The sequence below is a fragment of the Denticeps clupeoides genome, chromosome 9 (assembly GCF_900700375.1).
Source record: "Denticeps clupeoides chromosome 9, fDenClu1.1, whole genome shotgun sequence".
NCBI lineage: Eukaryota > Metazoa > Chordata > Actinopteri > Clupeiformes > Denticipitidae > Denticeps > Denticeps clupeoides.
Window position 1 is genome coordinate 801227 of NC_041715.1, and position 61432 is coordinate 862658.

Below are 61432 nucleotides of genomic sequence, written 5' to 3' on the forward strand. Positions count from 1 at the left end.
TTTTAACTTCAATTCAATTCAATATGGCTGCATCACAATGCAATAAAACCTCACACACCTGACATTTGGCCATTCTTTCTTTCTCTGTGTGCTGTTGCCATGGCGTTGCCTTCATGCAGACCGCCTGCTCCATCCATCACCAAAGGGCCGGTGGGACCCCGGCTTCCCCTCGGCATGGTGTCTTTAGGCCGGGTTTTATGTGAACAGGCCTCGGAGCCAGATTGACCGTAAAGGCAGAGATTAGACGGGCCAGCGTTCGCGAGGGGCTCGTCACTCGCCCGCCGCTATCAAACGATCTGATGGATGCGTTTCAGTGGAACACACAGATGGAGGGGGTCAGCGCGGGGATACGCACGAGGAGAATAATAGGGTTTGGATGGAGAACATTCCAGAAGGTAGCGGGGAGACTTGGCAGGTGCAGTCGGCCTCTCTCTTCCTCTCTCTGTGCTGGATGTTACTGTGAAACACTTCCTGCCGTCTGTTTTCCTTCATCAGAATGAAAAGTTCATTGTTTCTGGTGCGATTCAGGAGAGAACGTGAAGCTATAAATCCATGAAGTGTGTGACCGTTCTATAAAATGACACCTGACCTGGCAATGTCAGGTGCTTGGGTTCCGGGGCCAGGTGACAGCATGGCTATAATGGGAGCGTTTTCCGCCGTTTGGACAGACCTGATGTTAATTTCAAGCTCCCAGCATCCTGTTTTGAAGCGCGGTGCTGCAGATTGCATTCATAAGCGGAGACGTCATGCCGGGTGGGAAAACAAAGTGTAGAGGTGCGGCGGGGCTGTCAGTACGGCTCAGCTGAAATCTGCCTGCAAAATAAGCAAACCCAAGAAAAAAGTGACTTCCTCTTCTGTGTTTCCTCTAAAAACCCACCTGGGGCAGAAAAGACAGCAGTAAACAAACAGCAGAGGGGAAAGACACCGGATCTGCTAAAGTAATGTTCTTAATTTTCATAAATCAAACTCGGATCCGTATGCATTTGGAAGTATTTCCATAGCATCTCTGAAGGCTGTTCATAAATCCGCTTCTGTATCCGCTTCAAATTGCATTCACTGCTGTGCAAACCCCCCCATCCCAAACAAAAAGAGACGTTTTTTCTCTGACTTCTTTTTCTTCTGGAAATATAAGATTTTATAATCTGTCTACCTGTCTATATTATAGATATATGATAGATATAAAATTGAAAATAGTTACTTCTTTTCTTATTAATGTTATTCTGAGTTATGGTTTTATTTACAGGAATTTTATTTTACTTCTGGCACTTTTCTGTGACCACTTTATAATAAATGTTACTCATTATTATTATTTTGTGTGCGCACTATGCCCAGCACACAGTGTGCACCGTGTGCTGTGCTGCTGTGTATTACATGTGACAATCACTTCACTTTCTCTTTCTGAATCTCACTTTCTAGACATCCTCAGGGAGCCAAAAGGGGCTTAAAATGAATCTCAGCTCCTGAAATGTCAGCCAGACAAGCGACCCGTCTGCCCAAACTACCGAACCTTGTCTTGTCTTGATAGGGGAGCTATTTTGTGATTAATCTGTACAAATTTTGATTTCAGGCCTGCAAGGGGCTAATCATGATTAATTGGGAAGACATTTAGAGAACCAGTCCAGGGGCACAAACAAAGGTGCTTTTGGTCTTTGAGGGAATATTAAGCAGGGCTTACATTATTGCGACCCATTCAGGAGAAAATTGCGGGCTGACAGTAATTAGCTCTTATTACGTTCCCCCGGCGTAATGCATTGTCAGAACAGTTCTCAGGTCCCTATGTGACATTAGCTAATGTAGGCCTGGCTTAATTGTGGAATTGACGTGTCTCTTCTCCTGTCAAATGGACAGGAGGGGAAGGAAACAAAGATGCTATTTTCAGAATGTGCACAGAAAATAATTTTTTTCCCCGGCCGTTGTTATGGCAACAGAATCCGCTTTGTACTAGAAGTACAAAAAGAGAAGCGTTATCTGGGCATGGCGGCTATAAAAGCACACACAAGCCATTTAACACAGGTGACAAACAACCATGTGTGAAGAGGCTCTTCAGGTCAATATGAAGAGATATTAAGAGATCACATTCATCCTATGATGAAACATGGAGTGCTGTGTAATGGAATCATTGTTGAGTCTGAAAATAATGTGATCATGAACTTAGAGGACCATCACCACAATACCAAACATGGGAAGATCTCATGAAGAATTAGAAGAACAGAGAGTAGTGAACCAAGGATCTGAAGTGAGGGATGATTTTATGGTAGGATGGGATCCATTCTTCCGTGGGACACATTCCAATTCTGCCAAGCTGTGCAGAAGTCAGCCGGAGCCAACAAGTACATCTTTTTCTAAAAAGCCAGAGTTTCTTCACACAAGTTAGAAAGGAAATGTTGGGGAAATGAGCAGGTTTAAAAGGTGATCGCCAGAGTCCATTTTCGCATCTCTCTCTCTCGAAAATTAAAACACATCATTTGATGGCAAAGAATTGCAAATCAAACAAACATTTAATTAAAAATGACCTTTTAATAAAACAAATGTACTTTTACCAGTCACCGAAACAACTTTAAGAGCAGCGAAGCATACGAAAAGAATTATTGCTGACCAGAACCCGACTAAAATGATAAAAATGGAGCCGGACCGCACAGACCAAGATTTACCAGAAGTGAGGCGAGATCTTTTTGAAGAATGTGGACCATCCCCCTAGCAGAGTAACATAGCCTTGAGAACCAAGGGCCAGAAGCAATGAAACTTTGTAAAGATGTGATGCCAAACTGAGAATTTCCATTTCATTTGTTGCCTGTATGATTTATGCTGCTACCCAGAAGACCCTGAAAGTGTTTTGAAATGGAATCAAATCATAAGACCCCCACATTGAAAGCTGCGAGCTGAATTGAAGACAGCTGTGTGAGCCTCTGCTTTCATTCTCTTCACAGCCCTGAGCAAGCCTGAGAAACAGCATCATCCATTCCACACCTCCACCTCCCCGCTGAGATGAGCCCATGGCGATGGTAGCCCGGCCGCTAAAAGTCTCCATCAGATCCTGTTTGTCTGCTGATGGGTGCGTATTGTTGGGACTGACAGGCGTCGCTAATAAACAGATCATCCTCAAACGCCGGAGCTGATGTATCTCAGATCTCTCGCCAAGAAGGAGGAAGAAAGGAAGTGTTAGCAGACATGAGCGAGGAAGGTTTCCCCGGCTCACCTGCTGGGGAGAGCAGGAAGGAACACGAACACAGCAGTCAGGTCGGGTTCCTGTGGGAGTCGGTGAGGAAAGATCTACCTCGCACAAGATCAACCACAGAACACAGCAGGTGTCGCGTTGAGCGTGCATTTTGCAACTATACTGCGTTCATCTGCATAAAAGTGTGGCCCACAAGAGACATCTGCAATCAAAAAATATGTAAACATGTCTCCAAAGTGACATTTAGAGAAGAAAAAAAAAAAAGATAAAACAAGCCGGGACAACATCTGTTTCCTGGCGTGGTGAAACGTAACAAGAATACACACAATTTCCCCAACCTAACAGAACCGGCGTCCTGATATACATTTACATTTACAGTATTTACCAGACGTCCTTATTCAGAGCGACTTACAATCAGAAGTTACAGGGACAGTCCCCCCCTGGAGAGTCTTGCTCAGGGACACGATCGTTGTAAGTGGGATTTGAACCTGGGTCTTCTGGTTCATAGACTAGTCTACTACCACCCTCTATACTACCTAGTTACCGACTAGGCTACTATCTCGCTCTATACCACCTAGTTACCCACTAGGCCACTACCACCCTCTATACCACCTAGTTACCCACTAGGCTACTACCACCCTCTATACTACCTAGTTACCCACTAGGCTACTACCTCCCTCTATACCAACTAGTTACCCACTAGGCTACTATCGCGCTCTATACTACCTAGTTACCCACTAGGCTACTACCGCCCTCTATACCACCTAGTTACCCACTAGGCTACTACCGCCCTCTATACCACCTAGTTACCCACTAGGCTACTACCACCCACTATACTACCTAGTTACCCACTAGGCCACTACCTCCCTCTATACCACCTAGTTACCCACTAGGCTACTACCGCCCACTATACTACCTATTTACCCACTAGGCTACTATCTCGCTCTATACTACCTAGTTACCCACTAGGCTACTACCGCCCTCTATACCACCTAGTTACCCACTAGGCTACTACCGCCCTCTATACCACCTAGTTACCCACTAGGCTACTACCGCCCTCTATACTAGTTACCCACTAGGCTACTACCGGCCTCTATACTAGTTACCCACTAGGCTACTACCACCCAATGTATAAATTTGCGTGTTCTACTGTCCCTCTTTCCTCGCAGGGGTGAAATCTGGCTTTTCTCTCCTCATCATCCCTACCAGCCTCTCAGGATGCTAATTCCAAGCGCGTTATTACTCACAAATGCAGCACATATGTGCTAATCCATCCCCGGCTTGTCATGGCGAACCTCTGCCTGCTGACATATTGAAATGTGCCCCTCAAAATGTCACTGTGGTCTTTTGAAAGCGGCCGGTGCGTCGCCGCGTGAATGGGGTAAGTAAACAAATCAGCGCGCCGTCTGCCGGGGTAAATATGCCTGGCGTAGGTTCCCGCGTGTGTAGCCATTGTTGCTGCAGCGGCCTGAATGATGGCATAATGGAGGCGCCGACGCCCAACTTATCTCTGGCGGCCACGAGGGCGCCGCCAATCACCGCCACGCCGGGGGACAGATCGGGTGCCACTCACTCAGATGGACAGCCACCATGGCCCCTGAGCTCTGTGGCTGCAGCTGAAGGTTGGCGGCATCGGCGGCGTTTGGGGGGGGTCAGGCCTGGTGAGGCTGCCGCAGCTGCTGCCGGTTACGGTGGACAGCCTGCCACTTCTTACCCCATTTAATCAGGGTCACCTCACCACATCAACTGCATTTACATTTTCTCCAAATGCACCAAAACAGTTTTGCAATTTTTTAAATGCATGATAAAAAAGAGCTTATTGGAATTCAGCGTCATGTACGGAGTCACCACTAGGTGGAGCAAATGAGTATAACCGAATAACATATAATGCATTAACATAATTAATTCATTATAATCATTAATGAAAGAATTGACATTTTATGCTTTAATGTCATCATTACTTTGAATCCTGTGTTTTTTCAGTACAAATCTTATTGAAACAGTTCCTTAAAACTGTGCTTGCACCTCATTACATGCCATGATGCTTCTTTTTGTCAGCAGTTTAGGGTCATATAACCCCTTTCCCCTTAAAAGCTGTCATTTCCATTACTTTCCTTATGTTGACGTCAACCACTTCCATTTTACTCTTAAGAAAGACCTCCTACCTCCCTTTACCCTCTATACTGTACACACACACACACACACACACACACACACACACACTTTTACACAAGCCAGTTCCCACAAACGTGCAGGAAAATGAAGGCCTGCAAAGTTTTATGGCTTTGACTCTTTATTCTGTTATATTTATTTATGGCACAAAGAAACCTTCTTAATGAAAATCTACGAGTGTCCAGGACCAGAATCTGCCATTTATCTGGTAAATTCATCTCTGTTACAGCAGAATACACACTGATGCTGATTTCTCATCGGAAGCCGTGAAAAGAACAGATGTGCGACAAGAGAAAGTGGTGCTCCGCTCCGACTTTAAGCGAATCCCGCCGCCACTGCTGGGGAAGGCGGTTTTGAACGTTAATTAGGCAAAAATTCCCACACATCCAAACAAACAACCGGCGATGAGCTCGAGCCATCTCTCCGCTCCAGATGCTCCACCATTTGTTCAGCCTTTTGATGCAAAAGTTGTTTTTTGTTTCTGTCCCTTTTGTCCCAAGGTTCTTTTGAGCTCATTGAAGACTGGAAAGGCTCTTTGGCAATCTGACGCTGCCATGGTTAATTAAAGCTAAACTGTTAATTTACAGACTTTGCTTTCAGTTATCTGCCCTTTTTATCCTTTTCAGAAGCCTGGAACTTGAACCTCTTTGGGCCCCAACCAACCCCCAAACCCCCAGACCCCCTTCCATTCTTACAGAAGACGGGGGTGGTGACCTGTGTTCACAGCTCTCCTCCCTTTCTCTCTCTGCCCACTTTACTCCCACGTGTGGAGCAACTGCGCCCCCTGGTGGCAGCTCTTCTACCCACAGCAGGGAAAAAAAAAAACACCTGAAGATCCGTGATGACTGAGATGACCACACTCTAGAACCTTCTTTATATGTCAGTACAGTGTATTGTTTTTGAATTGTCTATTCTTTTGCTTTATTTGCATGAATTGTTGCATGCAGAAAATACCTTTTGGTGTATTTAGTGTTAATTAAATTTGGTGTATTTAGTTAAATTAAATTATTAGGCCATGTATTCCTAGTGCTGTATTAGAAAAAGTATGTGGGGAGAGGTCACTAGTTACCCCATCAGAACGTAAAGCACCAGATAACCTGCATGTTAGTGTTGGTAGTGGGCGTGGTCACGTTCACTAGGAATTAAAGTGCGGTGTGTGGTGACAGTGTGTGGGGATTTGAACTGGCAACTTTCTGATTACGGGGCTGCTTCTTAAACCGCTAGGCCACCACTGCCCGCCTGACTTGCCTGTCTTGAACCGGCCCATCTCCAGACATGTTCACGCCCACTACCAACATGTAGGTTATCTGCGCTTAGGTTTTATATATTCCGATTTTATGGGTGAAGTTTGTGTGTATTTTACATTTCTTCACAAATGCACACACAGGCCTACATGCTCATCCACACATCACAATGTTTACACATACTCACTCCTGGCTATTGACTCACTTCATCACCCCCGGGTGTCAATCGGGTCAGTGATAAGGTTGAGTAAACGCAGGCTGACACGCTCCCCCGCAGGACAAAGCTGGACATTCCTGTACAAACATTCCTGTAGAGGGAGGTAAAGTGTCCAGGGTCAGATCCCAGCATTCCTCCAGTCTTCCTGTCCAGCCTTCAGCACCTCCGAACATTGCTGAGATGATTGTGACTATTACAGGGGACTTGCAATGGAAATATTATTAATGTTTTGGACTGTGCTCCTTACTCATAGGACACATTTCAAGCTTTTCCTGTAACCTTAATTGTACTCTTGGATGGAGGCACGGTCAATTCTACGCAAGATAATGGCCAATGGACGATTCTATGTAGTTTGAATTGAGGTTAGGTTAAATAAAGTTTGTCCACGACTTGACCAGGGAGTCCACCAGCCTCTGATCTGAGAACAGCTGGTAGAGAATGTCTGTCTGAAAGTGTGAACTATGGCTTTCAGGTGATTGCACATTTTGCAAAGAATTAGTTGTGATTAATCATGGTTCCATTATTATTATTATTTTTTTACTTTTTTTCTATTTTTAACAATACAAAACATAACCAAAACAACAAAACACACACAAAAAACAGTGGCTATTGAATTACAGTATCCAATATAGTAGCCAATCCCTTAAGAAACTGTAGAGCGGCCGTAATTTTCTCTATTACTATAATTTGTTTTACTTTTTCTCGCTTCTACTTTCAGCAAAAAGGGGCAGTGGTGGCCTAGCAGTTAAGGAAGCGGCCCCGTAATCAGAAGGTTGCTGGTTCGAATCACGATCCACTGAGGTCCCTTGAAGAAGGTACCGTCCCCACACACTGCTCCCCTGGCGCCTGTCATGGTGCCCACTGCTCACCAAGGGTGATGGGTTAAAAGCAGAAGACCCTTTTCATTGGGTGCTGTGTTGCAGCACAGTTATAATAGTTTTGGATATTTCATTAGTTTCAGTTTTTATTTCATTTTGATTTTTTGTTTTCAAATTCAGTTATTTTTAATTCGTTTTGAGGCAGATTTACTAGTTTTTATTAGTTTTGATATTTTGAAATGGCTTAGTTTTAGTTTAGTTTTTATTAGTTACAGTGTTAGTTTTAGTTTTTTTTTTTGTAAATTAGGATATATGTCAGGTGCATGAATCAAAATCACCAGAACAAGTATTGTATAATAAAAACTCAACCAAAGATACATTTTGAAACATGTATTCAGAGGACACATGAACACCCATCCTCAAATTGAAATACAACAGCCCACAAGATAACAGCCCTAAGTACAATATTTGTGCAATGCTGCTTCTGAGGTTAGATACACACTGTGCTGAGTACAAATTAACATAGCCAACAGACTAAAGACACACACAAACATAAAAACAAACATGTCCCATGGAGCTTAATCTTTTTCTTACAGGAATCCCTGGGAGAAATCATGAACAAGCTGACAACCTTTGTATTATGAATGAATGAACAAACTATCTTAAATTTTAGCTTTTTGAAATTTTTGTGTGTGTGTGTATAAACAGAAATGGGTGAACTTCAGTCAAGCAACAATTTGTTGTTGATCTTGTGGAAAACACGCTGCTCAAGAGATGTGGTTGTTCTGTTTCTAAGGCCAGATGACAACAGTCCACACACAGAGAAGATGCGCTCCACAAAGGCTTGTGAGGCAGGGGCACTAACAAGGTCCAATGCCACAGGGGCAAGTTTTGAATAGACAGCCGTTCTTGACCTCCAGAACTGCAGTGGTGTCTCATTAAAGACACAGTGTTTGACATCATCAACATACTTATTTATTTCAGTCACCAGACTATTGGTTACATCAGGCTGATTTGTCAGTGACACGTTGAACGCCATCTTGGATGCAAGAAAGCAGTATTTCTGTAGGACAGTAGGAGGGGAACGTGCTGGAGATTGACTGGCCCTTGCAGTGGCAACATCATCCTGAGAAGCAGTAGCTAGGTTATTCTGAGCAAGGTTTTGCACAAAAGACTGAGCTGCCCCCCTCAGTGGCACTGTGTCTGGTGTTTGAAGAACCAGTGAAACACTTGGATCCATTAGGCAGGCTGCTGCTGGTGTAGCATCAAACTTTGGGGAATCAGGGCTAAGAATGGCAGAAAAACGTTCTCACAAAGACTTCAGCAGCACGTGTGCTAACTGCTTTCCAGCAGTAGTGGTCAGCAGGTGTGCCTCGAGGTTGAGCAGGCATGGCACTACTTGTGAGAGTGACTGGCTGTCATTCTGAAGCTGGTCTGTGTGAATAGCAAAGGGCTCAAGTAACTTGACCAAGTTCTCCAGCTTAGTCCAGTCACTTGTGAGAAGGAGAAGTACTCCTCAAGTACTTGGTTTATTTCAGCTCTGATCTCCAGCAGTCTTCTCAGCATATCAAATGTGCTGTTCCAACATGTGCTACAATCCCGGACAAGGAGTTTTGCCACACTTTTTGATCAATGCTTCATTTGCCACTGATGATTTCCTCTTGCTCTTGTTATGAGTGAATCAGCATTTGGGTGCTTCATGACATCTTTCAATGTGAGTTGAAGGGTGTGGGTAAAGCATGGCATTCTCTGGAACTTGTTGTTCTCCCCATCATCTGGCAGGTCAAGTTCTTTGCAAAGAAGGATAAGAAAACAATTAGGTAACGTAAGCATAAAGTGTAAAATACACATATGTTTTAAAATGTTTTTAAAATGCTAATATTTAAAAAAAAAAATAATAATAATTGTATGCATCGCTTCAGTCCAACAAATCTGCTGACTCACATTGTGCTAATAATCACACTCACCAAGCTCTCCACACTCCTCGTCTTCTATGTCCGACTCCTCGGACTCTGACTGGAGCCACAATTCATCCTGGTTGTCTCCAGCACCTCCTGGTTGAGGCTGTGAGCCATCAGCGGACTCCCCACTTTGCTCACGGCTTCTATTGTCATGACCGTAAGGTTACTTATTACTTTCACTTTGTCCACCCCAGACACAGGCAACACGCAAAGTATGATTTAAACAATACACTTTATTTAATATTTAAATAACAGACAAAATGCATGTTGGGGGCGTAGGAGAATAACACTGCCAGGAACGGTTACACCTCACTAGTACTGCCGGGTTAATGCCACACTCCCCGGTACACACAGCAAATCGTGACAACAATTCAGAGCACACATACAAACCCACCATTCATCGGAAATCGGAGATCACACCAAACACATGTTTTCAAACCGCAAGTGAAGCACCACAAATGCATATTTTAAGAGGGTTGGGTGGGTAATAAAATCAGTATGGTGACAAACCAGGCTGGTTATCTTAACCCCCATACACACAGCATTACTAATTACCTAAAACATATACCTATGTAAAAATACCTATCTAATAAGAAAAGATCTTAAAAATACTGATGAAAAACTAGTCTACCCAAACCCACGAAACGAATGGTCGCACGAATTGTCAAACCGGAAGTGTTCACACGTCGGTCTCCGCGCGCTCCACTCCGCAGCTGCGCCGGATCACGCAGTCCAGGATCCCGCGAACACGCCCACGTCGCCCTCCGGGATACTCGGCGACAAGCTCCGCCCAGTTCCCGGCTAGGTAACAAGCTCCGCCCAGTTCCCGGCCAGGCAACAAGCTCCGCCCAGTTCCCGGCCAGGCAACAAGCTCCGCCCGGTTCCCGGCCAGGCTGATTCAACAGACCAGTCCCTGGTAGGGACATAGCCAGTTATTATTAGTGTTCATTTAGTCCAGGATCCACCCAACGAGCACCAGTCAGCAAAATCCAAAACACCTTACAACCCACAACACTGCACTACAAGCCGCTGTACTTGACACTATCCCCAAGTAGACGCACAGCCTTGACAATGTTGGAGCCGTTATCTGTCACAATAAGCAGCACTTTGTCTTCTCTAATTCCCCATTCATCTAATGTCTGATCAATGCAGTGGGCAATGGCCTCCCCAGTGTGTGGGTGCTCCATTCGGTGTAGGTTTAGCAAAGCATGGTGAACTTGGCCTCCGGGCGGATGGTAAAAACAAGCTGACACACCCATGAAAGATGCTGTTAATCCTCTCTTGCTCCAACCATCTACACACAGGCTCACCATCCTCACCTCTTTTATTATATCTTTCAACTTCTGCTTAGCCTTATCCATCTTAGCTCCGATGAGGTTATTGACTATTGCAGCTCTGGGTGTTTTGAATTTTGGTTCGAGTGAAGTGGTGAACTTTTTGAAGGCAATCGAGTCACACAGTCGTGTAGACATTCCAGTCTTAATAAACATATTTACCCATGCTTCTTCTCATTTGTGGTGTTCCTGCGTATTTACTAGCCAGCAGCTACTTGGTCCATTATGGATGCTGTAGTACCACGTTCCTTTCCCATGTTACCTGGCCTGGCTACCGCTTCTCTTTCGGGGGAGGGCGGGCGAGAGGCTAGCTTGTTCAGGTACTCTTGGTTCGCCTTTTTGTGTGAGCTTTTCAAATGGACTTTCAGATTCGTGGGGTTTTTCCCCTTGAGAAGTATTCCACATATTGTATCACCTGCTTCTACAACAAGGCACTTACTTCAAAAGAAATCCCAAATAGGACTTTCTTCCGCTTTCTTCCGACTTTCGCTGCAGCCATCACGCTAGCCGGCGGCGTCACGGACAGACTATGGACACGTGACGTCACAGACCACGTGTTACCATAATGGTCAAAAACCTGGCTTAAAACTGGCAGCGTGAAGTAAATACATTTTAATTCAACCTAAACGGCTTATTACAAAGACGAAAATGAAGGGCGGTTTTGCTATAATATTAGTTCGTTTAAGTTTGTTTTGTATACACACAAAACAGTTTCAGTTAGTTTTCGTTTTTCGCTGTTATTTTTATTTCAGTTAACGAAAATGCTTTTTCAATTCTAGTTTTAGTTTTTTCGTTCGTTTTCGTTAACTATAATAACCTTGTGTTGCAGTGTATGACAATCACTTCACTTAAAACATGGTTTCATTTTTCTGTGCTGCCAATAATAGCACTAAATCTTTATGCATATTATCCTCAGGGCAGGACTGGGTCTGGAGGTGGCTGATTATTGATTAATCCTGTGTTATTTTAAATCCTGGTGTTATATAGGTGGCTTACTTCCTTCTCTTGTCTTGTCAGACACCTCACTTTCTCCCCCTTCACGCCGACACACACCTCTCTCTCCTTTTTTCTCCCACTTGTTCATTTCTTTTGTCTGTGTGGATCCCTGTTCCCCTATTATAATTATTCACTATTCTTCAACCAGCACTGGTGTAAGTTCCTTCTAAAAACCCTCAAAATAGTCCTGGCAACCCATCTGTACCCGGTGACTTTTTTAATGTGCTTTTATTGTTTGCTATCTAATAATGTCTTATGTATTTCCTCATTCCCACAATCCGATCTTATATCATTTATAATACTCAGCAAAAGCCTGTGCTACTTCAGTGGGTTTAATCATCGTGTTTTGTTACAGGACGCTTTATTTAAAAAAAAACCCTGGTGGTCTATCCCTTTCTAAGTTGAAATACCAAGAGACAATTGGCCTTATTGCCCATTTCATAATATCTTTGTAATATACAGGGAGTGCAGAATTATTAGGCAAATGAGTATTTTGTCCACATTATCCTCTTCATGCATGTTGTCTTACTCCAAGCTGTATAGGCTCGTAAACCTACTACCAATTAAGCATATTAGGTGATGTGCATCTCTGTAATGAGAAGGGGTGTGGTCTAATGACATCAACACCCTATATCAGGTGTGCATAATTATTAGGCAACTTCCTTTCCTTTGGCAAAATGGGTCAAAAGAAGGACTTGACAGGCTCAGAAAAGTAAAAAATAGTGAGATATCTTGCAGAGGGATGCAGCACTCTTAAAATTGCAAAGCTTCTGAAGCGTGATCATCGAACAATCAAGTGTTTAATTCAAAATAGTCAACAGGGTCGCAAGAAGCGTGTGGAAAAACCAAGGTGCAAAATAACTGCCCATGAACTGAGAAAAGTCAAGCGTGCAGCTGCCAAGATGCCACTTGCCACCAGTTTGGCCATATTTCAGAGCTGCAACATCACTGGAGTGCCCAAAAGCACAATGTGTGCAATACTCAGAGACATGGCCAAGGTAAGAAAGGCTGAAAGACGACCACCACTGAACAAGACACACAAGCTGAAACGTCAAGACTGGGCCAAGAAATATCTCAAGACTGATTTTTCTAAGGTTTTATGGACTGTTGAAATGAGAGTGAGTCTTGATGGGCCAGATGGATGGGCCCGTGGCTGGATTGGTAAAGGGCAGAGAGCTCCAGTCTGACTCAGACGCCAGCAAGGTGGAGGTGGAGTACTGGTTTGGGCTGGTATCATCAAAGATGAGCTTGTGGGACCTTTTCGGGTTGAGGATGGAGTCAAGCTCAACTCCCAGTCCTACTGCCAGTTTCTGGAAGACACCTTCTTCAAGCAGAGGTCTGCATCCTTCAAGAAAAACATGATTTTCATGCAGGACAATGCTCCATCACACGCATCCAAGTACTCCACAGCATGGCTTTTCAAGAAAGGGTATAAAAGAAGAAAAACTTATGACATGGCCTCCTTGTTCACCTGATCTGAACCCCATTGAGAACCTGTGGTCCATCAAATGTGAGATTTACAAGGAGGGAAAACAGTACACGTCTCTGAACAGTGTCTGGGAGGCTGTGGCTGCTGCTGCACGCAATGTTGATGGTGAACAGATCAAAACAGAATCCATGGATGGTAGGCTTTTGAGTGTCCTTGCAAAGAAAGGTGGCTATATTGGTCGCTGATTTGTTTTTGAATGTCAGAAATTTATATTTGTGAATGTGGAGATGTTATATTGGTTTCACTGGTAAAAATAAATAATTGAAATGGGTATATATTTGTTTTTTGTTAAGTTGCCTAATAATTATGCACAGTAATAGTCACCTGCACACACAGATATCCCCCTAAAAATAGCTAAAAATAAAAACAAACTAAAAACTACTTCCAAAAACATTCAGCTTTGATATTAATGAGTTTTTTGGGTTCATTGAGTTCTATACCACTTCAAGTGTTGTTTTGTCATGGCCGTAGGAAAAACCGCCACACCACCAGGGGGAACAGGGGCCTCTGCAGCCCAAACAACTCAGAGAAAGAACCCAATAAAGACAGAACACAACATAAGTGGCGGCACAACAAACTACACTCATATGCTCCTAAACCTCATATTTGGAATGGTTTGACTTTTAAACAAAGAAATCTAGCAAAAAGTGAAAATACCCCCTGACCTTCTTTAGTAATAAACTAACGAAGCTGTCACTGCTGGAGTTCGGGGACGCATTTGCAGGCATGCTTGGAGCAAGGGGACAAGTCGTCGCACGGGGAGCAGACATAGGACGCGCTGGGGAGGAGGACCGGAGGCGTTTGGTCGGGGAGAGGGAGGCCGGAGGTGAGTTGGGACGGGAGTGTAGTCGTGGACATGCCGCAGCACGGCGTGGAGGGAACTCTGGCTTCGTGGGGGGTAGCGGGGAGATCGTCTTGTCAAAAGGGTAGGCAAACTCAGTGTCAATGGCAGGCGAAGGTCGTGGTGTCGATGTAGAATCCGTCAGAATATCGTCGTAACAAAGGGGGCAGGCAAGGCTCGAGGTCAGGGATTCTAGTTAGCTGGGCGTGGGAAAATAAGGCTAGCGTCTCTGGGAATAAATTCAACTCAAAGATCGGGCAGCGTCTCCTCTGGGTTACCTGACTTTTATACTCTGCCCTGCCCGCTCTCGTTTCCGCTTCCGGTTCACCATCTCTCTGGCTGGTCTGGTGCTCTCAGGTGGGCTAGAGGTGTATTCGCTGTGACAGAAGCGATGTAAAAAAGTTAAACTTCAATGGTTTATACATAGTTAAAACTAAGAGCACCTAGTATTCTCAGGAGGTCCCCAATCCAAGTAAAACCAGACCCAAACCTCCTTAGCTTCCAAGATCAGACAAGTTAGGGAATTGCTTGAAAATGCTTGAAAATGTTTGACTTTGAAAAAAATCATAGAGTAAAAACCTGTAGACTGACTTTATTAAAAAAATTAACAAAGCAAAATATGAAATAATGAAAATATTTGACTTTTAAAAGGAAAAAAAAAGCAGAAAAAAAGCCTGAAAACGAATTAAAGAGTGAAAATACCTCATGACTCACGTTAGAAAAAAACTAACAAAGCGACGTAATAAAGTTCAACTTCAATGATTTATCAATAGTTAGAGCTTACAGCACCTGGTATTACCAGGCAGTCTCCCATCCAGGTACTAGCCAGGTGAGACCCTGCTTAACCTCAGAAATGAGACAAGATGAGGGATTCTTCGTCTGATATGGCCAAAAGCAAGTCTTGATTGAAATTATTTGAAAAAAAAAAGAAGAAAAAGTGCGGGAAACCCCCTGACTGACTTTAGTAAAAAAACTAACAAAGCGATGTAAAAAAGTTCAATTAAAAAAAAATGATCAATAGTTAGAGCTTAAAGCATCTGGTATTACCAGGCAGTCTCCCATCCAGGTACTAGAAAGACCCAACACTTCTTAGCTTCCGATATCAGACACGTTGAGGGATTCTTCGGCTGGTATGGCCGTAAGCTTGCCTTGATTGAAAAAGTTTGACTTTTAAAGATGACAAAAAAAGGGCAGGAAAAGGGCAGGAACACCAACCAAAAAGTAAAAAATACCCCCTGACTGACTTCAGTAAAAAACTAACAAAGCGATGTAAAAAAGTTCAATTTCAGAAAATGTTCAATAGTTAGAGCTTAAAGCATCTGGTATTACCAGGCAGTCTCCCATCCAGGCACTAGCCAGGGCTAACCCTCCTTAGCTTCTGATATCAGAAACGTTCAGGGATTCTTCGGCTGGTATGGCCGTAAGCAAGCCTTGACTGAAAAAGTTTGACTTTTAAAGATGACAAAAAAAAGGGCAGGAAAAAGGGTAGGAAAAAACAATAAAAAAAGGGAAAAATATCCCCTGACTGACTTTAGTAAAAAACTAACAAAGCGATGTAAAAAAGTTCAATTTCAAAAAAATGATCAATAGTTAGAGCTTAAAGCATATGGTATTACCAGGCAGTCTCCCATCCAGGTACTAGCCAGGGCCAACCCTCCTTAGCTTCTGATATCAGGCACGTTCAGGGATTCTTTGGCTGGTATGGCCATAAGCAAGCATTGATTGAAAAAGTTTGACTTTTAAAAATGACAAAAAAAGGGCAGGAAAAGGGCAGGAACACCAATCAAAAAGTAAAAAATACCCCATGACTGACTTTAGTAAAAAACTAACAAAGCGATGTAAAAAAGTTCAATTTAAAAAAAATTATCAATAGATAGAGCTTAAAGTATCTGGTATTACCAGGCAGTCTCCCATCCAGGTACACGTCAGGGCCAACCCTCCTTAGCTTCTGATGTCAGACACGTTGAGGGATTCTTCGGCTGGTATGGCCGTAAGCATGCCTTGATTGAAAAAGTTTGACTTTTAAAGATGACAAAAAAAGGGCAGGAAAAGGGCAGGAACACCAACCAAAAAGTAAAAAATACCCCCTAACTGACTTAAGTAAAAAACTAACAAAGCGATGTAAAAAAGTTCAATTTCAGAAAATGTTCAATAGTTAGAGCTTAAAGCATCTGGTATTACCAGGCAGTCTTCCATCCAGGCTCTAGCCAGGGCCAACCCTCCTTAGCTTCTGATATCAGAAACGTTAAGGGATTCTTCGGCTGGTATGGCCGTAAGCAAGCCTTGATTGAAAAAGTTTGACTTTTAAAGATGACAAAAAAAGGGCAGGAAAAAGGGTAGCAAAAAACAATAAAAAAAAGGGGAAAATACCCCCTGACTGACTTAAGTAAAAAACTAACAAAGCGATGTAAAAAAGTTCAATTTCAAAAAAATGATCAATAGTTAGAGCTTAAAGCATCTGGTATTACCATGCAGTCTCCCATCCAGGTACTAGAAAGACCCAGCACTTCTTAGCTTCTGATATCAGACACGTTGAGGGACTCTTCGGCTGATATGGCTGTGAGCATGCCTTGATTAAAAAAGTTTGACTTTTAAAGATGACAAAAAAAGGGCAGGAAAAGGGCAGGAACACCAATTAAAAAAAGTAAAAATACCCCATGACTGACTTTAGTAAAAAACTAACAAAGCGATGTAAAAAAGTTCAATTTAAAAAAAATTATCAATAGATAGAGCTTAAAGCATCTGGTATTACCAGGCAGTCTCCCATCCAGGTACACGTCAGGGCCAACCCTCCTTAGCTTCTGATATCAGACACATTGAGGGATTGTTCGGCTGGTATGGCCGTAAGCATGCCTTGATTGAAAAAGTTTGACTTTTAAAGATGACAAAAAAAGGGCAGGAAAAAGGCAGGAACACCAACCAAAAAGTAAAAAATACCCCCTAACTTACTTAAGTAAAAAACTAACAAAGCGATGTAAAAAAGTTCAATTTCAGAAAATGTTCAATAGTTAGAGCTTAAAGCATCTGGTATTACCAGGCAGTCTTCCATCCAGGCACTAGCCAGGGCCAACCCTCCTTAGCTTCTGATATCAGAAACGTTCAGGGATTCTTCGGTTGGTATGGCCGTAAGCAAGCCTTGATTGAAAAAGTTTGACTTTTAAAGATGACAAAAAAAGGGCAGGAAAAAGGGTAGCAAAAAACAATAAAAAAAGGGGAAAATACCCCCTGACTGACTTAAGTAATAAACTAACAAAGCGATGTAAAAAAGTTCAATTAAAAAAAAATGATCAATAGTTAGAGCTTAAAGCATGTGGTATTACCAGGCAGTCTCCCATACAGGTACTAGCTACGGCCAACCCTCCTTAGCTTCTGATATCAGGCACATTCAGGGATTCTTCGGCTGGTATGGCAAGCATTGATTGAAAAAGTTTGACTTTTAAAGATGACAAAAAAAGGGCAGGAACACCAATAAAAAAAAAGTAAAAATGCCCCCTGACTAACTTTAGTAAAAAACCAAAAAAAAAGCGATGTAAAAAAATTCAATTTCAAAAAAATGATCAATAGTTAGAGTTTAAAGCATCTGGTATTACCATGCAGTCTCCCATCCAGGTACTAGCCAGGGCCAACCATTCCTTAGCTTCTGATATCAGACACGTTGAGGGATTCTTCGGCTGGTATGGCCGTAAGCATGCCTTGATTGAAAAAGTTTGACTTTTAAAGATGACAAAAAAAGGGTAGGAAAAAGGGCAGGAAAAAACTATAAAAAAAAGGAAAAATACCCCCTGACTGACTTTAGTAAAAAACTAACAAAGCGATGCAAAAAAACTTCATTTTAAAAAGTTTTTCAACAGTTAAATCTTACAGCACCTGGTATTCCCAGGAGGTCTGCCATCCAAGTACTAACCAGGCCCAAGCCTTCTTAGCTTCCGAGATCAGACGAGACCGGGCGTTCTTTGGCTGGAATGGCCGTAAGCAATCTCTGCTTTAAAAAATCTTGGACTTTAAACAACCTAGGCTTGAAAACATATCACAGAGTAAAAAAATACCTCTTAACTTACTTTAGAAAAAAACTAACAAAGCGATGCAAAAAAAATTCATTTAAAAAAGTTTTTCAACAGTTAAAGCTTAGAGCACCTGGTATTCCCAGGAGGTCTCCCATCCAAGTAATAACCAGGCCCAAGCCTTCTTAACTTCCGAGATCAGACGAGACCGGGCGTTCTTGGGCAGGTATGGCCGTCAGCAATCTCTGCTTGAAAATCTTGGACTTTAAACAACCTAGGCTTGAAAACATATCAGAGTGAAAATACCTCTTAACTTACTTTAGAAAAAAACTAACAAAGCCATGCAAAAAAACTTCATTTTAAAAAGTTTTTCAACAGTTAAAGCTTACAGCACCTGGTATTCCCAGGAGGTCTCCCAACCAAGTACTAACCAGGCCCAAGCCTTCTTAGCTTCCGAGATCAGACGAGACCGGGCGTTCTTGGGCTGGTATGGCCGTAAGCAATCTCTGCTTGAAAATCTTGGACTTTAAACAACCTAGGCTTGAAAACATATCACAGAGTGAAAATACCTCTTAACTTACTTTAGAAAAAAACTAACAAAGCGATGCAAAAAAACTTCATTTAAAAAAGTTTTTCAACAGTTAAAGCTTATAGCACCTGGTATTCCCAGGAGGTCTGCTATTCATTTACTAACCAGGCCCTAGCCTTCTTAGCTTCCGAGATCAGACGAGACCGGGCGTTCTTGGGCTGGTATGGTCGTAAACAATCTCTGCTTGAAAATCTTGAACTATAAACAACCTAGGCTTGAAAACATATCACAGAGTGAAAATACCTTTTAACTTACTTTAGAAAAAAACTAACAAATCGATGCAAAAAAAAATTCATTTTAAAAAGTGTTTCAACAATTAAAGCTTACAGCACCTGGTATTCCCAGGAGGTCTCCCATCCAAGTACTAACCAGGCCCAAGCCTTCTTAGCTTCCGAGATCAGACGAGACCGGGCGTTCTTGGGCTGGTATGGCCGTAAGCAATCTCTGCTTGAAAATCTTGGACTTTAAACAACCTAGGCTTGAAAACATATCACAGAGTGAAAATACCTCTTAACTTACTTTAGAAAAAAACTAACAAAGCGATGCAAAAAAACTTCATTTTAAAAAGTTTTTCAACAGTTAAAGCTTACAGCACATGGTATTCCCAGGAGGTCTCCCATCCAAGTACTAACCAGGCCCAAGCCTTCTTAGCTTCCGAGATCAGACGAGACCGGGCGTTCTTGGGCTGGTATGGCCGTAAGCAATCTCTGCTTGAAAATCTTGGACTTTAAACAACCTAGGCTTGAAAACATATCACAGAGTGAAAATACCTCTTAACTTACTTTAGAAAAAAACTAACAAAGCGATGCAAAAAAACTTCATTTTAAAAAGTTTTTCAAAAGTTAAAGCTTACAGCACCTGGTATTCCCAGGAGGTCTGCCCATCCAAGTACTAACCAGGCCCAAGCCTTCTTAGCTTCCGAGATCAGACGAGACCGGGCGTTCTTGGGCTGGTATGGCCGTAAGCAATCTCTGCTTGAAAATCTTGGACTTTAAACAACCTAGGCTTGAAAACATATCACAGAGTGAAAATACCTCTTAACTTACTTTAGAAAAAAACTAACAAAGCGATGCAAAAAAACATTCATTTTAAAAAGTTATTCAACAGTTAAAGCTTACAGCACCTGGTATTCCCAGGAGGTCTGCCATCCAAGTACTAACCAGGCCCAAGCCTTCATAGCTTCCGAGATCAGACGAGACCGGGCGTTTCTTGGGCTGGTATGGCCGTAAGCAATCTCTGCTTGAAAATCTTGGACTTTAAACAACCTAGGCTTGAAAACATATCACAGAGTGAAAATACCTCTTAACTTACTTTAGAAAAAAACTAACAAAGCGATGCAAAAAAACTTCATTTTAAAAAGTTTTTCAATAGTTAAAGCTTACAGCACCTGGTATTCCCAGGAGGTCTCCCATCCAAGTACTAACCAGGCCCAAGCCTTCTTAGCTTCCGAGATCAGACGAGACCGGGCATTCTTGGGCTGGTATGGCCGTAAGCAATCTCTGCTTAAAAAATCTTGGACTTTAAACAACCTAGGCTTGAAAACATATCACAGAGTGAAAATACCTCTTAACTTACTTTAGAAAAAAACTAACAAAGCGATGCAAAAAAACTTCATTTTAAAAAGTTAAAGCTTACAGCACCTGGTATTCCCAGGAGGTCTGCCATCCAAGTACTAACCAGGCCCAAGCCTTCTTAGCTTCCGAGATCAGACGAGACCGGGCGTTCTTGGGCTGGTATGGCCGTAAGCAATCTCTGCTTGAAAATCTTGGACTTTAAACAACCTAGGCTTGAAAACATATCACAGAGTGAAAATACCTCTTAACTTACTTTAGAAAAAAACTAACAAAGCGATGCAAAAAAACTTCATTTTAAAAGTTTTTCAACAGTTAAAGCTTACAGCACCTGGTATTCCCAGGAGGTCTCCCATCCAAGTACTAACCAGGCCCAAGCCTTCTTAGCTTCCGAGATCAGACGAGACCGGGCGTTCTTGGGCTGGTATGGCCGTAAGCAATCTCTGCTTGAAAATCTTGGACTTTAAACAACCTAGGCTTGAAAACATATCACAGAGTGAAAATACCTCTTAACTTACTTTAGAAAAAAAACTAACAAAGCGATGCAAAAAAACTTCATTTTAAAAAGTTTTTCAACAGTTAAAGCTTACAGCACCTGGTATTCCCAGGAGGTCTCCCATCCAAGTACTAACCAGGCCCAAGCCTTCTTAGCTTCCGAGATCAGACGAGACCGGGCGTTCTTGGGCTGGTATGGCCGTAAGCAATCTCTGCTTGAAAATCTTGGACTTTAAACAACCTAGGCTTGAAAACATATCACAGAGTGAAAATACCTCTTAACTTACTTTAGAAAAAAACTAACAAAGCGATGCAAAAAAACTTCATTTTAAAAGTTTTTCAACAGTTAAAGCTTACAGCACCTGGTATTCCCAGGAGGTCTCCCATCCAAGTACTAACCAGGCCCAAGCCTTCTTAGCTTCCGAGATCAGACGAGACCGGGCGTTCTTGGGCTGGTATGGCCGTAAGCAATCTCTGCTTGAAAATCTTGGACTTTAAACAACCTAGGCTTGAAAACATATCACAGAGTGAAAATACCTCTTAACTTACTTTAGAAAAAAACTAACAAAGCGATGCAAAAAAACTTCATTTTAAAAAGTTTTCAATAGTTAAAGCTTACAGCACCTGGTATTCCCAGGAGGTCTCCCATCCAAGTACTAACCAGGCCCAAGCCTTCTTAGCTTCCGAGATCAGACGAGACCGGGAGTTCTTGGGCTGGTATGGCCGTAAGCAATCTCTGCTTGAAAATCTTGGACTTTAAACAACCTAGGCTTGAAAACATATCACAGAGTGAAAATACCTCTTAACTTACTTTAGAAAAAAACTAACAAAGCGATGCAAAAAAACTTCATTTTAAAAAGTTAAAGCTTACAGCACCTGGTATTCCCAGGAGGTCTGCCATCCAAGTACTAACCAGGCCCAAGCCTTCTTAGCTTCCGAGATCAGACGAGACCGGGCGTTCTTGGGCTGGTATGGCTGTAAGCAATCTCTGCTTGAAAATCTTGGACTTTAAACAACCTAGGCTTGAAAACATATCACAGAGTGAAAATACCTCTTAACTTACTTTAGAAAAAAACTAACAAAGCGATGCAAAAAAACGTCATTTTAAAATGTTTTTCAACAGTTAAAGCTTACAGCACCTGGTATTCCCAGGAGGTCTCCCATCCAAGTACTAACCAGGCCCAAGCCTTCTTAGCTTCCGAGATCAGACGAGACCGGGCGTTCTTGGGCTGGTATGGCCGTAAGCAATCTCTGCTTGAAAATCTTGGACTTTAAACAACCTAGGCTTGAAAACATATCACAGAGTGAAAATACCTCTTAACTTACTTTAGAAAAAAACTAACAAAGCGATGCAAAAAAACTTCATTTAAAAAGTTTTTCAACAGTTAAAGCTTACAGCACCTGGTATTCCCAGGAGGTCTCCCATCCAAGTACTAACCAGGCCCAAGCCTTCTTAGCTTCCGAGATCAGACGAGACCGGGCGTTCTTGGGCTGGTATGGCCGTAAGCAATCTCTGCTTGAAAATCTTGGACTTTAAACAACCTAGGCTTGAAAACATATCACAGAGTGAAAATACCTCTTAACTTACTTTAGAAAAAAACTAACAAAGCGATGCAAAAAAAACTTCATTTTAAAAAGTTTTTCAACAGTTAAAGCTTACAGCACCTGGTATTCCCAGGAGGTCTCCCATCCAAGTACTAACCAGGCCCAAGCCTTCTTAGCTTCCGAGATCAGACGAGACCGGGCGTTCTTGGGCTGGTATGGCCGTAAGCAATCTCTGCTTGAAAATCTTGGACTTTAAACAACCTAGGCTTGAAAACATATCACAGAGTGAAAATACCTCTTAACTTACTTTAGAAAAAAACTAACAAAGCGATGCAAAAAAACTTCATTTTAAAAAGTTTTCAACAGTTAAAGCTTACAGCACCTGGTATTCCCAGGAGGTCTCCCATCCAAGTACTAACCAGGCCCAAGCCTTCTTAGCTTCCGAGATCAGACGAGACCGGGCGTTCTTGGGCTGGTATGGCCGTAAGCAATCTCTGCTTGAAAATCTTGGACTTTAAACAACCTAGGCTTGAAAACATATCACAGAGTGAAAATACCTCTTAACTTACTTTAGAAAAAAACTAACAAAGCGATGCAAAAAAACTTCATTTTAAAAAGTTTTTCAACAGTTAAAGCTTACAGCACCTGGTATTCCCAGGAGGTCTCCCATCCAAGTACTAACCAGGCCCAAGCCTTCTTAGCTTCCGAGATCAGACGAGACCGGGCGTTCTTGGGCTGGTATGGCCGTAAGCAATCTCTGCTTGAAAATCTTGGACTTTAAACAACCTAGGCTTGAAAACATATCACAGAGTGAAAATACCTCTTAACTTACTTTAGAAAAAAACTAACAAAGCGATGCAAAAAAACATTCATTTTAAAAAGTTTTTCAACAGTTAAAGCTTACAGCACCTGGTATTCCCAGGAGGTCTCCCATCCAAGTACTAACCAGGCCCAAGCCTTCTAGCTTCCGAGATCAGACGAGACCGGGCGTTCTTGGGCTGGTATGGCCGTAAGCAATCTCTGCTTGAAAATCTTGGACTTTAAACAACCTAGGCTTGAAAAACATATCACAGAGTGAAAATACCTCTTAACTTACTTTAGAAAAAAACTAACAAAGCGATGCAAAAAAACTTCATTTTAAAAAGTTTTTCAAAAGTTAAAGCTTACAGCACCTGGTATTCCCAGGAGGTCTGCCATCCAAGTACTAACCAGGCCCAAGCCTTCATAGCTTCCGAGATCAGACGAGACCGGGCGTTCTTGGGCTGGTATGGCCGTAAGCAATCTCTGCTTGAAAATCTTGGACTTTAAACAACCTAGGCTTGAAAACATATCACAGAGTGAAAATACCTCTTAACTTACTTTAGAAAAAAACTAACAAAGCGATGCAAAAAAACTTCATTTTAAAAAGTTTTTCAACAGTTAAAGCTTACAGCACCTGGTATTCCCAGGAGGTCTCCCATCCAAGTACTAACCAGGCCCAAGCCTTCTTAGCTTCCGAGATCAGACGAGACCGGGCGTTCTTGGGCTGGTATGGCCGTAAGCAATCTCTGCTTGAAAATCTTGGACTTTAAACAACCTAGGCTTGAAAACATATCACAGAGTGAAAATACCTCTTAACTTACTTTAGAAAAAAACTAACAAAGCGATGCAAAAAAACTTCATTTTAAAAAGTTTTTCAACAGTTAAAGCTTACAGCACCTGGTATTCCCAGGAGGTCTCCATCCAAGTACTAACCAGGCCCAAGCCTTCTTAGCTTCCGAGATCAGACGAGACCGGGCGTTCTTGGGCTGGTATGGCCGTAAGCAATCTCTGCTTGAAAATCTTGGACTTTAAACAACCTAGGCTTGAAAACATATCACAGAGTGAAAATACCTCTTAACTTACTTTAGAAAAAAACTAACAAAGCGATGCAAAAAAACTTCATTTTAAAAAGTTTTTCAACAGTTAAAGCTTACAGCACCTGGTATTCCCAGGAGGTCTCCCATCCAAGTACTAACCAGGCCCAAGCCTTCTTAGCTTCCGAGATCAGACGAGACCGGGCGTTCTTGGGCTGGTATGGCCGTAAGCAATCTCTGCTTGAAAATCTTGGACTTTAAACAACCTAGGCTTGAAAACATATCACAGAGTGAAAATACCTCTTAACTTACTTTAGAAAAAAACTAACAAAGCGATGCAAAAAAACTTCATTTTAAAAAGTTTTTCAACAGTTAAAGCTTACAGCACCTGGTATTCCCAGGAGGTCTCCATCCAAGTACTAACCAGGCCCAAGCCTTCTTAGCTTCCGAGATCAGACGAGACCGGGCGTTCTTGGGCTGGTATGGCCGTAAGCAATCTCTGCTTGAAAATCTTGGACTTTAAACAACCTAGGCTTGAAAACATATCACAGAGTGAAAATACCTCTTAACTTACTTTAGAAAAAAACTAACAAAGCGATGCAAAAAAAACTTCATTTTAAAAAGTTTTTCAACAGTTAAAGCTTACAGCACCTGGTATTCCCAGGAGGTCTCCCATCCAAGTACTAACCAGGCCCAAGCCTTCTTAGCTTCCGAGATCAGACGAGACCGGGCGTTCTTGGGCTGGTATGGCCGTAAGCAATCTCTGCTTGAAAATCTTGGACTTTAAACAACCTAGGCTTGAAAACATATCACAGAGTGAAAATACCTCTTAACTTACTTTAGAAAAAAACTAACAAAGCGATGCAAAAAAACTTCATTTTAAAAAGTTTTTCAACAGTTAAAGCTTACAGCACCTGGTATTCCCAGGAGGTCTCCCATCCAAGTACTAACCAGGCCCAAGCCTTCTTAGCTTCCGAGATCAGACGAGACCGGGCGTTCTTGGGCTGGTATGGCCGTAAGCAATCTCTGCTTGAAAATCTTGGACTTTAAACAACCTAGGCTTGAAAACATATCACAGAGTGAAAATACCTCTTAACTTACTTTAGAAAAAAACTAACAAAGCGATGCAAAAAAACTTCATTTTAAAAAGTTTTTCAACAGTTAAAGCTTACAGCACCTGGTATTCCCAGGAGGTCTCCCATCCAAGTACTAACCAGGCCCAAGCCTTCTTAGCTTCCGAGATCAGACGAGACCGGGCGTTCTTGGGCTGGTATGGCCGTAAGCAATCTCTGCTTGAAAATCTTGGACTTTAAACAACCTAGGCTTGAAAACATATCACAGAGTGAAAATACCTCTTAACTTACTTTAGAAAAAAACTAACAAAGCGATGCAAAAAAACTTCATTTTAAAAAGTTTTTCAACAGTTAAAGCTTACAGCACCTGGTATTCCCAGGAGGTCTCCCATCCAAGTACTAACCAGGCCCAAGCCTTCTTAGCTTCCGAGATCAGACGAGACCGGGCGTTCTTGGGCTGGTATGGCCGTAAGCAATCTCTGCTTGAAAATCTTGGACTTTAAACAACCTAGGCTTGAAAACATATCACAGAGTGAAAATACCTCTTAACTTACTTTAGAAAAAAACTAACAAAGCGATGCAAAAAAACTTCATTTTAAAAAGTTTTTCAACAGTTAAAGCTTACAGCACCTGGTATTCCCAGGAGGTCTCCCATCCAAGTACTAACCAGGCCCAAGCCTTCTTAGCTTCCGAGATCAGACGAGACCGGGCGTTCTTGGGCTGGTATGGCCGTAAGCAATCTCTGCTTGAAAATCTTGGACTTTAAACAACCTAGGCTTGAAAACATATCACAGAGTGAAAATACCTCTTAACTTACTTTAGAAAAAAACTAACAAAGCGATGCAAAAAAACTTCATTTTAAAAAGTTTTTCAACAGTTAAAGCTTACAGCACCTGGTATTCCCAGGAGGTCTCCCATCCAAGTACTAACCAGGCCCAAGCCTTCTTAGCTTCCGAGATCAGACGAGACCGGGCGTTCTTGGGCTGGTATGGCCGTAAGCAATCTCTGCTTGAAAATCTTGGACTTTAAACAACCTAGGCTTGAAAACATATCACAGAGTGAAAATACCTCTTAACTTACTTTAGAAAAAAACTAACAAAGCGATGCAAAAAAACTTCATTTTAAAAAGTTTTTCAACAGTTAAAGCTTACAGCACCTGGTATTCCCAGGAGGTCTCCCATCCAAGTACTAACCAGGCCCAAGCCTTCTTAGCTTCCGAGATCAGACGAGACCGGGCGTTCTTGGGCTGGTATGGCCGTAAGCAATCTCTGCTTGAAAATCTTGGACTTTAAACAACCTAGGCTTGAAAACATATCACAGAGTGAAAATACCTCTTAACTTACTTTAGAAAAAAACTAACAAAGCGATGCAAAAAAACTTCATTTTAAAAAGTTTTTCAACAGTTAAAGCTTACAGCACCTGGTATTCCCAGGAGGTCTCCCATCCAAGTACTAACCAGGCCCAAGCCTTCTTAGCTTCCGAGATCAGACGAGACCGGGCGTTCTTGGGCTGGTATGGCCGTAAGCAATCTCTGCTTGAAAATCTTGGACTTTAAACAACCTAGGCTTGAAAACATATCACAGAGTGAAAATACCTCTTAACTTACTTTAGAAAAAAACTAACAAAGCGATGCAAAAAAACTTCATTTTAAAAAGTTTTTCAACAGTTAAAGCTTACAGCACCTGGTATTCCCAGGAGGTCTCCCATCCAAGTACTAACCAGGCCCAAGCCTTCTTAGCTTCCGAGATCAGACGAGACCGGGCGTTCTTGGGCTGGTATGGCCGTAAGCAATCTCTGCTTGAAAATCTTGGACTTTAAACAACCTAGGCTTGAAAACATATCACAGAGTGAAAATACCTCTTAACTTACTTTAGAAAAAAACTAACAAAGCGATGCAAAAAAACTTCATTTTAAAAAGTTTTTCAACAGTTAAAGCTTACAGCACCTGGTATTCCCAGGAGGTCTCCCATCCAAGTACTAACCAGGCCCAAGCCTTCTTAGCTTCCGAGATCAGACGAGACCGGGCGTTCTTGGGCTGGTATGGCCGTAAGCAATCTCTGCTTGAAAATCTTGGACTTTAAACAACCTAGGCTTGAAAACATATCACAGAGTGAAAATACCTCTTAACTTACTTTAGAAAAAAACTAACAAAGCAATGCAAAAAAACTTCATTTTAAAAAGTTTTTCAACAGTTAAAGCTTACAGCACCTGGTATTCCCAGGAGGTCTCCCATCCAAGTACTAACCAGGCCCAAGCCTTCTTAGCTTCCGAGATCAGACGAGACCGGGCGTTCTTGGGCTGGTATGGCCGTAAGCAATCTCTGCTTGAAAATCTTGGACTTTAAACAACCTAGGCTTGAAAACATATCACAGAGTGAAAATACCTCTTAACTTACTTTAGAAAAAACTAACAAAGCGATGCAAAAAAACTTCATTTTAAAAAGTTTTTCAACAGTTAAAGCTTACAGCACCTGGTATTCCCAGGAGGTCTCCCATCCAAGTACTAACCAGGCCCAAGCCTTCTTAGCTTCCGAGATCAGACGAGACCGGGCGTTCTTGGGCTGGTATGGCCGTAAGCAATCTCTGCTTGAAAATCTTGGACTTTAAACAACCTAGGCTTGAAAACATATCACAGAGTGAAAATACCTCTTAACTTACTTTAGAAAAAAACTAACAAAGCGATGCAAAAAAACTTCATTTTAAAAAGTTTTTCAACAGTTAAAGCTTACAGCACCTGGTATTCCCAGGAGGTCTCCCATCCAAGTACTAACCAGGCCCAAGCCTTCTTAGCTTCCGAGATCAGACGAGACCGGGCGTTCTTGGGCTGGTATGGCCGTAAGCAATCTCTGCTTGAAAATCTTGGACTTTAAACAACCTAGGCTTGAAAACATATCACAGAGTGAAAATACCTCTTAACTTACTTTAGAAAAAAACTAACAAAGCGATGCAAAAAAACTTCATTTTAAAAAGTTTTTCAACAGTTAAAGCTTACAGCACCTGGTATTCCCAGGAGGTCTCCCATCCAAGTACTAACCAGGCCCAAGCCTTCTTAGCTTCCGAGATCAGACGAGACCGGGCGTTCTTGGGCTGGTATGGCCGTAAGCAATCTCTGCTTGAAAATCTTGGACTTTAAACAACCTAGGCTTGAAAACATATCACAGAGTGAAAATACCTCTTAACTTACTTTAGAAAAAAACTAACAAAGCGATGCAAAAAAACTTCATTTTAAAAAGTTTTTCAACAGTTAAAGCTTACAGCACCTGGTATTCCCAGGAGGTCTCCCATCCAAGTACTAACCAGGCCCAAGCCTTCTTAGCTTCCGAGATCAGACGAGACCGGGCGTTTTTGGGCTGGTATGGCCGTAAGCAAGCTCTGCTTGAAAATCTTGGACTTTAAACAACCTAGGCTTGAAAACATATCACAGAGTGAAAATACCTCTTAACTTACTTTAGAAAAAAACTAACAAAGCGATGCAAAAAAACTTCATTTTAAAAAGTTTTTCAACAGTTAAAGCTTACAGCACCTGGTATTCCCAGGAGGTCTCCCATCCAAGTACTAACCAGGCCCAAGCCTTCTTAGCTTCCGAGATCAGACGAGACCGGGCGTTCTTGGGCTGGTATGGCCGTAAGCAATCTCTGCTTGAAAATCTTGGACTTTAAACAACCTAGGCTTGAAAACATATCACAGAGTGAAAATACCTCTTAACTTACTTTAGAAAAAAACTAACAAAGCGATGCAAAAAAACTTCATTTTAAAAAGTTTTTCAACAGTTAAAGCTTACAGCACCTGGTATTCCCAGGAGGTCTCCCATCCAAGTACTAACCAGGCCCAAGCCTTCTTAGCTTCCGAGATCAGACGAGACCGGGCGTTCTTGGGCTGGTATGGCCGTAAGCAATCTCTGCTTGAAAATCTTGGACTTTAAACAACCTAGGCTTGAAAACATATCACAGAGTGAAAATACCTCTTAACTTACTTTAGAAAAAAACTAACAAAGCGATGCAAAAAAACTTCATTTTAAAAAGTTTTTCAACAGTTAAAGCTTACAGCACCTGGTATTCCCAGGAGGTCTCCCATCCAAGTACTAACCAGGCCCAAGCCTTCTTAGCTTCCGAGATCAGACGAGACCGGGCGTTCTTGGGCTGGTATGGCCGTAAGCAATCTCTGCTTGAAAATCTTGGACTTTAAACAACCTAGGCTTGAAAACATATCACAGAGTGAAATACCTCTTAACTTACTTTAGAAAAAAACTAACAAAGCGATGCAAAAAAACTTCATTTTAAAAAGTTTTTCAACAGTTAAAGCTTACAGCACCTGGTATTCCCAGGAGGTCTCCCATCCAAGTACTAACCAGGCCCAAGCCTTCTTAGCTTCCGAGATCAGACGAGACCGGGCGTTCTTGGGCTGGTATGGCCGTAAGCAATCTCTGCTTGAAAATCTTGGACTTTAAACAACCTAGGCTTGAAAACATATCACAGAGTGAAAATACCTCTTAACTTACTTTAGAAAAAAACTAACAAAGCGATGCAAAAAAACTTCATTTTAAAAAGTTTTTCAACAGTTAAAGCTTACAGCACCTGGTATTCCCAGGAGGTCTCCCATCCAAGTACTAACCAGGCCCAAGCCTTCTTAGCTTCCGAGATCAGACGAGACCGGGCGTTCTTGGGCTGGTATGGCCGTAAGCAATCTCTGCTTGAAAATCTTGGACTTTAAACAACCTAGGCTTGAAAACATATCACAGAGTGAAAATACCTCTTAACTTACTTTAGAAAAAAACTAACAAAGCGATGCAAAAAAACTTCATTTTAAAAAGTTTTTCAACAGTTAAAGCTTACAGCACCTGGTATTCCCAGGAGGTCTCCCATCCAAGTACTAACCAGGCCCAAGCCTTCTTAGCTTCCGAGATCAGACGAGACCGGGCGTTCTTGGGCTGGTATGGCCGTAAGCAATCTCTGCTTGAAAATCTTGGACTTTAAACAACCTAGGCTTGAAAACATATCACAGAGTGAAAATACCTCTTAACTTACTTTAGAAAAAAACTAACAAAGCGATGCAAAAAAACTTCATTTTAAAAAGTTTTTCAACAGTTAAAGCTTACAGCACCTGGTATTCCCAGGAGGTCTCCCATCCAAGTACTAACCAGGCCCAAGCCTTCTTAGCTTCCGAGATCAGACGAGACCGGGCGTTTTTGGGCTGGTATGGCCGTAAGCAATCTCTGCTTGAAAATCTTGGACTTTAAACAACCTAGGCTTGAAAACATATCACAGAGTGAAAATACCTCTTAACTTACTTTAGAAAAAAACTAACAAAGCGATGCAAAAAAACTTCATTTTAAAAAGTTTTTCAACAGTTAAAGCTTACAGCACCTGGTATTCCCAGGAGGTCTCCCATCCAAGTACTAACCAGGCCCAAGCCTTCTTAGCTTCCGAGATCAGACGAGACCGGGCGTTCTTGGGCTGGTATGGCCGTAAGCAATCTCTGCTTGAAAATCTTGGACTTTAAACAACCTAGGCTTGAAAACATATCACAGAGTGAAAATACCTCTTAACTTACTTTAGAAAAAACTAACAAAGCGATGCAAAAAAACTTCATTTTAAAAAGTTTTTCAACAGTTAAAGCTTACAGCACCTGGTATTCCCAGGAGGTCTCCCATCCAAGTACTAACCAGGCCCAAGCCTTCTTAGCTTCCGAGATCAGACGAGACCGGGCGTTCTTGGGCTGGTATGGCCGTAAGCAATCTCTGCTTGAAAATCTTGGACTTTAAACAACCTAGGCTTGAAAACATATCACAGAGTGAAAATACCTCTTAACTTACTTTAGAAAAAAACTAACAAAGCGATGCAAAAAAACTTCATTTTAAAAAGTTTTTCAACAGTTAAAGCTTACAGCACCTGGTATTCCCAGGAGGTCTCCCATCCAAGTACTAACCAGGCCCAAGCCTTCTTAGCTTCCGAGATTAGACGAGACCGGGCGTTCTTGGGCTGGTATGGCCGTAAGCAATCTCTGCTTGAAAATCTTGGACTTTAAACAACCTAGGCTTGAAAACATATCACAGAGTGAAAATACCTCTTAACTTACTTTAGAAAAAAACTAACAAAGCGATGCAAAAAAACTTCATTTTAAAAAGTTTTTCAACAGTTAAAGCTTACAGCACCTGGTATTCCCAGGAGGTCTCCCATCCAAGTACTAACCAGGCCCAAGCCTTCTTAGCTTCCGAGATCAGACGAGACCGGGCGTTCTTGGGCTGGTATGGCCGTAAGCAATCTCTGCTTGAAAATCTTGGACTTTAAACAACCTAGGCTTGAAAACATATCACAGAGTGAAAATACCTCTTAACTTACTTTAGAAAAAACTAACAAAGCGATGCAAAAAAACTTCATTTTAAAAAGTTTTTCAACAGTTAAAGCTTACAGCACCTGGTATTCCCAGGAGGTCTCCCATCCAAGTACTAACCAGGCCCAAGCCTTCTTAGCTTCCGAGATCAGACGAGACCGGGCGTTCTTGGGCTGGTATGGCCGTAAGCAATCTCTGCTTGAAAATCTTGGACTTTAAACAACCTAGGCTTGAAAACATATCACAGAGTGAAAATACCTCTTAACTTACTTTAGAAAAAAACTAACAAAGCGATGCAAAAAAACTTCATTTTAAAAAGTTTTTCAACAGTTAAAGCTTACAGCACCTGGTATTCCCAGGAGGTCTCCCATCCAAGTACTAACCAGGCCCAAGCCTTCTTAGCTTCCGAGATCAGACGAGACCGGGCGTTCTTGGGCTGGTATGGCCGTAAGCAATCTCTGCTTGAAAATCTTGGACTTTAAACAACCTAGGCTTGAAAACATATCACAGAGTGAAAATACCTCTTAACTTACTTTAGAAAAAAACTAACAAAGCGATGCAAAAAAACTTCATTTTAAAAAGTTTTTCAACAGTTAAAGCTTACAGCACCTGGTATTCCCAGGAGGTCTCCCATCCAAGTACTAACCAGGCCCAAGCCTTCTTAGCTTCCGAGATCAGACGAGACCGGGCGTTCTTGGGCTGGTATGGCCGTAAGCAATCTCTGCTTGAAAATCTTGGACTTTAAACAACCTAGGCTTGAAAACATATCACAGAGTGAAAATACCTCTTAACTTACTTTAGAAAAAACTAACAAAGCGATGCAAAAAAACTTCATTTTAAAAAGTTTTTCAACAGTTAAAGCTTACAGCACCTGGTATTCCCAGGAGGTCTCCCATCCAAGTACTAACCAGGCCCAAGCCTTCTTAGCTTCCGAGATCAGACGAGACCGGGCGTTCTTGGGCTGGTATGGCCGTAAGCAATCTCTGCTTGAAAATCTTGGACTTTAAACAACCTAGGCTTGAAAACATATCACAGAGTGAAAATACCTCTTAACTTACTTTAGAAAAAACTAACAAAGCGATGCAAAAAAACTTCATTTTAAAAAGTTTTTCAACAGTTAAAGCTTACAGCACCTGGTATTCCCAGGAGGTCTCCCATCCAAGTACTAACCAGGCCCAAGCCTTCTTAGCTTCCGAGATCAGACGAGACCGGGCGTTCTTGGGCTGGTATGGCCGTAAGCAATCTCTGCTTGAAAATCTTGGACTTTAAACAACCTAGGCTTGAAAACATATCACAGAGTGAAAATACCTCTTAACTTACTTTAGAAAAAAACTAACAAAGCGATGCAAAAAAACTTCATTTTAAAAAGTTTTTCAACAGTTAAAGCTTACAGCACCTGGTATTCCCAGGAGGTCTCCCATCCAAGTACTAACCAGGCCCAAGCCTTCTTAGCTTCCGAGATCAGACGAGACCGGGCGTTCTTGGGCTGGTATGGCCGTAAGCAATCTCTGCTTGAAAATCTTGGACTTTAAACAACCTAGGCTTGAAAACATATCACAGAGTGAAAATACCTCTTAACTTACTTTAGAAAAAAACTAACACAGCGATGCAAAAAAACTTCATTTTAAAAAGTTTTTCAACAGTTAAAGCTTACAGCACCTGGTATTCCCAGGAGGTCTCCCATCCAAGTACTAACCAGGCCCAAGCCTTCTTAGCTTCCGAGATCAGACGAGACCGGGCGTTCTTGGGCTGGTATGGCCGTAAGCAATCTCTGCTTGAAAATCTTGGACTTTAAACAACCTAGGCTTGAAAACATATCACAGAGTGAAAATACCTCTTAACTTACTTTAGAAAAAAACTAACAAAGCGATGCAAAAAAACTTCATTTTAAAAAGTTTTTCAACAGTTAAAGCTTACAGCACCTGGTATTCCCAGGAGGTCTCCATCCAAGTACTAACCAGGCCCAAGCCTTCTTAGCTTCCGAGATCAGACGAGACCGGGCGTTCTTGGGCTGGTATGGCCGTAAGCAATCTCTGCTTGAAAATCTTGGACTTTAAACAACCTAGGCTTGAAAACATATCACAGAGTGAAAATACCTCTTAACTTACTTTAGAAAAAAACTAACAAAGCGATGCAAAAAAACTTCATTTTAAAAAGTTTTTCAACAGTAAAGCTTACAGCACCTGGTATTCCCAGGAGGTCTCCCATCCAAGTACTAACCAGGCCCAAGCCTTCTTAGCTTCCGAGATCAGACGAGACCGGGCGTTCTTGGGCTGGTATGGCCGTAAGCAATCTCTGCTTGAAAATCTTGGACTTTAAACAACCTAGGCTTGAAAACATATCACAGAGTGAAAATACCTCTTAACTTACTTTAGAAAAAAACTAACAAAGCGATGCAAAAAAACTTCATTTTAAAAAGTTTTTCAACAGTTAAAGCTTACAGCACCTGGTATTCCCAGGAGGTCTCCCATCCAAGTACTAACCAGGCCCAAGCCTTCTTAGCTTCCGAGATCAGACGAGACCGGGCGTTCTTGGGCTGGTATGGCCGTAAGCAATCTCTGCTTGAAAATCTTGGACTTTAAACAACCTAGGCTTGAAAACATATCACAGAGTGAAAATACCTCTTAACTTACTTTAGATAAAAAACTAACAAAGCGATGCAAAAAAACTTCATTTTAAAAAGTTTTTCAACAGTTAAAGCTTACAGCACCTGGTATTCCCAGGAGGTCTCCCATCCAAGTACTAACCAGGCCCAAGCCTTCTTAGCTTCCGAGATCAGACGAGACCGGGCGTTCTTGGGCTGGTATGGCCGTAAGCAATCTCTGCTTGAAAATCTTGGACTTTAAACAACCTAGGCTTGAAAACATATCACAGAGTGAAAATACCTCTTAACTTACTTTAGAAAAAAACTAACAAAGCGATGCAAAAAAACTTCATTTTAAAAGTTTTTCAACAGTTAAAGCTTACAGCACCTGGTATTCCCAGGAGGTCTCCCATCCAAGTACTAACCAGGCCCAAGCCTTCTTAGCTTCCGAGATCAGACGAGACCGGGCGTTCTTGGGCTGGTATGGCCGTAAGCAATCTCTGCTTGAAAATCTTGGACTTTAAACAACCTAGGCTTGAAAACATATCACAGAGTGAAAATACCTCTTAACTTACTTTAGAAAAAAACTAACAAAGCGATGCAAAAAAACTTCATTTTAAAAAGTTTTTCAACAGTTAAAGCTTACAGCACCTGGTATTCCCAGGAGGTCTCCCATCCAAGTACTAACCAGGCCCAAGCCTTCTTAGCTTCCGAGATCAGACGAGACCGGGCGTTCTTGGGCTGGTATGGCCGTAAGCAATCTCTGCTTGAAAATCTTGGACTTTAAACAACCTAGGCTTGAAAACATATCACAGAGTGAAAATACCTCTTAACTTACTTTAGAAAAAAACTAACAAAGCGATGCAAAAAAACTTCATTTTAAAAAGTTTTTCAACAGTTAAAGCTTACAGCACCTGGTATTCCCAGGAGGTCTCCCATCCAAGTACTAACCAGGCCCAAGCCTTCTTAGCTTCCGAGATCAGACGAGACCGGGCGTTCTTGGGCTGGTATGGCCGTAAGCAATCTCTGCTTGAAAATCTTGGACTTTAAACAACCTAGGCTTGAAAACATATCACAGAGTGAAAATACCTCTTAACTTACTTTAGAAAAAAACTAACAAAGCGATGCAAAAAAACTTCATTTTAAAAAGTTTTTCAACAGTTAAAGCTTACAGCACCTGGTATTCCCAGGAGGTCTCCCATCCAAGTACTAACCAGGCCCAAGCCTTCTTAGCTTCCGAGATCAGACGAGACCGGGCGTTCTTGGGCTGGTATGGCCGTAAGCAATCTCTGCTTGAAAATCTTGGACTTTAAACAACCTAGGCTTGAAAACATATCACAGAGTGAAAATACCTCTTAACTTACTTTAGATAAAAACTAACAAAGCGATGCAAAAAAACTTCATTTTAAAAAGTTTTTCAACAGTTAAGCTTACAGCACCTGGTATTCCCAGGAGGTCTCCCATCCAAGTACTAACCAGGCCCAAGCCTTCTTAGCTTCCGAGATCAGACGAGACCGGGCGTTCTTGGGCTGGTATGGCCGTAAGCAATCTCTGCTTGAAAATCTTGGACTTTAAACAACCTAGGCTTGAAAACATATCACAGAGTGAAAATACCTCTTAACTTACTTTAGAAAAAAACTAACAAAGCGATGCAAAAAAACTTCATTTTAAAAAGTTTTTCAACAGTTAAGCTTACAGCACCTGGTATTCCCAGGAGGTCTCCCATCCAAGTACTAACCAGGCCCAAGCCTTCTTAGCTTCCGAGATCAGACGAGACCGGGCGTTCTTGGGCTGGTATGGCCGTAAGCAATCTCTGCTTGAAAATCTTGGACTTTAAACAACCTAGGCTTGAAAACATATCACAGAGTGAAAATACCTCTTAACTTACTTTAGAAAAAAACTAACAAAGCGATGCAAAAAAACTTCATTTTAAAAAGTTTTTCAACAGTTAAAGCTTACAGCACCTGGTATTCCCAGGAGGTCTCCCATCCAAGTACTAACCAGGCCCAAGCCTTCTTAGCTTCCGAGATCAGACGAGACCGGGCGTTCTTGGGCTGGTATGGCCGTAAGCAATCTCTGCTTGAAAATCTTGGACTTTAAACAACCTAGGCTTGAAAACATATCACAGAGTGAAAATACCTCTTAACTTACTTTAGAAAAAAACTAACAAAGCGATGCAAAAAAACTTCATTTTAAAAAGTTTTTCAACAGTTAAAGCTTACAGCACCTGGTATTCCCAGGAGGTCTCCCATCCAAGTACTAACCAGGCCAAGCCTTCTTAGCTTCCGAGATCAGACGAGACCGGGCGTTCTTGGGCTGGTATGGCCGTAAGCAATCTCTGCTTGAAAATCTTGGACTTTAAACAACCTAGGCTTGAAAACATATCACAGAGTGAAAATACCTCTTAACTTACTTTAGAAAAAAACTAACAAAGCGATGCAAAAAAACTTCATTTTAAAAAGTTTTTCAACAGTTAGAGCTTACAGCACCTGGTATTCCCAGGAGGTCTCCCATCCAAGTACTAACCAGGCCCAAGCCTTCTTAGCTTCCGAGATCAGACGAGACCGGGCGTTCTTGGGCTTGTATGGCCGTAAGCAATCTCTGCTTGAAAATCTTGGACTTTAAACAACCTAGGCTTGAAAACATATCACAGAGTGAAAATACCTCTTAACTTACTTTAGAAAAAACTAACAAAGCGATGCAAAAAAACTTCATTTTAAAAAGTTTTTCAACAGTTAAATCTTACAGCACCTGGTATTCCCAGGAGGTCTGCCATCCAAATACTAACCAGGCCCAAAGCCTTCTTAGCTTCCGAGATCAGACGAGACCGGGCGTTCTTAGGCTGGTATGGCCATAAGCAATCTCTGCTTGAAAATCTTGGACTTTAAACAACCTAGGCTTGAAAACATATCACAGAGTGAAAATACCTCTTAACTTACTTTAGAAAAAACTAACAAAGCGATGCAAAAAAACTTCATTTTAAAAAGTTTTTCAACAGTTAGAGCTTACAGCACCTGGTATTCCCAGGAGGTCTCCCATCCAAGTACTAACCAGGCACAAGCCTTCTTAGCTTCCGAGATCAGACGAGACCGGGCGTTCTTGGGCTGGTATGGCCGTAAGCAATCTCTGCTTGAAAATCTTGGACTTTAAACAACCTAGGCTTGAAAACGTATCACAGAGTGAAAATACCTCTTAACTTACTTTAGAAAAAAACTAACAAAGCGATGCAAAAATACTTCATTTTAAAAAGTTTTTCAACAGTTAGAGCTTACAGCACCTGGTATTCCCAGGAGGTCTCACATTCAAGTACTAACCAGGCCCAAGCCTTCTTAGCTTCCGAGATCAGACAGAGACCGGGCGTTCTTGGGCTGGTATGGCCGTAAGCAATCTCTGCTTGAAAATCTTGGACTTTAAACAACCTAGGCTTGAAAACATATCACAGAGTGAAAATACCTCTTAACTTACTTTAGAAAAAAAATAACAAAGCGATGCAAAAAAACTTCATTTTAAAAAGTTTTTCAACAGTTAGAGCTTACAGCACCTGGTATTCCCAGGAGGTCTCCCATCCAAGTACTAACCAGGGTCAAGCATTCTTAGCTTCCGAGATCAGACGAGACCGGGCGTTCTTGGGCTGGTATGGCGGTAAGCAATCTCTTCTTGAAAATCTTGGACTTTAAACAACCTAGGCTTGAAAACATATCACAGAGTGAAAATACCTCTTAACTTACTTTAGAAAAAAACTAACAAAGTGATGCAAAAAAACTTCATTTTAAAAAGTTTTTCAACAGTTAAAGCTTACAGCACCTGGTATTCCCAGAAGGTCTCCCATCCATGTACTAACCAGGCCCAAGCCTTCTTAGCTTCCGAGATCAGACGAGAACGGGCGTTCTTGGGCTGGTATGGCCGTAAGCAATGTCTGCTTGAAAATCTTGAACTTTAAACGACCTAGGCTTGAACGACACAGCGGTAATCTTTCTCGCGCGGTTCTCTGTAGAGGTGAGTAAATAAACTTTGACTCTGTCTTGGGGTAGCTTGTTTTTAAGAAGTGCTTGTGTTTTTGTTGACGTGACTAGGCGAGCTAAGTTAATGTATTAGCTTTCGCTGTCGTTATTGTTGTCAATCGGCGTCAGTTTCACCCGAACTAGGTACACGCCCACTCTTGCGTAGTCGTGAAACGGGTGTAGTTAGCGGCACTTCAGGAGACCGGTTAAAAAGCGGCTCCCTGCAACAGTGTCTTCAGACACAGCGGTAATCTTTCTCGCGCGGTTCTCTGTAGAGGTGAGTAAATAAACTTTGACTCTGTCTTGGGGTAGCTTGTTTTTAAGAAGTGCTTGTGTTTTTGTTGACGTGACTAGGCGAGCTAAGTTAATGTATTAGCTTTCGCTGTCGTTATTGTTGTCAATCGGCGTCAGTTTCACCCGAACTAGGTACACGCCCACTCTTGCGTAGTCGTGAAACGGGTGTAGTTAGCGGCACTTCAGGAGACCGGTTAAAAAGCGGCTCCCTGCAACAGTGTCTTCAGACACAGCGGTAATCTTTCTCGCGCGGTTCTCTGTAGAGGTGAGTAAATAAACTTTGACTCTGTCTTGGGGTAGCTTGTTTTTAAGAAGTGCTTGTGTTTTTGTTGACGTGACTAGGCGAGCTAAGTTAATGTATTAGCTTTCGCTGTCGTTATTGTTGTCAATCGGCGTCAGTTTCACCCGAACTAGGTACACGCCCACTCTTGCGTAGTCGTGAAACGGGTGTAGTTAGCGGCACTTCAGGAGACCGGTTAAAAAGCGGCTCCCTGCAACAGTGTCTTCAGACACAGCGGTAATCTTTCTCGCGCGGTTCTCTGTAGAGGTGAGTAAATAAACTTTGACTCTGTCTTGGGGTAGCTTGTTTTTAAGAAGTGCTTGTGTTTTTGTTGACGTGACTAGGCGAGCTAAGTTAATGTATTAGCTTTCGCTGTCGTTATTGTTGTCAATCGGCGTCAGTTTCACCCGAACTAGGTACACGCCCACTCTTGCGTAGTCGTGAAACGGGTGTAGTTAGCGGCACTTCAGGAGACCGGTTAAAAAGCGGCTCCCTGCAACAGTGTCTTCAGACACAGCGGTAATCTTTCTCGCGCGGTTCTCTGTAGAGGTGAGTAAATAAACTTTGACTCTGTCTTGGGGTAGCTTGTTTTTAAGAAGTGCTTGTGTTTTTGTTGACGTGACTAGGCGAGCTAAGTTAATGTATTAGCTTTCGCTGTCGTTATTGTTGTCAATCGGCGTCAGTTTCACCCGAACTAGGTACACGCCCACTCTTGCGTAGTCGTGAAACGGGTGTAGTTAGCGGCACTTCAGGAGACCGGTTAAAAAGCGGCTCCCTGCAACAGTGTCTTCAGACACAGCGGTAATCTTTCTCGCGCGGTTCTCTGTAGAGGTGAGTAAATAAACTTTGACTCTGTCTTGGGGTAGCTTGTTTTTAAGAAGTGCTTGTGTTTTTGTTGACGTGACTAGGCGAGCTAAGTTAATGTATTAGCTTTCGCTGTCGTTATTGTTGTCAATCGGCGTCAGTTTCACCCGAACTAGGTACACGCCCACTCTTGCGTAGTCGTGAAACGGGTGTAGTTAGCGGCACTTCAGGAGACCGGTTAAAAAGCGGCTCCCTGCAACAGTGTCTTCAGACACAGCGGTAATCTTTCTCGCGCGGTTCTCTGTAGAGGTGAGTAAATAAACTTTGACTCTGTCTTGGGGTAGCTTGTTTTTAAGAAGTGCTTGTGTTTTTGTTGACGTGACTAGGCGAGCTAAGTTAATGTATTAGCTTTCGCTGTCGTTATTGTTGTCAATCGGCGTCAGTTTCACCCGAACTAGGTACACGCCCACTCTTGCGTAGTCGTGAAACGGGTTATAGTCAACTCCACTACCTGTGGACCGCACCTGTAGTCACTCACAATTTGACCTGTACTTGTGGTACTACTCTCGCGCTACCGCGTCAGCGGTAGCGTCAGCCCTTGTGTGAAGACCCACTTGGGTAAAGACCTGCGACTCGTCCTGCGCGACTCTACCGAGCAGTAAAACCAAAATACAGGTAACTTCACCCATGCTCCTCTCCTACTTCTTTTTTCTAATCATGTCCATCCAGAACATTCCGCTCATTCACTCCAGGCGCCCTCCTCGATTCAATACAAACAGAACACGCAACACACATAACCTCCACACACTCTCCCAGGCCTCATCTTGCCACCCTGAGTACTTGTTCGGACTGTGGAACTGTCAGTCGGCAGTCAACAAAGCAGACTTCATTCCTGCTTTTGCTACAGAACGAAATCTCCAAGTACTCGCACTGACTGAGACCTGGATCCGCCCCCATGACTCCGCTACACCTGCAGCCCTTTCCACAGACTTCTACTTCTCTCATACCCCCCGCCCCACTGGCAGGGGAGGGGGTACAGGCTTGCTCATTTCCAAGGACTGGAAATTCACTCCCGTTTCTGCTATTCAAACAACCAGTTTTGAGTTCCATGCAGTAACTATTACACACCCAGTAAAAATGTCCATAGTTGCTGTATATCGTCCTCCAGGTCCGCTGGGGAACTTTGTAGAGGAACTAGACACAACTCTCTCCTCAATTATAGATGAGGAACTGCCCCTTGTGCTACTAGGAGACTTCAACCTCGATCTCCTCAAGCCACAAACCACTGACTTCCAACACTTCATCTCTGCTTCCAACTTCACACTTCTCTGCACGCCCGCAACGCACAGAGCTGGAAAACAACTAGATCTCGTACTCACACGCAAATGCTCCACAGCCAACACTTCTGTCGTTCCTCTACATCTATCCGATCACTCTTTTATTCACTTCAGACTATCCCCCCTGGCACGCACCACACCCACCTCACACTTAACACAATTTCGCCGTAATCTCCGTACCCTCTGCCCTACTCAATTGTCTTCCGCTGTCTCCTCTGAGCTCTCCCCCCTAGACATCCTCTCTATTCAGGACACTAACCGTGCTACAGACATCCTTTTCTCCACACTAACATCTTGCCTCGAGAGACTCTGCCCTCTAACCTCAAAACCAACACGTGCGACTCCACCCTCACCGTGGATCTCTGACGAGGTTCGTCGCCACAGGTCCCACCTTAGAGCAGCTGAAAGGCAGTGGAGGAAATCCAAGTGCCCGCTTCAACTTAATAAGTATCAATCTCTCCTAAAATCCTTCTCTGCTGCTGTAACTACAGCAAAGACCAGATACTTCCAGGACAAAGTAAACAACTGCAATGACTCTCGAAAACTTTTCTCGACTTTCAACCGTCTCCTGAATCCTCCACCCCCTCCCCCCTCCACTTCTCTCTCATCTGAAGACTTCGCCACCTTCTTCACAGAAAAGGTGGCTGACATTAGCAAACAATTCTCACCACCTAACCCCAGACCCCGTCCTGCTGTTACCTCTGAAACCAGGAATCTGTCTTCCTTTACTCCCCTCTTTGAATCAGACGTGTCTACACTTCTCCAGTCTAGTCACCCCACCACCTGCTCCCTGGATCCAATCCCCTCACACCTCCTTCAGTCCATACAGCCCACCATATTATCTGCTCTGACACATGTCTTAAACTCCTCACTCACAACAGGAACATTCCCCACTGCTTTCAAACAGGCTGTCATTACTCCCCTGCTCAAAAAACCCACATTAAACCCATCTCTACTGGATAGCTACCGCCCAGTCTCCAACCTTCCTTTTCTTTCAAAAATTCTTGAAAGAGCAGTCCTGGCTCAACTTTCCTCATTTCTCCACAAGCATGATCTTCTTGACCCTTTTCAGTCTGGTTTCAGGAAAGGGCATTCTACTGAAACCTCCCTCCTGGCAATGATGGATGACCTTCGTGCTGCAAGAGCTGCCCGCAGATCATCCGTCCTTGTTCTACTTGATCTATCTGCTGCCTTCGATACAGTAAACCACGAAATTCTTCTCACCACACTCTCTGATTTAGGAGTCACAGGAACCGCACTAGATTGGTTCACCTCTTATCTCTACGACAGGTCCTTCAAGGTATCATGGGGAGGTGAGACATCTGTCCTCTCTAGGGTAACCACAGGGGTTCCACAAGGCTCTGTCCTTGGCCCCCTTCTATTCTCAATATACACTCGCTCACTTGGTCACATCATCCAATCACATGGCTTCTCCTATCACTCCTATGCTGATGACACCCAGCTCTATCTGTCATTCCCACCAGAAGATGCTACTATAGCAACAAAAATTTCGGCCTGCCTCTCAGACATATCGGCATGGATGTCTGAGCGACACCTCCAACTCAACCTATCCAAAACCGAGATTCTGATCTTTCCGGGCAACAATTCTCCTCAGCAAAACCTTTCAATTCAAATTGGATCGCTATTGTTAACACCCACGGCATCTGCAAAAAGCCTTGGGGTTTGGATAGATAACAAACTGAGTTTGAACCATCATGTTGCTGCGATCTCCAGATCCTGCAGGTTCACTCTCTACAACATTCGCAAGATTCGGCCTTTTCTCTCACAACAGGCTACGCAGCTCCTCGTCCAGGCAATGGTCATCTCCAAACTCGACTACTGTAACTCTCTCCTGGCTGGAGCCTCTGCAGTCACCATAAAACCACTCCAGATGGTCCAAAATATGGCAGCCCGCCTCATCTTCAATCAGCCAAAATACACCCATGTTACACCTCTCCTTACCTCCCTCCACTGGCTCCCGGTAGCTGCTCGCATTGAGTTCAAATCCTTGATGCTTGCCTACAGGGCTGTAAATGGAACTGCGCCCGCCTACATCAACACACTACTACCTAGATACACTCCTACACGCTCTCTCAGATCGGCAAACGAAAGGAGACTAAAAATTCCTTCTTCACGGGGTCTCCGTTTCCAATCATGTCTGTTCTCCGTTGTTGTCCCTGGCTGGTGGAACAACCTACCCTCCTCCACACGACTAGCCGAGACTATCACCACTTTTAAGAAGAAGGTGAAAACCTTCTTATTCCAAAAATATTACAGACAAATTTAACACATACACATGCATACACATTTAACAAATAAATACAAAATGTATAAATACATTATAATTTTTCTTAGTCTAGCACCCAACACTCTCCGAGCATGTTCTTCAATGACAAGTCTAAGCCTTATCAGGGCTCTTAGTTTGTATCTTGATATTGAAACATAGAAAATACCTTTAACTTTTTGGATAAAGCGATGCAAAAAAATTAAAAGTCAACAGTTAAAGCTACAGCACCTGGTATCCCAGGAGGTCTTCCATTCAAGTATAACAGGAAGCTTCTAGCTTCCGAGATCAGACGAGAAAGGGTTCTTGCTGGTAAATGGCGTAAGTAATCTGTGAAAATTTGGACATTTAAACAACTAGGCTGAAAACATATCACAGAGTGAAAATACCTCTTAACTTACTTTAGAAAAAAAAAACAAAGCGATGCAAAAAAACTTCAATTTAAAAAGTTTTTCAACAGTTAAAGCTTACAGCACCTGGTATTCCCAGGAGGTCTCCCATCCAAGTACTAACCAGGCCTAAGCCTTCTTAGCTTCCGAGATCAGACGAGACCGGGCGTTCTTGGCTGGTATTGCCGTAAGCAAACTCTGCTTGAAAATCTTGGACTTTAAACAACCTAGGCTTGAAAACATATCACAGAGTGAAAATACCTCTTAACCTACTTTAGAAAAAACTAACAAAGCGATGCAAAAAAAAATTATTTTAAAAAAGTTTTTTCAACAGTTAAAGCTTACAGCACCTGGTATTTCCAGGAGGCCTCCCATCCAAGTACTAACCAGGCCCAAGCCTTCTTAGCTTCCGAGATCAGATGAGACCGGGCGTTCTTGGGCTGGTATGGCCGTAAGCATGCTTTGATTGAAAAAGTTTGACTTTTAAAGATGACAAAAAAAAGGGCAGGAATAAGAGCAGGAAAAAAAAATTAAAAAAGGAAAAATACCCCCTGACTGACTTTAGTAAAAAACTAACAAAGCGATGTAAAAAAGTTCAATTTCAAAAAAATTATCAATAGTTAGAGCTTAAAGCATCTGGTATTACCTTGCATTCTCCCATCCAGGTACTAGAAAGACCCAACACTTCTTAGCTTCTGATATCAGACACATTGAGGGACTCTTTGGCTGGTATGGCTGTAGGCATGCCTTGATTAAAAAAGTTTGACTTTTAAAGATGACAAACAAAGGGCAGGAAAAGGGCAGGAACACCAATCAAAAAGTAAAAATACCCCCTGACTGACTTTAGTAAAAAACTAACAAAGCGATGTAAAAAAGTTCAATTTAAAAAAAATTATCAATAGTTAGAGCTTAAAGCATCTGGTATTGCCAGACAGTCTCCCATCCAGGTACTAGCCAGGGCCAACCCTCCTTAGCTTCTGATATCAGACACATTGAGGGATTCTTTGGCTGGTATGGCCGTAAGCATGCTTTGATTGAAAAAGTTTGACTTTTAAAGATGACAAAAAATGGGCAGGAAAAGTGCAGGAACACCAATAAAAAAGTAAAAATGCCCCCTGACTAACTTAAGTAAAAAACTAACAAAGCGATGTAAAAAAGTTCAATTTTTAAAAAATGATCATTAGTTAGATTTTAAAGCATCTGGTATTTCCAGGCAGTCTCCCATCCAGGTACACATCAGGGCCAATTCTCCTTAGCTTCTGATATCAGACACGTTGAGGGACTCTTCGGCTGGTATGGCTGTGAGCACGCCTTGATTAAAAAAGTTTTACTTTTAAAGATGACAAAAAAAGGGCAGGAAAAGAGCAGGAACACAAATCAAACAGTAAAAATACCCCCTGACTGACTTTAGTAAAAAACTAACAAAGCGATGTAAAAAAGTTCGATTTCAGAAAATTATCAATAGTTAGAGCTTAAAGCATTTGGTATTACCAGGAAGTCTCCCATCCAGGTACTAGCCAGGGCCAACCTTCCTTAGCTTCTGATATCAGAAACGTTCAGGGATTCTTCTGCTGTTATGGCTGTAAGCAAGCCTTGATTGAAAAAGTTTTACTTTTAAAGATGACAAAAAAAGGGCAGGAAAAGGGCAGGAAAACCAATTAAAAAAAGTAAAAATATCCCCTGACTGACTTTAGTAAAAAACTAACAAAGCGATGAAAAAAAAAGTTCAATTTCAAAAAATGATCAATAGTTAGAGCTTAAAGCATTTGGTATTACCAGGAAGTCTCCCATCCAGGCACTAGCCAGTGTCAACAGTCCTTAGCTTCTGATATCAGACACGTTGATGGATTCTTCAGCTGGTATGTCCGTAAGCATGCTTTGATTGAAAAAGTTTGACTTTTAAAGATGACAAAAAAGGGCAGGAAAAGGGCAGGAACACCAATCAAAGAGTAAAAAATACCCCCTAACTGACTTAAGTAAAAAAACTAACAAAGCGATGTAAATAAGTTCAATTTCAGAAAATGTTCACTACTTAGATCTTAAAGCATCTGGTATTACCAGGCAGTCTCCCATCCAGGCACTAGCCAGGGCCAACCCTCCTTAGCTTCTGATATCAGACACGTTGAGGGATTCTTCGGCTGGTATGGCCGTAAGCATGCCTTGACTGAAAAAGTTTGACTTTTAAAGATGGCAAAAAAAGGGCAGGAGAAGAGCAGGAACACCAATCAAAAAGTAAAAAATACCCCCTGACTGACTTAAGTAAAAAACTAACAAAGCGATGTAAAAAAGTTCAATTTAAAAAAAATGATCAGTAGTTAGAGCTTAAAGCATCTGGTATTACCAGGCAGTCTCGCATCCAGGTACTAGAAAGACCCAACACTTCTTAGCTTCTGATATCAGACACGTTGAGGGATTCTTCGGCTGGTATGGCCGTAAGCATGTTTGATTGAAAAAGTTTGACTTTTAAACATGACAAAAAAGGGCAGGAAAAGGGGTAGGAAAAAACAATAAAAAAAGGGAAAAATACCCCCTGACTGACTTTAGTAAAAAACTAACAAAGCGATGTAAAAAAGTTCAATAAAAAAAAAAAGATAAATAGTTAGAGCTTAAAGCATGTGGTATTGCCAGACAGTCTCCCATCCAGGTACTAGCCAGGGTCAACCCTCCTTAGCTTCTGATATCAGACACGTTAAGGGATTCTTTGGCTGGTATGGCCGTAAGCATGTTTGATTGAAAAAGTTTGACTTTTAAAGATGACAAAAAAAGGGCAGGAAAAGGGCAGGAACACCAATTTAAAAAAAGTAAATATAACCCCTGACTGACTTTAGTAAAAAATTAACAAAGCGATGTAAAAAAGTTCAATTTAAAAAAAATTATCAATAGTTAGAGCTTAAAGCACCTGGTATTACCAGGCAGTCTCCCATCCAGGTACTAACCAGGCACAACCCTTCTTAGATTTAGAAAAGAGACAAGATCAGGCGTTCTTCGGCTGGTATGGCCGTAAGCAAGTCTTGATTTAAATTGTTTGACTTTTGTAGAATGAAAAAAAAATCAGAAAAAAGGCGGGAATACGTTTCAAAGAGTAAAAATCCCCCCTGACTAACATTAGTAAAAAACTAACAAAACAATGTAAAAAAGTTTAACTTCAATGATTTATTAATGTTTAAAGATGAAAGCACCTGGTATTACCAGGCAGTCTCCCATCCAAGAAATAACCAGGCCCAACCCTCTTTAGATTTAGAGATCTGACAAGATTAGGAATTCGTCACCTGGTCCAGCCATAAGCAATCCTAGATTGAAAATGTTTGACTTTTAAAGGTTTAAAAAAGTTAAACTTCAATGATTTATCAATAGTTGAAAATTACAGCACCCAGTATTCCCAGGCAGTCTCACATCCAAGTACTAACAAAGGCGAACCCTCCTTAGCTTCTGAGATCAGACGAGATTGGGCCTTCTTCGGCTGGTATGGTCGATAGCGATGCCAATTTTAAAATGTTTGACATTTTAAAGGATAGCACAGGAACCTATTACTTTAGGTTCTAACTAACAAATGAGACGCAAAGCAAATTGAAAAATAAATATCATTAGTTAAGGCATCTTGTAATCCCAGGCAGTCAAACCCTGCTTTTCGAGTGGTATGGTCGTAAGAAACAGAAGCATGAAATTCAAGGGCTGAAAGTACAAACATGATACTGTTAGTAATAAACTAAAAAAGGACGTGAAATAGTTCAACGAAAAATAGTTAAAGCTTACAACGGCTGGTGTTCCAAGGCAGTCTCTAATTCAAGTACTGAGCAGGACTGCCCCTGCATAGATTCTGACATCAGACAAGATTGCAACAGAACCTGATACTCTAGTCATGCATCAATTTAATGCTGCTCCTGCACTCCCTGCATGGCAGATACACCCACCCTCAATGTGAAGCGAAAGTGATTGTTTTTGCCATTGCACAGCACACAGTGACTCACAACAAAATGTGTCCTCAGCATTTAACCCTGCATCACCCTTGAGTACCTTGATGAAGGGCACATCGGTGGCACTTTGGCAGTTCGGGATTTGGAACCACAGCCATCCGATTACGAGTTTGCTTTCTTACCCACTTGGCAACCACTGCCTCACGTACAACAAATGAAATGCATCTGCGTATTTTAACACATAAATCCAATTGTAAATTAATTGCAGTCCTATTAATATGACCAAGAGCCTGGGTTCTGGTGCAATTGGTGTGTGCATCAAGTTTAACCATATTTGTTCAGATTAGAGACCTCTCCCCCTCTTTTGTGTCTGGCATAAAAAAAACACATTTGTGAGTCTTTTCTAAGGATTAGATTGATTTTTGTAAAACCCTTTCTGCCCGGCCTTTATGCTTTTGCTGCCTCCTCTTTTGCAAATTGCATTTCTCCTCATGGAGACACAGCACAAAGGGACAAAATCAGGCCTGGAGAAAGTGCGTGCCGGTCCAGACAAAGAGCAGGGCAGCGAGGCACTAGCTGGACCGACAGGGACTGCGCCGAGCCCGCTCGTGGCCACCGTAATGAGCAGCTGACAGGCGAGGGGTCATTACCTGCTGCACAAAAGGCTGGCGGGCCGATAAAAACGCAATTCATAACCGCCCTGCCAATGGCCAGGAGAGGCAGCTGCATTTTCTCTCTCTTCGCTTGGGGAGAGTAAAAAAAAAAAAAGTTGAAAAGAAGAGGACAAAGGGACTTAAAGTTGGCTCTGTGGAGACGGCCGGTCTCAGTTGTTTCATTATTCATTAGGATTACTGCTTTTCCTGTGTGTGTGTGCCCATTTCATACCAGCATTTGGGCTGCAGGTATCACCTGATCAAAAGCTGGGAACTGACATCTCCATGATTCGTTTGCACATTTTATATCCACAGTAGAAGTATTGTTTATATGTTATCTAAAGAAAGACATTTTTTATTAAATTCAATTACAGTAATAAACTAAGACAAGCATCATGAAAATAGTAATATAGCATTTCTTTCATTTATAATTAAGGCCTTTGAATTTGGGATTTTATTAGTAGCTAATAGGAGAAGCTAGGTGAGTAAGAAATGTTATCAATATATATAAAATATCTGTTTATTTATATAAAAATATTTGTTTAATCTACACTGGTCTTCAGGAGTTGAATTTCCCATAATGCTTCAGCCAATCATATCTTCGCTGAAATTATTCCACCTGAAAAACTGAAAATAAATAATAACAAAATTTTCTGTTAAATTGAACAAACTGAAATGGAAGGGTGGAGCATTTTAGTTTCTATAAATGGAATCATTTAGTTCCTATAAGAACTTCCATGGTGGGCCTGAACCTGTATTAACGCTGTAATACCAGTTTCTGACACCAGGTGGTGACACACGCACATCACACGGGCCCATGACACAACGTCACATCTGGAGCTGCTGCTGGTCTCTCGAAATATGTCATAAATCACATTTCCCTCCTGGTCATCTGTGGTGCCTTGAGAAACAGCACACTGTACAGTGCAGTTTCTGATGAAGCCTCCCTCTCCTAGAACAATTCTTATTCCTTATATATTCTTATTTTCACAGTATAATTCTAATTTCATTCAAAACGTTTGAATAATGAGGTTATGTAGAAAACAGTAAAATTAAGCAGCTAACTTTCACAGTGTGAAACTTTTGTTGTATGTTTAGAGCTTCACTTGTGTTCTTCACTGCTTATGATGAAGAAATCCCCTTGAACTCCCTGGGTCAGTGGTGGCCTAGCAGTTAAGGAAGCAGCCCCATAATCAGAAGGTTGCCAGTTTGAATCCTGACCCGCTAAGGTGCCACTGGGGTCCCCTTTGATGAACATAATGTCCCCAGATGGCTGCCCACTGCTCACCAAGGGTGATGGTTAAATACAGAGGACAAATTTCACTGTGTGCACCGTGCTCACTTTTTCACTTTTTTTTGTTCATCCCCGTTATGAACGTTTGAGAGTTGTGTCACTGTAGGATTTAAAGTCTGAGGGACTCGGCTGTCTCCCTCACCAGTCCCTCTTGTTGGTAAGAGTTCTGGCTGCTTTGGAGCGACATGAAAGAGGATGATGCTGAAAAAACTGGGCTTTTGTGCACCATTGAGAGGTGAAGGGGGGGCCGTAGTGGAGGTCACCCACCCTGCCAGTCATGATTAGGTGGCATTAAGAGCTTTTAGCGGAGTTAACACGATGGTACAAGGGACTTTTTGTCCATGGTCCACGCTGTCCATATGCCAAGGCTGAAAATCACACCCCCTGGAAAAAGAGAAAGTGTTTTTGCTCTTTCATTCTTTCTCCATTCTTTCTTCCTCTGTCCTGGCTCTCCGGGGCATTTCCTCACATTGTTTCCATACTTTCTCCGTCCTAACTTCTCAGCGGGATCCCTAATCGCTCAATCAAAATGGCCATGAATGTAAATGAATGCAGGAGGCCGAGTTCGTTCTCACTCGCAGGATTCCGTCCTGGCGAAGACATGTCATGTTCTTGAAGAGCAACTTCTCTTTCCGTGCCTCTCCGACCACTCGTGTGGTGGAAACAGGCCTGAGGCGGGGATGTTTCTCGACGTCGATGTCATCGCTCGAGCGTCTCGTAATGAAATAAAGCCTTTGCACATGACTCTGGCGGTTCTGAGCTGGGCCGTTTGATGAGCGACCGCAGCATGCATCCAAATTGTTAGCACTTTACTCATGGTGTGTGAAGCAGCTCCTCCTCTGCTTTGTGAAAGGGAGAGCAATGGGACTCTGGCCACCCTCCTGAGGTGAGATGCACCAGACATGTTGTCCCTCTAACCAGTGACTGTCGGTCAGAATTGTGTGTCAATGTATCTCACACATTTTTTAAAATACATTGGCACGATAGAAGTAATCAATATATTTTATATATTTACAATATTTTCCATTTTTCCATTGTAAATTTCCCACTTGTAGGACTAATAAAGGATCATCTTATCTTATCTCTTATCTTATTTCCATTATAGATACAAGTACTGTGGACGTTTAAAAAACAGCCCTGTTAAAAGGCCAGATTTTGTGATAAGGTTGTAACAAATCATTTCTGATGATGAAGAGGAATTTCATCTTCCAACATGACAATGACCCCAGACGTACATCCAGATCCACAGAAAAATCCACATGATTGTGGAATGGCCCAGACCTAAATCCACCTGCAGAGGGCTGTGCAATAGGGCTGTGGGTTGGAATGCAAGACGTGCCAAGCTGTTCTGAATGATGGAGTTAAGTTATTGAAGGGTTTGCACACTTGAGCAACCGCTTTATTGAGCTGTTTTCTGCATTTTTCCAATAAAATTTTAATGGTAGAGGTTAAAGGTTATTAAAGATGGGAAAAATTAATCCTGTCATTTAAACAAGATTGTGTTGACTTTTTATATCCACCGTAAATTCACTCATTATGATTCTATTTTTTTATATATGATACACAAAAATAGAATACACAAAGGTAATGAGCCAAACCTGCCAAATGTTTTTGGCAGACTAGCTGCCCTTCATATATCATATATAACATAGAATGTTCGATTTATTGCTCGATTTGACTTGTAATTTGACCTCGTTTGGCGTTTCAAAGTTTGCAGACGGCCCCTGAAACTCTTCTTGCATGAAAGGATAATCCTGCAGATGGGTTATCACCGCTTTCTGATTGGTTCATTTGTGTAGCGCCTCCAGTAGGTGAAATGTCCCCGGCTTCCTGTGCGGCGGATGGCGGACAGGGGAGTGAGCGATGGCCCTGCTGGGTTACATAACGCCAGCGACGTTCGCAGAGCTCCAGTCTGGACTGGGAGAGATGAACAGGAGCGGTGTGTGTGTGTGTGTGTGTGTGTGTGTGTGTGTGCACTAAGCACCCCTGTGGGAAAATATTCCTATACAACAGGCAGCCGACAACCAGAAAAAGGCCCTTCATTCTCACACACACACTCACACACATATACACACCAGCTCCCTCCTTTTCACCATTTCACAGACTCGCCAGCCAGCAAAAGGGCCCTGTATAAGCCCCTTTAGATCCCCTTGATATGGTAATGACCGAAAGAGGCATTATTTGATGTCGAGATTTCTTTTTCTTGTTGTGTTGAGAGGCAGTGAGCATTCAGCTGTGGCTTCTGGGAGACTCGGTGAGGAGGCGGGCCCGCCGCGCACCGCCACGCTTAATATTCCCATCAAGTCGGCCTGCTGTGGGACCGGGGTGTGTGGGACCTGCACTCAGGTGAAGGATGACGTTCGGTTTACCAAAATCCAGAGTCAGGAGACTGATGTGAGGAAGGGGGGGGGTGTCATCACTTTTTAATAATTTCACTTAGTCTGTAGATTTATGCCCATTTAATATTTTTTAAAGCACTTTGCATTGGCCCTGTGTACGAAAACGTGCTATAGAAATTTTATTTGATTTTAAAAGAAAATCATGCATTGTGTTAATTTGAGGGGGCAGCGGTGGCCTAGTGGTTAAGGAAGCGGCCCCATAATCAGAAGGTTGCCGGTTCGAATCCCGATCTGCCAAGGTGGCACTGAGGTGCCACTGAGCAAAGCACCGTCCCCACACACTGCTCCCCGGGCGCCTGTCATGGCTGCCCACTGCTCACTCAGGGTGATGGGTTTCAATTTCACTGTGTGCACCGTGTGCTGTGCTGCTGTGTATCACATGTGACACTCACTTCACTTTTATTTGCTATGGAACTTTGCCACAGTAAGAAAGGCATGAAGAGTATAATAAAATTCAGTGGTTGAATGGACATTTGTGTTAATTTCATATAAAGACATGAGCAATTCAAATTCAATAAAACTCAGTAACAATGGCTACAATATTTATAAATCTATAATTAAAATGTTTAAAATATAGGACTCAAATGTGATCCAGTGCACTGTAAACTGTGACATTTAAAAAGGCAATTATCATTTTTATAAGGTTTTGAGCAGAACGTTAAGTTTATTCAGTCCCACTTGAGTCACTGTCACCAGCTTCTGCCCCCCCTCCAGCACATTTGGAGCTTTTGGAAACGACTTTGAACTTCCTTCTCCAGCTCGCCGGCCCACTTACTTTCTGTTGCAACCTGCACCAGCTTTAAAGGGCAAATTACAGTCAAATGTTTCGGATTTCTCTCTCCAAGGAGCCTGCGGTTTTTCTGCAGCTCCCTAATAGCCGGGTAGTGTTTTAATAACCGAGTCAGCGCACACAGCTTAATTACTGTTTTTGCACCTAAACCGCCAAAGCGCTTCATTTTGGGGGCTAATCTGGGAAGAGGTGATTATTAGCGCTGGATGAGCGGGGGCCGAGGTCACGCACACGCGTCCACGTGACCGGCGGAAAGGTATCTGTCTGAGAGCGGATGCGTTTAAGACATCTGGTCCCCGAGCTGAGACCAGACAGACAGGCAGATGTGTGTTCCTGCACGTCAGCCGGGCCGCCATGAATAAGTTATTGTGCAAGGCAGGCTGGGAATAATGAATAAATAACTTTTGGGCAGAAGGCGGCTCTTATTGCTGGATGTGTGTGGCAGGGTGTGTTGCTCCGCCCCCACAGCACGACCGGGGCTTGTGTCCAGGGGTGGCAGGGTGTCACCGCTGGACAGTTCGCACCACCTTCCAACAACGGCCCGCCCCCTCCGGCCGCAGACAGAACAGTCGGCGTTACGCACCGACTCGTTTTAGGCTTAATTCGATTTGCTGAACAGACACTTTAATCCCGGATCAGGGCCCGGTGACTGTGGCTCTTGGGCGTGAGTTTGTTCTTCTCGCCCGTAATTAGCAGAGTTTTGTTAATCACTAATGCCGGTTTACCTGCCGCTTTGGGATTAGAGGCTGGAACTGCTAATTAAACCACGTGAGCCTTTTTTTAAGCGCCATATATTTCATCTCTAGCGCCATATATTTCATCTCTAACCTCACTCGTCGTGATGGATGAGGAAGGAATTTCACTGGCAGCCAATGGTAATTGCTTTGTCTCTAAGTGCCTGTTCACATGTGAGCCTGTGGTTGTTTGTTCTGGAAGATGGAGGTGCTGTTGACAAGCCTGGTGGCGTGAGGACGATGTGAAGTCGAAGGGAATTCGATTGCACACACCTACACACGCACACACACACACACACACACACACACACACACACACAGTGCATTTGAGGTGAGCATGCTCCAATGATGGAGCTACATACATGTTCATCCAATAATCCACTCCAAGACAAGACCAAATAACTCCAAACGTTCCATGAAACGTTCCAAATGCCTGATTTATTGAGTTATTAATAATATTGGAATTGATCATATTCAGAATACATAGTGGTATTTAAACATTTCATGCATTAATGATCAAAAACATGCTCATCAATCAACAATAAATTTGGACCCTGACTCTCAATCAGGGAATTACCACTAGATGGAGAGGTGTGTTTGTGAACATGCAGGACAAATTGACAGGTGATCTTAATATATGTTGCTTATGGATTAATTATCAAATATTGCCAACTAGCATGTTGATGGACTGATAAAGTTAAAGTTCTCAAACTGCAAACTCAATCTTGTTCGGACAGTTTTGTGTATTCGGCCTCACTTTATCTTATTTAAATAGAAATCTTATCTTAATGGTACTTAAAAGTTATCCGCAGCACAAACACTCAAGCAGCCCAGTTGGGTGTGATTATAGTGAAATTAGGGGTAAAGAACAATACCTTCTCCAATCCTTTCCAATCCTTTCAAATAATGAGCTATTCAAAATGTATCTGCATCCTTATTAAACGAATTAATCCAAAAATCAAATAAACACGTCTTTCCCCTTCATATTGTTTTATTGCATTTTCTGAACTATTTCTTTACGAATGTCCCTGGTGAGTCATGTCCCAGTAAATCCTGTTGCGGAAAACGACCATTTCCCAGGGTGCCATGCTTGTTTGCCCCCACTGTTTTTATGAACTGCACGAAACGAGCACTGGTTTCAGAGGCAGCGGCCCCTCTCACAAACTCCAGAAGATTCAGTGGCCTGTCCGTCCATCTGGTCAGCGGGGTCCACTGGCTTGACATCTGGCAGCAGATCATCACTCAGATCCCGGCCAGCTTTGACGGTCCTTGTCATCCACACGTAGATGAATCGCTCTCTGGTTCTAGTTAAACGTGCCGTTATTTTCTAGCCTCGTTTTTTCATTAAAAATGTGCACCATAGAGAGGATTTCCTGTAGTTGCTTTATGAGGTTCTGCAGCTGCTGCAGCACAACCACGAACAACATGTTAATATGTCTGCATTTGCCGTCCACACGTATACATGGACAAGAGAAATTCACTCAGTTTTTAGAAAATAACTGTTCCGTGTCTCCTAAAATGCCATTTCCCATTTTAGAGAGATAACCATCACGTGTACGGGAACTAGACACTGTCCATCGCTGTGTGTGTGTTGGGTGGTGACACAGTAGGGACATCACGAACGCAAAAGCAACAAAGAAAGTTACATACACTTAAAGTTATAGACGATGTGTTCATATCAAATACAGAATATTGCACATAATACTTGATGTATGAATGCAGTGGCCATTAACTTTCACATAACCACGTTGACCCTACTGGGCCACCATGGGACAGGTGGTAGTAGCCTAGTGGGTAAGACACTCGCCTGTGAACCAGAAGACCCGGGTTCAAATCCCACTTACTGCCATTGTGTCCCTGAGCAAGACACTTAACCTTAAGTTGCTCCAGGGGGGGACTGTCCCTGTAACTACTGATTGTAAGTCGCTCTGGATAAGGGCGTCTCATAAATGCTGTAAATGTAAAATGTAAATGTAAAGGGTCGTCAACAAACAGCAGAATGAATGGAGCATGAAATATTTAACACGGTCAAATACGAAAGTTAGCGAGGGTCATAAACGTCGTTTTCCAAAGAGTGACGAGGAAATGAAAGTGTGGCGGCCGTCCGGAGTCACCAACAAACCGTATGTGAACTTCACACATGAACATTCTTCAGTGCACTGGGGTGTACACACTGCCCGTCATTTTATTCCCATGGTTCCAAAATCTGCTAATAGAGATATGGGACGAGATATGTGACCTGATCATTGTTCGCAGTGTGAATAATCTGCACCATTAATCTTAGATGAAAGATACTTGTTGATCTCAGTGTTTCTTTCTAATGACCCACCTAGTGTTGACGGCCTTGGTCTGGGAGCAAGAGCCCGTCTATGAGAAGCCGTTTTGTCGGCGCCGGTGATAGGTTGAGTTTCGAAGAGCGCAGCTTTCCAGGGATGTCACCATCTGTCATTGATCAGGTGGTGTTCAGGATTGCTGGCCCAGAGCAGCTGAAGGGTGACGGGGCCGCACAGTCTCTTCAGATCATGGTGAAGCCGGCAGAAAGCCGCCAGCCTGCAGTGTAAACAGCAGATTAGCGCACTGTAATGCAGATCAGATGTCCACGCTGCTAATGACAGAGGATAGAAAAATCCCATTAAAATGACCACAACCAGCCTCAGTAAATCCTACATTTGCATGAATCCCATTCAAGTGGGCCGTGACGTCGGACCAGGAGCATTCCAGGATGAAACGTGATGAAACAACACTAAAATGCCAACCGGATGAATATTCAATGGCTCAACTTGGACCATGTAGGAACACCTGACCATAATTTTTTAATTATTATTATCATTTTTAATTATCGCGAGAGAGATGTAAAAATGGATGCTGAGGAGATGAAAAGGAGGTTAGCCTGTGGCGATTATGTTTTAAACCCGATCAATCGGCGCACCTTTCCCTTCCTAGTTAGTCTTGTTACGTGGACGAAGAAAGCTTGTCGGGTCGAGTTGGGTCAGGCCGAATTCTGCCAGGCTCTAATTTACTGCATTTGGCTACTTCAAACTGCCGTTATGTGTTAAGTCTGGGCTTGTCATGTTAACAAAAAGGCGTGTTAATGAGCAGTTTTGAGGTGTTTCATCAAATGATGTCAAGCCTGAGGATGCCTACACATGCCAGCAGGCTCCACGCATTGAGCGCTAGTTTGAAAATAGCGGCCGGTGACAACATTTGCTTTCTTTTGCCAACATTTTCGTTCGGTTAATGGTCCTTCTTCTTGTCGGGCATGAAGGAAGCGACTGGCTTGCTGTGTTCGAGGTTCGTGTAAACAAGATGTTTTCTCCACATTTGGTCCAGGTTATGCGTGCACGTGGGCCGGTCCTCCGCAGCCATTTCTCAGAATAAATGCTTGCAGCCAGTGGTGGTGGTTAGATGGATGTGTTGCACATCTGCTGCTAAACGGCACCGAGCACGTTTGATTTTATTGCATTTCATGTTTCGCCTATCGCTGTTTTATTTCCACTTTTATGAAAACGTAATTGGACAGGCTTTTAGAATGAAGCTGTCGATTGTGTGTGCTGTTGCAGATTAAATTTATGTGTTTTTGTCGTTTCGTCAAGCCAGGAAATTTGGCTGTAAAATGCTATTTTTGGTCTGAGAAGCATCGGTGCAAGACGTTGGCTGAAGCTCAGTGCGAAATACGCCGGACAGGCCGCTCTTCCCCAGGGGCCTCCCCTCTCCCGGGCCCGATGGCACTACTCCGCTCTGTCAGTCAAGCCCACATGGTTCCGTTTGTGACCCAGAGAAGAAAACAGAAAAACCCCAAATGCAATCAAATTCTTATTAGAGGCAAAATGGCAGATAACAATCTAAAACATACTCCGGCTGGGGCCTTCGACGTGATTCAGAACAGCCGCGGATTCGGCGTGAAGAAAAGAGAGCGAAGGCTCATGAAGTTGCCCACAAGCACACAGACCGTCCGCATACAGCCACAATGTGATGTGCTTTGTTGAACTCATACTTAATTTCTGATACCTAATATGAGATTTTGGGATTTTCTTATTCTGGAACTGGATGGAGATGTAGTTGGGACGTGAATTGGCCCCGTGGCCTCGTTCGGCGTTCTCCAGGAACGTAACTGGATGCGTTTGGCCTGGTGACAGATGTGCTGTCTCCCTCCGAACCCAGTGCCGCCATGTGAGACTCATATGGCAACAGCATGCTCAGTCTCACCCCGTTAAATCTGAACTTAATTAGTTAATGAACTAAAGGCTTTGCCTTTTTTGGGCACGACGAATGGAAAGAACAATGAAAAATATGGGAATTAGAGAGGCTGAAAAATGGCAAAAAAATAAAACAAACAAAAGTACAAAGGGGGAGCGATGACTTCAAAGGACGTTTTAATTCCTCTTACGCTGTTTGAAGTGAAAAAGCACCAAGTTAATGGAGCCTCGGCTGGTCCGTCCTCACGCCACATGCACGAAGTGGAGAGATGTCACGCGGGCTTGACGGAAGTCTCCGGAACACTTTATTTTCCTCTCGTGACCCCCTGGAATCGTGACGTCACAACATGCAGGTCACCTGTGTCCCAGTTTACATTTACAGCATTTTTCAGACGCCCTTATCCAGAGCGACTTACAATCAGTAGTTACAGGGACAGTCCCCCCCTGGAGCAACTTAGGGTTAAGTGTCTTGCTCAGGGACACGATGGTAGTAAGTGGGATTTGAACCCGGGTCTTCTGGTTCATAGGCGAGTGTCTTACCCACTAGGCTACCTCCCAGCTGCCATGGGAACTATTTCAGCATTAATGTTCATTCAGGTCCAGTACATTGATTGGACTAAATATCATTTAAACATCAACACCATTTTTGCCTTTTTTAATTGTTCTTTTTTTTTGTTGCTCGTAATATGTCTGAAAGACACAATTCAGAATCAGAATCGCGCTTGTGATAGTGAACACATACATGGAATTTGAGTTCCCATGATGGCGTCTCTCAAACAGTATAAAGAACAACAACATCAGAATGCAATTCCTGTAAATAAATGGTGAAAATGGCCGAAAATGGCTTAATCCATTCAAGGCACACTTCCACCACCTTCTTCATGTTTACAAGTTATGGTTGCCTTCCAAAAAAAGCACTTTTATTACTTTTAATTGAAACTTTTAATGTTGCTCAGTCAATCAGAGTTCAGGAATTCTGCAATACTCATTTTCTTTGCAGAGTTGCATCATAAAACAGAAAAACAATTGTAGATAATTGATTAAAAAGTGATCTATAAGGGTGGTGGAGAAGGGCGAATAAAAGATTTTATCTGGGAGAAGCAGCGATTGTCAAGGTGTCATGAAGGCCGGGCCTGACTGCGTGACCCCATCGACTTCAGCAATCAGCGCCGGCGATCGGGCCAAATTGAATATCGACTTGGAGCGGCTCCCGGTTTTTTTTTGCCATTCGTGTGACATGTTGATCCTTTTTACTCTCCTGCCCGTGCTGCGAATGAAGATGCTGAACCATTAAAACTCATTATAGTGTCAGCGAAGGGTTTCTTCAGAGCTTGGTGACAGGGACGTGTCTTTTTGGGGTGAGCAGCCCTCGTCTGTTTTGTCTCCGTTTCTGAACCATTCCCACCAAGGATAAAAATGGCTGCATGGACCTCAAATAGCTTGGCTCCAGGTTCTGGGCCGGGTAAGTGCAGTGGTGGAGCAGTGATGATCTGGGGGCTGCTCCCAATTGGCCGTCATTTCATCTCATTCAAACTGCGTGGTCAGGCAAGAAATGTCTGGCGGCTGGACCAGAAAAATGGGACTTGTGCATTCTAAGTTAGAAAGTTTTATTCTGAGCCAGTGGTGGATTATTCCCTAAATGCTGATGATTAGAGGTACACGTACACGACACCGCTCTCTCACCATCTGCATATGATTTAAATCTATATAGATATAAATCTGTTATTCTTTTCCACCAAATGTATGTTGCTCTGTGACGATTTGGAAAAGCCATCGTTTGCCTTGTCGCCGGTGGGAAGCTTCACAGGCTGCGTGTAGGGAGCGGGTGTACCTGTTCGGAGGAAGTTCCAGCCTCCTGAAAGTTTTCACCCGGCCTCCCTCCGCTCCGCATCATTCCGGACCCCTTGATGTGCGCTGGCACCGCCTCACAGCGTCTGCCAGGCCTTTGGATCTCTGCAGGGGGCTATCTCCACACCCCTGCCTCCGAGCCCCCGACTCCCCAACAAACATGCCGCCATGAGGAGATTGTCACCCAGACCCTGTAATTGGACTTTCAGATCTTCAGAACTGAAGGACCCCCTCTCCCCCTTCCGCACCTTGCCTTTTATGTTTTCAAAGTTGCTCGTGTTTTCGGTCGGGGAGCTGATGGGAGTTTCGGGGAGTTCTGAAGACCACCTGTTCTGTAGCTCACCTGTCACAGAGCTTCTAATGCAGCTGCGCTCCAGAGAAAAACGGAATGTTTAAGGTGTGGGTTCCAAAGGCTACTTCAGCACCTGTGGTCTGACCTGAGATCTTTTCTTATGAGAGACTCGGTGGTGCGGCCACTGGCCAGAACTTTCGAAAGGTGACCCAGGTGAGAACCTCTGCTACCCCTGCACTTCTCTCCAGCCTGCACAGCTTCTTCTGATTGTGAGCTACTGGTAGGTCGCCATGTCGACGTCTGTGTTCATTGTCCAGGTTATGGACCCAGATGGGTGAGAGGGGGGCTGAAAAGGACGAGCACAGAGCAGCCACCAGCAGGACCATGTTTCGTGGATAAGAGATGCCTATGATCCAGTGTGGAGCAGGTTCATTTCTGAGTGTAAAACATCCATATTGTCCATTATGAAGATATTTTTTCTTTGGACCATGTAGTAATATCTTCTGGAAAAATGAAACATCTGTACAGTAGAATTCATCTGAGCCGCCAGACTGAGCGTAATACGGGACACATGAAAGTGACAGAAATCCTTTTGTCAAACGGCCACAATCCTCCGCCTGATCTCTTCCGATAACGTTGCCTATTGACGGGAAGGGGGCTGCAGCGGGGCCATCTGTGGAAGATCTCGGTGGCTAATTAAATTGATCCGGAGGAAAATGACTCTGCGTCCGCCCAAGGGGCATTAGTGGCGGGTGTGTGTGTTTGCCGTGGTCTTAGCGAATGAAGGACAAAGCCGAGGTGCGGTGTGTTTTGTTATTGGCCTTTAAAGGAGAGGATATGGACTAATCCCATTAGTGTGTGTGCCGTATTACAGGAAGCGGTAATCTCAGGAATTTTCATCAGCAACCCGACTTCATCAAGGCCTCCTGGTGGAAAAATATTAATATTTTACAGCAAATTTCAGCAAGGAAAGTTCAGCTGGGGTTCCCAGCGCAGGTCCGTGGCCCAACAGGAACCATGTGTTTGTCTGTTAGTTATTACGGAGGAATTATTCAGAGTCGGGGCTTTACGAGACGCACGGACACGGCTTTCTCTCCCTCTCTCCAGCCACTTCCTTTTCCCACTTTCTGCCTTTCCTCCTTCCTTCCTTGTCTGGTGGTTCCCGTCTCTGGGAAAATTGTAAACACATCGTGATCAGAGGCGGGATGCTTTGATCCTGTCCGGCTTCTGAGACCCTGGTGGCACTTTGATCTGGAGGAGGGGGTGCGATCAATAAAGAAGTCTTGCGGCTTTGTTTGAAGATGAAGGCCTAAGTGTGAGGCGACCTGGATGGGACTGGACTGGACTACCGAGACGGACGGACCTTCCAAGTTCAAGATGTTTCAGAAAAAATATGGTTCAAAATAAACAGGGGCATCTCCAACAAGCAACCACCAGGAACTGGTACAGAAACTTTCATTTTAATTACATTCTGGAAAAGGGACAACATCTACAGATAATTCATTATGCACCAATTTCTGAATGGGCTTCACCAGTAAAGATATATATTTTGCGACTGATATGAAACCATCTGACTTTTACTAAGACTGCCTGAAAATTCAGGAATGAAACCTGAAGAAAAAATTGCATTTAGAAGCATCGTCAGCATTACAAA

The 61432-nt window shown here is 42.9% G+C and overlaps 72 non-coding genes and 7 pseudogenes across 72 annotated transcripts; all 79 read right to left on the reverse strand.

Moving 5' to 3' along the window:
- Window positions 1-18102: 18102 nt before the first annotated feature.
- Window positions 18103-18221, reverse strand: LOC114797509 (5S ribosomal RNA). The gene has a single exon (XR_003750896.1). It is a non-coding gene; the product is annotated as a 5S ribosomal RNA (ribosomal RNA).
- Window positions 18222-18369: 148 nt separating this feature from the next.
- On the reverse strand, window positions 18370-18488 carry LOC114797514 (uncharacterized; annotated as a pseudogene).
- A 142-nt stretch (window positions 18489-18630) lies between these two features.
- LOC114797489 (5S ribosomal RNA) lies at window positions 18631-18749 on the reverse strand. Its single transcript, XR_003750877.1, has one exon. It is a non-coding gene; the product is annotated as a 5S ribosomal RNA (ribosomal RNA).
- Window positions 18750-18893: 144 nt separating this feature from the next.
- On the reverse strand, window positions 18894-19012 carry LOC114797519 (uncharacterized; annotated as a pseudogene).
- Window positions 19013-19157: 145 nt separating this feature from the next.
- LOC114797554 (5S ribosomal RNA) lies at window positions 19158-19276 on the reverse strand. The gene has a single exon (XR_003750925.1). It is a non-coding gene; the product is annotated as a 5S ribosomal RNA (ribosomal RNA).
- A 144-nt stretch (window positions 19277-19420) lies between these two features.
- Window positions 19421-19539, reverse strand: LOC114797494 (5S ribosomal RNA). The gene has a single exon (XR_003750882.1). It is a non-coding gene; the product is annotated as a 5S ribosomal RNA (ribosomal RNA).
- A 144-nt stretch (window positions 19540-19683) lies between these two features.
- LOC114797505 (5S ribosomal RNA) lies at window positions 19684-19803 on the reverse strand. The gene has a single exon (XR_003750892.1). It is a non-coding gene; the product is annotated as a 5S ribosomal RNA (ribosomal RNA).
- A 145-nt stretch (window positions 19804-19948) lies between these two features.
- Window positions 19949-20068, reverse strand: LOC114797511 (uncharacterized; annotated as a pseudogene).
- Window positions 20069-20212: 144 nt separating this feature from the next.
- Window positions 20213-20331, reverse strand: LOC114797491 (5S ribosomal RNA). The gene has a single exon (XR_003750879.1). It is a non-coding gene; the product is annotated as a 5S ribosomal RNA (ribosomal RNA).
- Window positions 20332-20465: 134 nt separating this feature from the next.
- On the reverse strand, window positions 20466-20584 carry LOC114797492 (5S ribosomal RNA). Its single transcript, XR_003750880.1, has one exon. It is a non-coding gene; the product is annotated as a 5S ribosomal RNA (ribosomal RNA).
- Window positions 20585-20727: 143 nt separating this feature from the next.
- LOC114797566 (5S ribosomal RNA) lies at window positions 20728-20846 on the reverse strand. The gene has a single exon (XR_003750936.1). It is a non-coding gene; the product is annotated as a 5S ribosomal RNA (ribosomal RNA).
- Window positions 20847-20991: 145 nt separating this feature from the next.
- Window positions 20992-21110, reverse strand: LOC114797577 (5S ribosomal RNA). The gene has a single exon (XR_003750947.1). It is a non-coding gene; the product is annotated as a 5S ribosomal RNA (ribosomal RNA).
- A 143-nt stretch (window positions 21111-21253) lies between these two features.
- On the reverse strand, window positions 21254-21372 carry LOC114797490 (5S ribosomal RNA). Its single transcript, XR_003750878.1, has one exon. It is a non-coding gene; the product is annotated as a 5S ribosomal RNA (ribosomal RNA).
- Window positions 21373-21515: 143 nt separating this feature from the next.
- Window positions 21516-21634, reverse strand: LOC114797488 (5S ribosomal RNA). Its single transcript, XR_003750876.1, has one exon. It is a non-coding gene; the product is annotated as a 5S ribosomal RNA (ribosomal RNA).
- A 133-nt stretch (window positions 21635-21767) lies between these two features.
- On the reverse strand, window positions 21768-21886 carry LOC114797493 (5S ribosomal RNA). The gene has a single exon (XR_003750881.1). It is a non-coding gene; the product is annotated as a 5S ribosomal RNA (ribosomal RNA).
- A 144-nt stretch (window positions 21887-22030) lies between these two features.
- LOC114797502 (5S ribosomal RNA) lies at window positions 22031-22149 on the reverse strand. The gene has a single exon (XR_003750889.1). It is a non-coding gene; the product is annotated as a 5S ribosomal RNA (ribosomal RNA).
- A 143-nt stretch (window positions 22150-22292) lies between these two features.
- LOC114797513 (5S ribosomal RNA) lies at window positions 22293-22411 on the reverse strand. Its single transcript, XR_003750897.1, has one exon. It is a non-coding gene; the product is annotated as a 5S ribosomal RNA (ribosomal RNA).
- A 145-nt stretch (window positions 22412-22556) lies between these two features.
- On the reverse strand, window positions 22557-22675 carry LOC114797520 (5S ribosomal RNA). Its single transcript, XR_003750898.1, has one exon. It is a non-coding gene; the product is annotated as a 5S ribosomal RNA (ribosomal RNA).
- Window positions 22676-22818: 143 nt separating this feature from the next.
- Window positions 22819-22937, reverse strand: LOC114797522 (5S ribosomal RNA). The gene has a single exon (XR_003750899.1). It is a non-coding gene; the product is annotated as a 5S ribosomal RNA (ribosomal RNA).
- A 144-nt stretch (window positions 22938-23081) lies between these two features.
- Window positions 23082-23200, reverse strand: LOC114797523 (5S ribosomal RNA). The gene has a single exon (XR_003750900.1). It is a non-coding gene; the product is annotated as a 5S ribosomal RNA (ribosomal RNA).
- A 145-nt stretch (window positions 23201-23345) lies between these two features.
- Window positions 23346-23463, reverse strand: LOC114797508 (5S ribosomal RNA). Its single transcript, XR_003750895.1, has one exon. It is a non-coding gene; the product is annotated as a 5S ribosomal RNA (ribosomal RNA).
- A 145-nt stretch (window positions 23464-23608) lies between these two features.
- Window positions 23609-23727, reverse strand: LOC114797507 (5S ribosomal RNA). Its single transcript, XR_003750894.1, has one exon. It is a non-coding gene; the product is annotated as a 5S ribosomal RNA (ribosomal RNA).
- Window positions 23728-23871: 144 nt separating this feature from the next.
- On the reverse strand, window positions 23872-23990 carry LOC114797533 (5S ribosomal RNA). Its single transcript, XR_003750906.1, has one exon. It is a non-coding gene; the product is annotated as a 5S ribosomal RNA (ribosomal RNA).
- Window positions 23991-24134: 144 nt separating this feature from the next.
- On the reverse strand, window positions 24135-24252 carry LOC114797500 (5S ribosomal RNA). The gene has a single exon (XR_003750887.1). It is a non-coding gene; the product is annotated as a 5S ribosomal RNA (ribosomal RNA).
- Window positions 24253-24396: 144 nt separating this feature from the next.
- On the reverse strand, window positions 24397-24515 carry LOC114797540 (5S ribosomal RNA). The gene has a single exon (XR_003750911.1). It is a non-coding gene; the product is annotated as a 5S ribosomal RNA (ribosomal RNA).
- Window positions 24516-24659: 144 nt separating this feature from the next.
- On the reverse strand, window positions 24660-24777 carry LOC114797501 (5S ribosomal RNA). The gene has a single exon (XR_003750888.1). It is a non-coding gene; the product is annotated as a 5S ribosomal RNA (ribosomal RNA).
- A 145-nt stretch (window positions 24778-24922) lies between these two features.
- On the reverse strand, window positions 24923-25041 carry LOC114797541 (5S ribosomal RNA). Its single transcript, XR_003750912.1, has one exon. It is a non-coding gene; the product is annotated as a 5S ribosomal RNA (ribosomal RNA).
- A 144-nt stretch (window positions 25042-25185) lies between these two features.
- Window positions 25186-25304, reverse strand: LOC114797542 (5S ribosomal RNA). Its single transcript, XR_003750913.1, has one exon. It is a non-coding gene; the product is annotated as a 5S ribosomal RNA (ribosomal RNA).
- Window positions 25305-25448: 144 nt separating this feature from the next.
- On the reverse strand, window positions 25449-25567 carry LOC114797544 (5S ribosomal RNA). The gene has a single exon (XR_003750915.1). It is a non-coding gene; the product is annotated as a 5S ribosomal RNA (ribosomal RNA).
- Window positions 25568-25711: 144 nt separating this feature from the next.
- Window positions 25712-25830, reverse strand: LOC114797545 (5S ribosomal RNA). The gene has a single exon (XR_003750916.1). It is a non-coding gene; the product is annotated as a 5S ribosomal RNA (ribosomal RNA).
- A 144-nt stretch (window positions 25831-25974) lies between these two features.
- On the reverse strand, window positions 25975-26093 carry LOC114797546 (5S ribosomal RNA). Its single transcript, XR_003750917.1, has one exon. It is a non-coding gene; the product is annotated as a 5S ribosomal RNA (ribosomal RNA).
- Window positions 26094-26237: 144 nt separating this feature from the next.
- On the reverse strand, window positions 26238-26356 carry LOC114797547 (5S ribosomal RNA). Its single transcript, XR_003750918.1, has one exon. It is a non-coding gene; the product is annotated as a 5S ribosomal RNA (ribosomal RNA).
- A 144-nt stretch (window positions 26357-26500) lies between these two features.
- Window positions 26501-26619, reverse strand: LOC114797548 (5S ribosomal RNA). Its single transcript, XR_003750919.1, has one exon. It is a non-coding gene; the product is annotated as a 5S ribosomal RNA (ribosomal RNA).
- Window positions 26620-26763: 144 nt separating this feature from the next.
- On the reverse strand, window positions 26764-26882 carry LOC114797549 (5S ribosomal RNA). The gene has a single exon (XR_003750920.1). It is a non-coding gene; the product is annotated as a 5S ribosomal RNA (ribosomal RNA).
- Window positions 26883-27026: 144 nt separating this feature from the next.
- LOC114797550 (5S ribosomal RNA) lies at window positions 27027-27145 on the reverse strand. The gene has a single exon (XR_003750921.1). It is a non-coding gene; the product is annotated as a 5S ribosomal RNA (ribosomal RNA).
- A 144-nt stretch (window positions 27146-27289) lies between these two features.
- LOC114797551 (5S ribosomal RNA) lies at window positions 27290-27408 on the reverse strand. Its single transcript, XR_003750922.1, has one exon. It is a non-coding gene; the product is annotated as a 5S ribosomal RNA (ribosomal RNA).
- A 144-nt stretch (window positions 27409-27552) lies between these two features.
- Window positions 27553-27671, reverse strand: LOC114797552 (5S ribosomal RNA). Its single transcript, XR_003750923.1, has one exon. It is a non-coding gene; the product is annotated as a 5S ribosomal RNA (ribosomal RNA).
- Window positions 27672-27814: 143 nt separating this feature from the next.
- Window positions 27815-27933, reverse strand: LOC114797553 (5S ribosomal RNA). Its single transcript, XR_003750924.1, has one exon. It is a non-coding gene; the product is annotated as a 5S ribosomal RNA (ribosomal RNA).
- A 144-nt stretch (window positions 27934-28077) lies between these two features.
- Window positions 28078-28196, reverse strand: LOC114797555 (5S ribosomal RNA). The gene has a single exon (XR_003750926.1). It is a non-coding gene; the product is annotated as a 5S ribosomal RNA (ribosomal RNA).
- A 144-nt stretch (window positions 28197-28340) lies between these two features.
- LOC114797556 (5S ribosomal RNA) lies at window positions 28341-28459 on the reverse strand. The gene has a single exon (XR_003750927.1). It is a non-coding gene; the product is annotated as a 5S ribosomal RNA (ribosomal RNA).
- A 144-nt stretch (window positions 28460-28603) lies between these two features.
- On the reverse strand, window positions 28604-28722 carry LOC114797484 (5S ribosomal RNA). Its single transcript, XR_003750872.1, has one exon. It is a non-coding gene; the product is annotated as a 5S ribosomal RNA (ribosomal RNA).
- Window positions 28723-28866: 144 nt separating this feature from the next.
- LOC114797557 (5S ribosomal RNA) lies at window positions 28867-28985 on the reverse strand. The gene has a single exon (XR_003750928.1). It is a non-coding gene; the product is annotated as a 5S ribosomal RNA (ribosomal RNA).
- A 144-nt stretch (window positions 28986-29129) lies between these two features.
- Window positions 29130-29248, reverse strand: LOC114797558 (5S ribosomal RNA). Its single transcript, XR_003750929.1, has one exon. It is a non-coding gene; the product is annotated as a 5S ribosomal RNA (ribosomal RNA).
- A 144-nt stretch (window positions 29249-29392) lies between these two features.
- On the reverse strand, window positions 29393-29511 carry LOC114797559 (5S ribosomal RNA). Its single transcript, XR_003750930.1, has one exon. It is a non-coding gene; the product is annotated as a 5S ribosomal RNA (ribosomal RNA).
- Window positions 29512-29654: 143 nt separating this feature from the next.
- On the reverse strand, window positions 29655-29773 carry LOC114797560 (5S ribosomal RNA). Its single transcript, XR_003750931.1, has one exon. It is a non-coding gene; the product is annotated as a 5S ribosomal RNA (ribosomal RNA).
- A 144-nt stretch (window positions 29774-29917) lies between these two features.
- On the reverse strand, window positions 29918-30036 carry LOC114797561 (5S ribosomal RNA). The gene has a single exon (XR_003750932.1). It is a non-coding gene; the product is annotated as a 5S ribosomal RNA (ribosomal RNA).
- Window positions 30037-30180: 144 nt separating this feature from the next.
- LOC114797562 (5S ribosomal RNA) lies at window positions 30181-30299 on the reverse strand. The gene has a single exon (XR_003750933.1). It is a non-coding gene; the product is annotated as a 5S ribosomal RNA (ribosomal RNA).
- A 144-nt stretch (window positions 30300-30443) lies between these two features.
- Window positions 30444-30562, reverse strand: LOC114797543 (5S ribosomal RNA). The gene has a single exon (XR_003750914.1). It is a non-coding gene; the product is annotated as a 5S ribosomal RNA (ribosomal RNA).
- A 144-nt stretch (window positions 30563-30706) lies between these two features.
- On the reverse strand, window positions 30707-30825 carry LOC114797564 (5S ribosomal RNA). The gene has a single exon (XR_003750934.1). It is a non-coding gene; the product is annotated as a 5S ribosomal RNA (ribosomal RNA).
- A 143-nt stretch (window positions 30826-30968) lies between these two features.
- Window positions 30969-31087, reverse strand: LOC114797565 (5S ribosomal RNA). Its single transcript, XR_003750935.1, has one exon. It is a non-coding gene; the product is annotated as a 5S ribosomal RNA (ribosomal RNA).
- Window positions 31088-31231: 144 nt separating this feature from the next.
- LOC114797496 (5S ribosomal RNA) lies at window positions 31232-31350 on the reverse strand. The gene has a single exon (XR_003750883.1). It is a non-coding gene; the product is annotated as a 5S ribosomal RNA (ribosomal RNA).
- Window positions 31351-31494: 144 nt separating this feature from the next.
- On the reverse strand, window positions 31495-31613 carry LOC114797567 (5S ribosomal RNA). Its single transcript, XR_003750937.1, has one exon. It is a non-coding gene; the product is annotated as a 5S ribosomal RNA (ribosomal RNA).
- A 143-nt stretch (window positions 31614-31756) lies between these two features.
- LOC114797568 (5S ribosomal RNA) lies at window positions 31757-31875 on the reverse strand. Its single transcript, XR_003750938.1, has one exon. It is a non-coding gene; the product is annotated as a 5S ribosomal RNA (ribosomal RNA).
- A 144-nt stretch (window positions 31876-32019) lies between these two features.
- Window positions 32020-32138, reverse strand: LOC114797569 (5S ribosomal RNA). Its single transcript, XR_003750939.1, has one exon. It is a non-coding gene; the product is annotated as a 5S ribosomal RNA (ribosomal RNA).
- A 144-nt stretch (window positions 32139-32282) lies between these two features.
- On the reverse strand, window positions 32283-32401 carry LOC114797570 (5S ribosomal RNA). The gene has a single exon (XR_003750940.1). It is a non-coding gene; the product is annotated as a 5S ribosomal RNA (ribosomal RNA).
- Window positions 32402-32544: 143 nt separating this feature from the next.
- On the reverse strand, window positions 32545-32663 carry LOC114797571 (5S ribosomal RNA). The gene has a single exon (XR_003750941.1). It is a non-coding gene; the product is annotated as a 5S ribosomal RNA (ribosomal RNA).
- Window positions 32664-32806: 143 nt separating this feature from the next.
- On the reverse strand, window positions 32807-32925 carry LOC114797572 (5S ribosomal RNA). The gene has a single exon (XR_003750942.1). It is a non-coding gene; the product is annotated as a 5S ribosomal RNA (ribosomal RNA).
- A 144-nt stretch (window positions 32926-33069) lies between these two features.
- On the reverse strand, window positions 33070-33188 carry LOC114797573 (5S ribosomal RNA). Its single transcript, XR_003750943.1, has one exon. It is a non-coding gene; the product is annotated as a 5S ribosomal RNA (ribosomal RNA).
- Window positions 33189-33332: 144 nt separating this feature from the next.
- Window positions 33333-33451, reverse strand: LOC114797574 (5S ribosomal RNA). The gene has a single exon (XR_003750944.1). It is a non-coding gene; the product is annotated as a 5S ribosomal RNA (ribosomal RNA).
- Window positions 33452-33595: 144 nt separating this feature from the next.
- On the reverse strand, window positions 33596-33713 carry LOC114797503 (5S ribosomal RNA). The gene has a single exon (XR_003750890.1). It is a non-coding gene; the product is annotated as a 5S ribosomal RNA (ribosomal RNA).
- Window positions 33714-33856: 143 nt separating this feature from the next.
- On the reverse strand, window positions 33857-33975 carry LOC114797575 (5S ribosomal RNA). The gene has a single exon (XR_003750945.1). It is a non-coding gene; the product is annotated as a 5S ribosomal RNA (ribosomal RNA).
- A 144-nt stretch (window positions 33976-34119) lies between these two features.
- LOC114797576 (5S ribosomal RNA) lies at window positions 34120-34238 on the reverse strand. The gene has a single exon (XR_003750946.1). It is a non-coding gene; the product is annotated as a 5S ribosomal RNA (ribosomal RNA).
- Window positions 34239-34383: 145 nt separating this feature from the next.
- Window positions 34384-34502, reverse strand: LOC114797578 (5S ribosomal RNA). The gene has a single exon (XR_003750948.1). It is a non-coding gene; the product is annotated as a 5S ribosomal RNA (ribosomal RNA).
- Window positions 34503-34645: 143 nt separating this feature from the next.
- Window positions 34646-34764, reverse strand: LOC114797580 (5S ribosomal RNA). Its single transcript, XR_003750949.1, has one exon. It is a non-coding gene; the product is annotated as a 5S ribosomal RNA (ribosomal RNA).
- A 144-nt stretch (window positions 34765-34908) lies between these two features.
- LOC114797581 (5S ribosomal RNA) lies at window positions 34909-35027 on the reverse strand. The gene has a single exon (XR_003750950.1). It is a non-coding gene; the product is annotated as a 5S ribosomal RNA (ribosomal RNA).
- A 144-nt stretch (window positions 35028-35171) lies between these two features.
- On the reverse strand, window positions 35172-35290 carry LOC114797582 (5S ribosomal RNA). The gene has a single exon (XR_003750951.1). It is a non-coding gene; the product is annotated as a 5S ribosomal RNA (ribosomal RNA).
- A 144-nt stretch (window positions 35291-35434) lies between these two features.
- On the reverse strand, window positions 35435-35553 carry LOC114797583 (5S ribosomal RNA). The gene has a single exon (XR_003750952.1). It is a non-coding gene; the product is annotated as a 5S ribosomal RNA (ribosomal RNA).
- Window positions 35554-35696: 143 nt separating this feature from the next.
- LOC114797485 (5S ribosomal RNA) lies at window positions 35697-35815 on the reverse strand. The gene has a single exon (XR_003750873.1). It is a non-coding gene; the product is annotated as a 5S ribosomal RNA (ribosomal RNA).
- Window positions 35816-35958: 143 nt separating this feature from the next.
- LOC114797486 (5S ribosomal RNA) lies at window positions 35959-36077 on the reverse strand. The gene has a single exon (XR_003750874.1). It is a non-coding gene; the product is annotated as a 5S ribosomal RNA (ribosomal RNA).
- A 144-nt stretch (window positions 36078-36221) lies between these two features.
- LOC114797487 (5S ribosomal RNA) lies at window positions 36222-36340 on the reverse strand. The gene has a single exon (XR_003750875.1). It is a non-coding gene; the product is annotated as a 5S ribosomal RNA (ribosomal RNA).
- Window positions 36341-36484: 144 nt separating this feature from the next.
- LOC114797506 (5S ribosomal RNA) lies at window positions 36485-36602 on the reverse strand. The gene has a single exon (XR_003750893.1). It is a non-coding gene; the product is annotated as a 5S ribosomal RNA (ribosomal RNA).
- Window positions 36603-36746: 144 nt separating this feature from the next.
- LOC114797499 (5S ribosomal RNA) lies at window positions 36747-36865 on the reverse strand. Its single transcript, XR_003750886.1, has one exon. It is a non-coding gene; the product is annotated as a 5S ribosomal RNA (ribosomal RNA).
- A 143-nt stretch (window positions 36866-37008) lies between these two features.
- On the reverse strand, window positions 37009-37128 carry LOC114797516 (uncharacterized; annotated as a pseudogene).
- A 143-nt stretch (window positions 37129-37271) lies between these two features.
- On the reverse strand, window positions 37272-37390 carry LOC114797498 (5S ribosomal RNA). Its single transcript, XR_003750885.1, has one exon. It is a non-coding gene; the product is annotated as a 5S ribosomal RNA (ribosomal RNA).
- Window positions 37391-37534: 144 nt separating this feature from the next.
- LOC114797515 (uncharacterized) lies at window positions 37535-37654 on the reverse strand (annotated as a pseudogene).
- A 144-nt stretch (window positions 37655-37798) lies between these two features.
- On the reverse strand, window positions 37799-37917 carry LOC114797517 (uncharacterized; annotated as a pseudogene).
- A 144-nt stretch (window positions 37918-38061) lies between these two features.
- Window positions 38062-38180, reverse strand: LOC114797504 (5S ribosomal RNA). The gene has a single exon (XR_003750891.1). It is a non-coding gene; the product is annotated as a 5S ribosomal RNA (ribosomal RNA).
- Window positions 38181-43733: 5553 nt separating this feature from the next.
- Window positions 43734-43851, reverse strand: LOC114797510 (uncharacterized; annotated as a pseudogene).
- Window positions 43852-43996: 145 nt separating this feature from the next.
- On the reverse strand, window positions 43997-44115 carry LOC114797497 (5S ribosomal RNA). The gene has a single exon (XR_003750884.1). It is a non-coding gene; the product is annotated as a 5S ribosomal RNA (ribosomal RNA).
- Between the last annotated feature and the right edge of the window lie 17317 nt (window positions 44116-61432).